This window comes from Ammodytes marinus (assembly GCF_949987685.1).
Source record: "Ammodytes marinus genome assembly, chromosome: 1".
In the NCBI taxonomy this organism is placed as follows: Eukaryota; Metazoa; Chordata; class Actinopteri; order Uranoscopiformes; family Ammodytidae; genus Ammodytes; species Ammodytes marinus.
This window is the reverse complement of record NC_137230.1, coordinates 11,783,056-11,855,144: the sequence shown is the minus strand read 5'-3', so window position 1 is coordinate 11,855,144 and position 72,089 is coordinate 11,783,056. Positions and strand designations below refer to the sequence as shown.

The following is a 72,089-nucleotide window of genomic DNA, read 5'->3' as shown; positions in this document are numbered from 1 at the left end:
AAAAACATATAACTGAAAATCACTTACCTTGAATGTTCAGGATAACTGGATGTCGGCCTTTGAGGTGCTTTGGTATCGGATAAATTCCGCCCAGTGTATTTGGTTTGTCTCCACTTCGACACATTCGTATTCCCTGGAAGTCCGGAGTACTACGTTGCAGCAGATGTTTTTTTCTTTCCGACGAGTCGAGGAGGAGCTGTTTTTCAGCTACGCTTTTCGCCGTCTTCAACGTGTTGTTATGTTTCCCCATGCAGGTGTGTGGGCGGCGTACGCACCTGGAGGTGTTCTTCTTTTGGCATTTAACAACAGACTAAAACACTGCTGCCCCCGTCAGCTCTGGAAGAATTGCACCCCCTGTACCAAAGGTACCTATGGTGCTGTAAAAAAAATTAGTACAGTCACATTTTCAGAATTTTGGCATCGACTGGTACTGGAAGTATCGGTTCTTGTGACATCCCTACATTCAAATGTCTCTCCTTTAGTATTGTGCACAGTGGTGTCTTCACCCTTTCAAGAGATAAAGGACACCGACAATTCCTGAATTAAAAATCTATTAATTGACAGAAAAGAATAATGCTTGTTAAAATTAATAGTGCTATTGTTTTCAATCTTTACTTCAGATCTGTAAGCAGTAAGCAGTGGATGGCTGCCCCACAAAGCCAGCTGCAGGTCCAGCTCCTTCCTCATTGTGTCTAAGTCACATGAACTTTTCCAGCAATTGACGGTCAAGACCACTGGCCCCGGGTTTATTCGATCTGGGAAGATGAATTAAAAGTAATGTAAAAACTTTCTGTTAATACATGCCTACTGACACTAGAGCTAAATCAATTCCCCGCCTTGACTCCTCCTCGTCTTTCCCTGCGCTCAGCTCCTCTCTACAAATGGCCCCCTCTGTTTATTGAGGTTGAGCTGCAATACTTTTAAATATACATAATCTTGTCTGTAACATAGTTACAACGCCCCTTAACATTGATGATAAGCTATATCACGGCTTGTCTGTGATATAGCTTATCATCAAAGTTCTTGAATCTTGAAAAGTTCAAGAACTTCTTGAATCTTGAAAATCTTACACTGATAGGCTGTAACGTTAATTTAGGCAACCGCTTTAAGAAATGCAAAATAAACAATATTCACCTGTTCAAGTGTCATGGCACCTCCTGACGTCGGCGCTCTTCAGATTCAAGGAAATTTCATTGAGAAAATTATGGAACATTTTAAGTTTGTATTTTCATACCCTGCAACAGTAGCACTTCGCCGAGCATTGCTTTTCCTTCCGAGATCGCGCTAATGTTGTGTTATAAAGTTAAAAGAAAAACATATCCTATTCTTCCTCCATCTCTCTCTCCCTACTGACCTTGGTGCCACATTTAGTTTGCCTCGCTCTGACAACCTCAGGTAGCCTACAGCTGATATCACACCGGTTGCGCTTTGAAAGGTCAGTGGCAAACTAGGTCAAAGTTCAAATAATTAGATAATTTATTTAATTGAGTGTTACATTTGTATTTTAACAATTGTTGTATATATATAACTTGCATATCTGAATATTAGTATTTGCTGACCACATATATTGCAGTTTAAGATACTTATGAAAAAAATGACTAATCCGGCAATATATTGGATTTAGATGCAAGGGAACCTGAAAACGTAGGCTAAAACAGGCAGTCTGCAAACTGATGAAATTGGCAAAAACGGGAGGTAACACACTCACTCACACACACACACACACACGTCCACAGAGGCAGGCTGTCTGTACTACTGCTCCGTGCCGATGACAGCTTGCGGTTAAAAAATAATACACATTTGAAATTGGGGGGATGTCCACTATGTCTAAAGTGGAAATAACTCCCCAAATATATCCGGAGCTGAAGCCCTAGTTAAATGACGCCGACACACCTCAAAAAGCACGTCAACAGTAGGTTAAATGACAAACACTAAGCATTTGTTTTGCTCAAAAATTAATGGGAGGATCCTAAGATCTAACTTTTAAGATCAAAGTAAGCGCTACACAGAGCCAACACCTGTCTTCTCTTGAATTGTGCAGTCTAGACAAATTATTATTATTATTATTTTTTTTTAATATGTCCGGTCAGTGTAATCGGTAACACCAGTGTTGTCACAAGTTTATTACCCAATACCCTGTGGGAAAATATTCACACCGCGGCAACCATACTGGATGTACGCCAACTCAATTAATCCTTTGGAATGATAAGTAAATTCAATATCAGTTAAAACTATTTCTAATGCCTCATTTCCACCGAGCAGAGCGGGTCGGGTCTGAGCGGTTCGGTCCGCTTATTTTGGCTTTTTTTGCCAAAAGTTGTGAAGGGTCCGAAAATAAGCAAGCTAAACCGCTCTAAGCCGCTCCCATGTTTTGTACTCCTCCGTTGGGGTACCAGTTGCCTGAAAGGGTGCCGAAAAGGTGGAGCTACACACTACCGTCCGTTGATTGGTTGAAAGAATAATTTCTGCGTTAAACCCATAGATAGTAAATAATATGGATGTAGCATCCGGGCTGACCTCAGTTATTCACACGGCATCCAATAATCCTGGTTTGTGCGCGTCGCCATTTTGTGAGGGGGAGGGAGATAGCTGACGTAATACTCTTCTATTATTTTGTCATTTCAACACATTGTGCAAAAAGTATGGCTTGGAATTCAGCTCTCAAACAAAAACGTAAACAGACACAAAGCCAGTGCAGGTCATATGGGTTTGCTGCTCTCTGCCCTTTTGTCGCCACGTTTAACAACTCGCACTTGTTTGGTGTGTATGCGCAGTGGTGCAGGAAATACTAATATTAAATACTAGTAAAAAAAAAACTTTTATGAATCGATTCGGAATCGGTCGAGAGAGAATCGCGATTAATCGGAAGATTTATTATTTTTCCCACCCCTACGCCCTAGTGCAGGGCCGGACCTGACCAATTTGGCGCCCTAGGCAAGATTTTAGCTGGCGCCCCCCATTGCATTGCAGTCAGGTCCACCACTGTTCATACACTCACACAGAACGGGATAGCTTTGTCTTTGACATTTCATTTTATTTTAGATAGAAAATAACCCACAAAATAAAAACCATATTACAAAACAAGTGACATAACATTAAAAAATTAATACAATATTACGATTCGCACAGAAAAATGCAGACGTTAAAATTTAAAATTATAATCTATTACAAGTATAGTTTAAATAAATCATAACTTTGCATTTAATATAATTCCACACAAAAGCTATAATACAAAATTAAACGACAGACCTCTGGTTTGTACTGCTATTTAACTTGATTCCAACAGAGAGCTGTCTACATTTAGATGTTAAGACCTCATCTTCATATCTCAACAAGCTCACCTCACCTTGCTACAGCCTGACTACTCTTGCCTTTGGGTCTATTGGTGAAGCCTTTATTCCTCATGCTGCATCACTGGGCTGTGCTAAGGTGGAGGAGATGTCTGCAGGACAGGTGGCTCAAAGTATTTCAAATGAAAACCTGAAGAGAAAAGAGAAGTATACATGTTGTTACATTATTTATATTAATACACGGTGAAAAGCTTTAAAATGGAAATTAGATAAGATTAAACTCTTGTCATTAAAATGAAATGCAGTTTAGCATCCAACCAGAGTGAAGAGAAGCAGTAACTAATGGAAAGCTATAGGTAAGGTACAATCAAACGGAAAAGTTTGCTCCTGCTTTTTATTAAATCAGGATCAAGCCTTCTGATGATATCTCATGGTTTTATGTATAGCACTTTGTGTTGAAAAGTGCCTCACAAATAAACTTGACTTGCCTCAGGTATGCAATATTAACAGTTATTATACTGTGCACTTTTAACACTGATGTAAACTAACACAATAAACCCAAGGTTGACAACCATTCATTATAGTGGAAAAGGAATAGCTTTCAAATAACCATTACAAGCAGTGCAAACTTTGGCAATTGGCAAGTTATGACAGGGGATGTAGGCTACCTGAAAAATCTTTCTAAATGTCTCTGATGAATTTAAGCTGGGAGTAACGTTACCCATCTTCCGAAAGTAAGCTAGCAAGTTAACACACTGCTCCTACGGCTAAAACAATGCAGCACACTATTCATTCATCACATTAACGTCACTGTAAGCCTACCTCTGTCTTTGTCACGTTTTTCCTCCTCTTCTTTTCCTTTTCAGTCTTCCCTTGGCACAAGCGAGCTTTTGTCTTTTTGACATGGTGTGCGCTCTTTTCTTCTGGTTCCGACCGGTGAAGTTACCGTTCAGATACCTGGCTGATCGCCAGGTGGGGGTGCTTCAATTTTTTTTAATAGTTTGTCTATCCTCAGTAGTTGTCATATTTTAAGCTTAAATCATATTTTGAAATTATAGTATTAACAGTATTAGTAAAATAAAATAAAATAAAGTTTTGGTAGCCCATTTATTTTAATTTTTTTTGTAGCGGCGCCCCCTGCGGATGGATGCGCCCCTAGCATTTGCCTATACTGCCTATGCCCAGGGCCGGGCCTGCCCTATTGGCACTTCCGGTTACTACAGTTGTGGTCACTTCCTTATTGGATGCTGGTAAAAATCGCTGAGTTTGGGGCTTGGTTAAACCGCCCTGTGTATTCACATAGGCAAGAGTGAAGAGAGTCTTGTGTTTAGCGAAATATGTCGGCGCAGCACAACTGTTTATTGTATGGTGTTTTTCCTCTTCATTAAATTAATCGGTGGGCTACACTGTGTCCCGCTGATACCATGTCACCATAGTTAAATAGCTATTTACCAGCGTAATACGCTCACAACACCTGGGGAAAAATGATAGAGACAGCTGGTTTGGCCAAGCAAAAACGAGACTGCTGGCTTGACCGCAGTTGTTCCACGGCCCTATACTTTTACCCATATTCTGGCGGCGGCTATCATTGTCCAGTCTAGACCCCACCATACCATAAGGGTAGGGTTGGCGGTGGAAACACCACTAGGATTAGCGTAAGCGAGCTGTCCCGCTCTGAGCCGCTCCGACCCGCTCTGCTCGGTGGAAATTAGGCATAAGGGTTGGGTAGGTTAACAGTGTGTATCTTATCTGGTTTCACACGTGAATCTGCAAATCCAAGTCCTCTGTGGCAGGTTTCAACGGTGGCCATACCGCATCCAACACCATCCACTGCTCTGCTGGGCAAGGCTCGCCATTATGAAGTTTGACTTTCTTACTGGTATCTCAAAAAAGAAACCAACCTACACAAAAAACACATAATTATAAGTTATCTTGTTCTATTCTGAGATTTACTCTTCATACTACAATGTGTAAACCAAAAACCAAGGACATCTCAAAATGCATTGAAATAAATTTGGACTTTTCAAAACAAAGAATTAATGACAAATCATTAATTACCATGTGTCACGGTATTTTAGCAAACAAATCATCATAATTATCTTTTTAACCCATTTTTCTAACTCAACATTTATATTTTAACCCTTTCACGCATAGTGTTCACTACAGTGGACAGCTATTCAAATGCTGTTTTCTTGAATATGCATGGGTGTAGATCGCCTAGTTGCATATCAGCCACTACAGTGGACTCGTGTGTCATTCAATGCATTGCCAACCAGTGGCCAACCATTGTAAGAGCAGCCACAATTAGTCAAAACCAAGATGGCCGACAGGGAGCAGAAAAGTTGTGTAGCTCAGGAATATCCTGTAAATACTTCAAAAATAGCAGACTCTGGCAGGTAAAAAAAATATGGCAACATCAAGTAACATCTTAGGAGTCATATAGTTGTTCAAATGTCCAATTATTGATTTTACATTGGGAGGAAATTATGTTTAATCACATGTCCACTAAATTGGACATCATGCATCACGGACTTCAATAAATACTATGACTGCAGATGTGTTGTGCTTGAAAAAGCTTACTTTGCTGTAACTTTTTGGTTTTAAATAAATTGATTTATGTTATTAGAATGCAACTTGAAGTATTTGTGTAAAAAAAAAACATTTTTTCCAGACCATTCCATTATGTGTAAAACAGTTGGTGTCACTATGATGCCAATTTTCATATTAAAATAGCTTTGATGAAGTGATGTACAAGTCATTAGGCTATACTGCTAAATGACATCTGAAAAAGAGAAATTGGAAAACCAAGGAAAAAGTTATGTTATTTTTATAGAAATTTTTGATTGAAAAAATTATTCCACGCTTTTGCATTAGATTGAGGGACTGGAATATGTTAATATATGTGAACAGGCATTGAAAATATATATTATTTTATAGTTTTTAGATAATATATACTTTTTTTCACTGTTTTGTTAAATAAATAAGTGCAAAATTGAGAAGTCAAAACGCATGGAATCCACCCGAGTGGAAAATGTGTGTTTTAAAAAAATTAAGTTGTATTTTTTTTCTTTTCATGCCTAAAGAAGTATAAAATCACTTGAGAAAAAAATCCAGACTAAGGATATCATAATTAATGCATGAAAGGGTTAAACTCTATCTAATCATCGGCTATTTATTATATTTAAAATGTTAAACGTGAACATTTAACTATTGTTACTCTTCACTTAACAAGGGCATTTTAACAGATGAATTAAATCACACTTAAAGTGGGTAATGTTCTTTCCAAAGTGCTTTGGAATCAACACGTTAAGTGAATAATTCACTGAATTGCTTGTTTTCACCACCACCATGTCTAGGTGCTGCTCTGTTAGCAAGAATGAGAGATAATTAGCATAAAGATTACTAGCGTTTCGCACAACATTAGCATAGTAATATCATTGCTCTATGTTAGCCTCTAGCAATTACCATCAAGTTTCGATTAGCTGTCGCTTTAGCGATTCAGTTAACACCTTGAACAATGAAACAATAGGCAAAGTAGGCTAGGCTACAGTGAAACATTGGAAAACCTTCCTATAACATTTTTAGTAAAAATATCTGAAATTAAACAGCATGGCTCTTCTCTTCACAGTAGCTAGTTAAACAACAGATTAGCACATCACTTGCATAACTCACCGGAGATTCAAAGATGTTGAAGCTCGACAGGAGTTATATTCGTTATGTTCACAGCTCGGGTCCTAATATAGTAACAACTTAATAACACCATGCAAATTATTATGACTGGATTAATCAAGGTTTCAACACATTTCCGTCTGTTAGATGCTGTGACCTGCCTTCTGTAATGTGTTACGACAAATTGTGACCCCCTACACTTCACGTGGGGCCTAACGTAAGCTACCATTTTCTGCTACCGCAATTACAGTGTCAAGCGCTCCCTACTGGAATAGGCATGCAGTTGCATCACTAAACAAATTTGGGTTTACCATATTTCATATGGGTAACTTTTTATCAAAATGTATCAATTACCATTATGGCACTTGTTGGGCACAATGCATAGGCCTAGGGTAGTAGGCATACAGTGCACTGCCTTTTACTCTGACTGTAAATTAGGGCAAGAACTCAAAAGACACATCCAAAATAAAAGTAGACTATCGGCACTAAAGCTTGGATGATTTGTGATTTCAAAATAACAATTTTCGTATTGACTTTAAATTTAAAAAAAAAAGTTCAACACTGTTTTTACATGACAAAAGATCAGAAAAAGCAAATATATTTTTGAGAAGATTTAGGCCTATACTGCAAATTCAGTCAATCTTGACCACAATAAACCTAATAGTAGTGTTCATTCTCTTCTTTGAGTACAGGCATACAGTACATGTAGCCTGTATGTTCTTTGTGTGCAGGTTTCATCTGCTGAATTTGTGCTGCAAAACACAAGGAGTCAATAACGACTGTTACATTCTCAGCTGAATCATAAAGTTGTTCTAGTTGGAATTGTATTACTTTCTCAACAGGGGTTTTCAAGGAGAACGCATGTAACATTATAATGGAATTCATTAATATAGGCCTGTAATAAATGTTTTGTTTCATAGCTTATAAATGCAGGCAGGATTCATTTCTAAAATAATTTCTGAGCCCACTCAGGTTCTGTTGTCAGGCTGTAAGATGTCCATGCCTATTTATCTGCCATGTCAAGACTAATGAGTGTGGCATTAAAAGTTAAATTATCACCTTTCTGAAACAATCTCACTATAAGCTTTACAAACGTTTAATTTATTCAGTGTTATTTTGTTAGATACAATAAATACATGTTATTGTGTCCACCCCCTCTACGGTAGGCCTATGTGTTGTAATCTAATGCACTGCCTTGTGATGCCTTGGAGTTAATTCAAGTCATCATTCAAAAGATGGGGCTTTTACAATCATACTCTTTTACAATGTAGTCTCATAAAATTAGTAGGATTATATTTCAAGTTGGAACATTAAACTAAAACACAGTTGTTTGATGAATTGCATTTGAGTCATGGATCTTTCTTAATAGGGAAATACTGTAGCCTATGGGTGAAGGGAATGCCAACCTCAATTTTAACCGTATGCCATATTTTTACTCTTATAATATGCAAAGCTATATCTTCATCATCACTAGATTTATTTTTTTGTTTAGCTTTACAATTGTGTGATGTATCTTTCCAGTGTGTGTGTGTACACTATGTGGCCAATGATTGATATGAACTGTGGTGTTTATTTGTATATTTATTTTCATTCTTTTTAAATCACTTTGCAGGTCAAACTTGTCATTACTTCGAAAAAATAAATAAATTAAACATATTACCAAGTTCTAAATGTTTTGTCTATTATGAGCTGATTCCATTAAGCCTTTATGTGAGCTGTTGAATAAGTTGGTGATGTGATATGCTTTTGAGTGGTAATGATGTGGGATGTGTTTTGTTTTAGAGATACAGGGCCTGAAGTGCTTCCGGGCATGACATTCGAGAAGAGAGAACACAAGAGCGTCTTCAGCTAACGCGTGCAGCTTCCCAAAGGTCAGCTGCATGTGGAGGGGCTGAGATCGAGAAAGGTCAAAGCCTCTTTTTGAAAACAGTGGTGATAAAACCATAAATATCGTAAATAACTCGAAAAGGATCAGGTCGCTTGAACTTACGATGGTACAAAAATAGTAGGCTACTATAAACAGAAGAAAAAAATAGATTTTAATTGAGGTGGACCCTTTGAAATACCAATTGTACAGTGGGATCAAGATTTTGAATTTGTGTGCTAAAAAGTGTCTGTTACTTAGACCAGTGTGGAGAATGTCTCAGCACATATGGTTCGGACAGCATAGATGTTAATGTGACATTTAAACCAGACCACACAGTTGGGTGTGATGGCCTTCCACTTTATATGGACATATGTGTGTCCTAAAGCCCTCTAATAAATGTAAACTGGGTTGGATATAAGATAGGCTTTCATTGGCAAAGTCCAGATTTAACATATAATTCCCCCAACAAAACCATGCCAAGATCTTACTGAACGAGTCTTCAGCAGCTAAACACTATTTTGGATCCCATAAACTAGTGGCAAACTTTGACGGAGACAATTTGTTTCTAAGATAGAAACCTAATAATTTCTGACAGGATGTGTGATTTCCTCAAAGTAATTTAGATATGGCCCAGGTCTCCTAGAGCTAAATACATGATTCAATAAGTAATGCCTCAACAGGCCCCAGCACCTGGCGATCCCCGTCACCCCCTGGCTGACTGTAATCATTTGTGATAGCCCCCATACGATTTCTGCCCCCTGACAGCACGTTTCACTCAGGCTTTTAGACGGGCATCAAAATGCATTACCTCCAATGCAGTAGATGGGGGCCAGGATGCATGAAGCCAGGGTGGAAATAAAGACATTTCCTCTGTCTGCAGACCAAGACTGCTGAGCTCTGCTTCTAACTGTATGTCATTTGGGGAGTTAGTTATATGCTAGTAAGCATCTGAAAAGAGTAAGGCATACATTTTTAAATCAATATATATACTGTGTATATATACATATATATATACTGTATATACACACACACACACACACACACATATATATATATATATATATATATATATATATATATATATATATATATATATATATATATACATACACACACACATATATATACACATATATATTTATATATATATATATATATATATATATATATATATATATATATATATATATATATTATACTGAAAGGAGCGGTGTAATAGACATAATCGCAATTACCACACATGACTACAGCTTTGTTATCAAATCAAATCATTTTCCTTCTTTATTTCCTGTCTGTATACTTTAACAGCTTTTTTTCTGGGTTAAAAAAAATTAAATGGAACCTACATAGTAGATCTTTTCAGGTTCTATTGCATGCTAAATATGGCCTTAATGACTCACCAGCAGGGGGCTTGGCTTTTTAATGAGCAGGCTCTCCTGCTCCACCACGGTTAAATGAGAGCCTAATTCGATTTTCCCTCTTGACCTCTATTCCTTTCAGAAAACAACAAAGCACTGGGGAGTTTTTTAAAAGGCATGTGGAGTATAGAAAGTCAGAGGTGTGTTGAAAACGAGTGGATAATGATGAAGGTTTTCTCATAGGGATATACAGTTTATAATACTCACTTGCTACCACACATACACAAATGCATGCACGCGCGCCACACGCATATACACATGTTTCCAGAGGAATAATAACAGTTACACAAATGCATGGGAGGAGTTCCCTATTTTGGGAAATATGTTTAATAGATGTGGTGGATATTCAATTAAAAGATTGATACGAAACACTGTTACCAGTACAAGCTGGCTAGCTCTGCTTAGCACACATTGAAATAGTTCATCTTAACAAAAAATAAAGTGTAAGAATTACATATTGACATGTTATGTGGGTTAATGTGACGGACTATTTTCTGTCCAGGAAACATAATGTCCTGGAGTTCGGCTGGTTGCTTGGAATCTGTTCGGAAACAAAGTCAGGTAAATAACCCTATCATTTGAATTGATAAAAAGAAGCACACATTGGTTAGGGTAAGGGACTAAAATAAGTATTTGTGACTGTTTGTGCAAGACTCCCGATGTTAAACGGTCCTATGATTTGATCCCTTAGATGTGGAAGTAGAAGAGACCACTTCAGAAGCAACTAGCAGACCATGGCATAACTACAGAGGAAAAACACACAGTGGGTGTCTAGACCAACAGTAACAACCTCATGTGCTGATACCACCACATCCACAGACCACATGTGTTCCATCAAACTCATGTCAGCGGAAGGAAATATTTCCGTTTCTTTTAACACATTACACAAATCCTTAAACTTGTTTCTATTGGGGTAGGAAATGAAATGCTTTCTGTGGATATTCTAGAGAGAGAGAGGTCAGAGCTACTGGAATTGGATTACTCGTTATAGAATATTTATCAGCATGCACCAGCCCCACACCTCTTATATATTGTTATATTAATGTCACCCATAGGAATTGAAATCAATTTTGATATAATAGTGTTTCAAAAAAATTTGTTGTTCAGAAAAGGTATCTAAAAGTGAAGGAAGGCCTTCTCAGCATAGCTATTTTTAACATCTCTAATCAAACATACCTGATAATAACAGTACATTCACAGTCTCCTACTGATGCCTCTGAATAGCTCCCATGAAGCTGTTAGGGACTACGTTCCCAACTCAAGGACACCTCAGAGAAGAGTTTCTGAGGGCATGACAGCTCAAAACTCAATCGACTTCACAACTCAGAGTTTACTGACTGGTTTGGAAATTCAGAAGCATTCCCCTGGTAAAGAACTACTTCTCTAATGTTATGAAGCAATAACAGAAGGAGACACCTCCTGTCGTCTCTGCAAAAGGATTGCAATACAAAAGAAGAGTTTTGAGAGTTAAAATCCATGCTCCGCTACTGAGGATTGTTGGCTATCTGTAGTTTATTTATTTTACAACATTTGTCAGAATGAAAGAAACACACATCAAGCTGCTTCTTGCATTTTGGTGTAACTTGTGTGCAATGTACAGATACACCACATAAAGTAGTAGAGGGTGACCAGCTCTTATCTAATACCCATGGTAAATGGCTTTGACTTTTCGGTTTTTGCTGCAAGTCAACATCTTTCATATTTGCTATTTTTTTGTTAAAAGGGAATATGTAGTATAATTTGTGAAATAGGCAGGTAGTGATTTAGCTCAGCAGGGCCGGGAGACACAATGCTTTCATGACACCTGCTGGTACAGCGTTCTGCTATCCAGGCTCTGTTCCATTCCGCTCCCATCATCCATCCATCAACCCAGCGGTAGATGCACAGAGCATGGACACTCTCCATTTGTCAGTGCCCATCAGAAGTGGTTACATTCTCATTACATGCCTGCTGACCCTTCTGAAGACTAATATAAACTCTGGGGGTGTTGCAAGAAAATGTCACAAAGGATTGTCTTCCTCCAGATCAAGATTAAGAGGAATAGAAGTGAGAAGGATTACATCACCACTTTAGAGTGCATTGCTTCACACCCAGTTGTATGTTGTTTTGTGTAACACGTCTTTTATTTAATGCGTTTTTATTTCTGTGACTGTATAACTCGTGGTGAAACTGTCAAGGACCAATATGCTTTGAAAAACCAAATGAAAAAAGAGGCAGAAAAGAAAGGATAAAGATAACAAAAGAGGGTGGAAAGAAGCACCCAGGAGAGAATAGTCCATTTCTTAGCCTGTTATTTGGACACTGAAGGTCAAAATAAAGCAAATCACAGGATTTGTTAAAAAAGGGATTAGTCTCCTGTAGAGTAGTTTTCCTTTCACAGTTTTGTCCAAACACCCACTATGTTTTCCAGACTGTTGCTGATGTTAGTGCAAAAGGTTCGGTGAGCTGATGAAAGAACAACATAAAAATCACCATGGTTTTGATACTGAGCTAATTATGTATCGCAGAGAGTGAAAAGTCTCAAAAACCTTGCTCTGGGCATAATGGTTTTCTGTACCAAATTTGGTTCTATGTGTTGAAGCACTTTGTGTTGCCTTCGCTGTGTATGAAAGGGTGATATATCATAATGTTTGATTGATTGATTGAGGATCACCAAAGACTTCATTCTCTGGGATGTGAATGTTGGTACAAACGTTCTTGGAACTCCATTCAGCAGTTGTTCTGAACCAAAGTGGTAGTCTGACTGAACGGCTGACTGACATTGACATATTGAGACATGCATTTAGCATGGCTAGAAATGTCACTATTCACGGTGCTTCAATCAACATAACTATGCGTGTGCAGTGCATCTGCAAGGCCTCACACACACACAGAAATTAAAATTTGAACTTGTGTGGCTGATGATGCAGCATGTGAGAGACAGATGGACCAACACAGCTTCAGAGTACCGAATGTTTTCCATATCTTATGAGGGGGATCAATACTCTCCGAGGTCCCCAGGGTGCTGAAAATAAAAAGTGACATCTCATTCTTTCTATTGGTGAACACCAAAACCTCCCGAGAACTTTGTCCCGATAATTTTATTTATTTTTTATATATTTTTTATTATATGAAGGTTACTATTATTTATTTATCAAATATGAATTTCCCCAATACCAGTTTTTACAGTGTAGGCTGCAATAGCCTACCTCATTAATGTCTGTTATTGGTGTGTTAAATCCGGCGGAAGCATTTCATTAGTTAACAAATGTGCACTGTGCAAATGGATAGCAAAGCAATACAGCCAATTAATTCAAAACCTAACCATTATTGTTAAATGTGTCCCCTAGACAAGAGTATAGCATGCTTTATTAAGTCCTTTGTGTGTATGTGTGTGTGTTCCTGTCTTCTTCCTTAAGGCTATTGAGTGATGACACACACCGCACTGAGAGTTCAGTCCAAGTGTGTCAAACGTGCCTTTTCTCAGTAGCCTACTACTCATTGCTTGTCTCTGCCTTCAGTGTGTTGGTTCAGAGAGCATTATTCACCCAGTCTGTTTGTAAATAGCTGTGGCCCTGGAGACGGCCACACTACGCTCATTCCTCGTTTGGCCATATCCTCGCTCGGACCCCTGCTACCCGGCTGTGCAGCGGCACTCAGTGAGCAGTTAGAGCGAGAGTGCACACAGCACATCCCAGTCAGTCCTCCTCCTCTCTCTCCGTCAGCCTAATCAGGATGGATCTACCCTCCTAGCTGAACACAAGTCTACTTCAGCAGTTAACAAGTTTGCTTTCTCATTCAGGAGTGAAACAGGACCGTGAACGTCTCCTCTGCCCACAAACAAGATTCCCTTCTCCTCCGCGCATCAACTTGGCTACTGTCGGAAACCTATACATGATGACAGCGACCGGGCTACATTCGCGCGTTGTGATCCTGCTCTGCTTCGTCTCCACTGCAACGTGCAATACGTTTGCATTCACCGAGGAGCCCTCGGAGAGAGTCGGGAAGTCAGACGGGTATTGCAGTCGGATATTACGGGCTCAAAGCAAACGGAAGGAGGTCAACACCGAGTTTCGCCTCCGCGTTGAGGGAGACCCGGAGAACTATCAGCCAGGGAGCACATATAGAGGTTGGTGTACTGTTAAACCGCGAGATTTACGCACACTGCATTTGTTGGCACAATGTGCGCATTGTAAAATGAACATGTTTCCACGGTCACTATAGCTATTCAAACTTAATATAAGTTTTTACAGAGTGTACAAATGATTCCACGCGTACAAGTGTCTATGGATTGAAAGTAAATAATATTTCATTTGTAAAGAGATGATCTTTCACCACATATTACATTTGAACTAGCCTAGTGAACGCCAACGGTGACAACAATATGTGATCTAATGTTATCAGCCATGAGAAACTAGGCTACGCCCTTAAAAGTCCTTCATGATAAAACATTAAAGGGTTTAGAGCAAAATACTCTCGATTCCCTGATTTTGTTGCTTGTGTCTAAAGTAAATGTTATGGGTGCCGTAAGGGCATTTGCCCTCAGCTCTGTCGCAAAGGAAATGATCAAGCTGCTCTTGGTTAATTATTTTCTGATTTAATCATGAAGTTTCATGTAATCCAAATCGAATAAGTGAATAAATTCGCAGGGATTAGGAAATTACTTTTCTGCATTTAAAACCCTTCACCCCTCCACAATAAATTAGTAATTTTGAAGTGGGACAGTATTCTTCCAAGATGCCGATTGGGATATCAAGTACAGCAAATTATTTGTATTTTTTTTTATCTTAGTACATTTTAATTATTTTATATTCTGCTGGGCTGCAACATGCATTTTTGAACAGCCCATGGAAAGACTGAGCAACTATAATTACTGTCATCTGTTTGACTGTGCATCAAAAATGAAGGTGTGTAATAATAATAACAGTTATAATGTATATCAGGATATACAGTATAATAGGCTACTTTATCTACCAGAATACAACACAAAGAAGCCACATTTTCTAGATGTCCAACAATGAGAATTGTATAGGTCTGCTTTCTTCTCTTTCAATGTCAGTTGATCCTTGTTGTCATTCTTCTTTGCTTCTATGCAGTGAGTGTCATTGCATCAAGCCCCTCCTACTTCAGAGGGTTCACCCTTATTGCCCTGAAGGAGGGCACAGAGGGAGACCAGGAGGATGACTACACTGGACAATTCCAGGTAAGGTAGCAACTAATGAGATGACTGCTTGTACAATCAGGAACATCTCGCATCAACTGAAGTTAACCCCTGGTATTAAATGTCTGCCCTCTGTATCAGCAATACAGTACCTTTCAAGTGAGGACTCACCTGTCAAAAAAGATGTCAAACCAATCTAACCGCGCTTAAGCATAATATCTCCCTCCCCCCCCGTCGTCCAACACAAGCGCTGTGCATGATGTTTGTGAAAGAACAGCGTGTCAAAATAGACAGATCTTACTCTAGATGGGGGGTTGGGGGTTCTTGAAAGACTTTCTTTGCACACCTTCCTGTCTTCAAATGTCACATTTTGATTATTCTCAACTCAGCTCCTCTAATAGGCTGTAGAAAAATGAAAAGAGCCTACTCTCAGCTCAGCTCCGTCTTAGCTGTGCTCATTGGCAGGCTGTGAAGGTACTCGGGTATGGAATTGGAGGAGTGTGTGATGTGTGTGTGTGTTTGTGTGTGTGTGTGTGTGTGTGTGTGTGTGTGTGTGTGTGTGTGTGTGTGTGTGTGTGTGTGTGTGTGTGTGTGTGTGTGTGTACAAGCAGACACACAGCTCATAGCCTATAGAACATGTACAATTGGTGGTGGATGGAAGGGAGACATGGCAAGGAGATTGGCACTCCCTAGTCAATTATGTGAGATCCTTTGTGATTATAACACAGCGCAGGACTCGAATAGTATACAGAGAAGGTGAAGATTTGGTTACATCTGTTTGAGTACGATAAGGAATGTAAGCATTGATTATATTCATGTATGTTGATGGTATCACAGCACATTCGCAGTGTGGAACTACATTGTTAGTTGAAAAACTATGAATCCAAAATGTAATATTACATTCATGACCTTTACATTAATTCCTGTTCACTGAATCTTGTTCTGGTCTCCTTCCTTACTGTGTCATATACCAATGTTTATTTCACACAAGTCAAGGCTGCCTTTTCAAGGAATGCATCGCGCTCACAGTGCAAAAAATGACATCAAAGGATCTGGAAACAACTGAGGAATAGTTTTTTATAAAATCAAGTACCAAACTGTGTAAAATATTTTTTTCTTTGCAGGAATACAGGGTAAGCCAGCACACTGATTTTCAAAGTGCCAAATATATAAGACAAATTCCGAATCCTGCCCATAACTTGAAGTCATACATTTTCCAAAAGCAGATCTCGAAAAGAAACAGTTGTTAAATGGGTTTAAAAGCATTTGCGGATTACTCTTTTTCAGACTTTTGTGAATCTGTCGGTTTCAGTCGCTTGCTTCCCACATTAATCTCTATTATTCTATCGAAAACCTTCAGCACAGTACACAGGGTAGGTTTGCACCACAGCCCTCAGGCTATTCTGACCAGAGTTACTGCCGTGCTGTGCCACTCTGTGAATGCGAACCTTAAATACTGGACGACATAAAAAAAAGGAATATTTTATTTTTTTTCCTATATATGTGCACCTCCCATTTCATTACCCAGAGTCAACACTTGCAATGCTTTTTTTTTCCAGTTTGTCCTTGCAATATATTTCATGTTGTTGTTATTTAGTGCCAGCCTTGAGCATGCTCCTCAACCGTGTGGCAGAGTGTGGCGTGGTGTGACAGGGCGCTAAACGTCAGGGGTGAAGAGGTGAAACGCTACATCATTTAGGCATTTTGCTCCACTCATGGATGAGACTGGGTGCACATCAGATTGACGGATGTGATGGATAGACATGTGACCATTGACCACACACACAGACACACAGACACACACACACACACACACGCACGCACGCACACACACACACACACACACACACACACACACACACACACACACACATACACACACATACACACACACACACACACACACACACACACACACACACACACACACACACACACACACACACACACACACACACACACACACACACACACCATTCCTCCATTCTGAAAGAGCTCTGGGTGGGCCAGCTTCCAGGCATTGAGAGAAAAGAAAGAGAAAATAAGCTGCAACAGCTTTATTTAACATACAGCTCATTTGAAATCTGCTGGTGTGTCCCATCTCAGCCATCTCAGGACAGCTCCCGACTTGATGAAAAGCACTTTTATTGAGCTTTCTGGGAAGGTCAGCTACCACTGTGTGTGTTGTGTGTGTTTGTGTGTGTGTGTGTGTGTGTGTGTGCACGTGTGTGTGTGTGGGTGTGTGTGTGTGTGTGTTTGTTGGCAGGAGTGTAAAACAGAGGGCAATGTTGGCGATGTTTGATGAGACTTTACTTCTCAGCGGGGTGAGAGGACAGAACAAGAAAAAGGCAAATTGTTAGGTGGCTGTGTCAGGGGGGAAATCTGTTCCACTTTGAGTGCAACATATGGCACGGAATCTCCTGGTCATAATTCAACTAGGTTAATCTGATTTTACGGCAATAAAGATGTTTGAGACATAACCCCTGGAAAAGTAACACATTGTGTGATATTACGTACAGTATATGTCAAATGCTATTGTTTAAATCTGACCAACATATCCTGTATGACCAAGCTCCTAATTTAATTCATACATTATTATATAGACCCAGAAACACACCTTAATTATGCCTATTTCCTAGTCCACACTGATTATTGGGAGACGATTAAGAAACTTGGAATTAGACACGTACAAGGGGAAAGGGCTCGCAGGTCATTTAGCAGTAAATTGGTTGCCTCTCTTTGCAGATGGTGGTTAATGCATTCCCATGAGTCTCCACTAGTTTTACCAAGAGTTGTAGTCTAGTCAGGCCAGCCCAGGATTCCTGTTAGAAACCATGGAAACATGGAGGGTCAGGGGTGGCGGGCATAATCTGTCGGTCCAAGATAGTTTGTATACACACGCACTGACGCACCCAAGCACGTATGCATGCAAGCACACACACACACACACACACACACACACACACACACACACACACACACACACACACACACACACACACACACACACACACACACACACACACACACACACACACACACACACACACACACACACACACACACACACAGAGCTCCCAGGCTACCCTTCTTACTCCGTCTCTCCCTCTCTCACAGTCATTCCACATCCAGAGGGAACTCATTCATAACACGGCATGACAAAGGAAATTCTTTGCTGACAGCTTTATGGAGTGAGAAAGTTCCTCGTCTCTACTGCCCTGATGTCACTTCCTATCAAACAGATCCTTGGTCTCCGGCCAGTGAACTTTAGCGCGGCTGGCTGGGCTCCCTCATGAAACCTACTCTTCTAATTCCCTGAGTTCAAATCAATGAGATGTGTAGTAGCAGCTCATGTGCACCTGAGTAGACAGGGCAGCCTGCATTTGGACTCTCAGATCTGTGACCTTTTCTTTATGCTGCTTACCTTGATAGCCATGATTGGGCATCTTGTTTGTAACTTTCTGATCGACCTGAGTATTGAATTCAGATCAGTTGACTTTATAGCACCACTCAGTATCGATACTGCTTTCTACTGAGACAGCTAGAATTCAGCTCCAGGTAGATGCCCATTAGGCTGACATATGATATGAAGACTGGGAGAAGAGTACAATGTATCACTTATTCAGCATGTTGTTGTACTGCATCACATTGAGATGAGATTTTTTATAGTGGAATGAAGAAAATCTAACATGATCTATCCAACCGTTAATTCTCTTGCTTCTCGTTGTGATATACCTATTCATAGCCTTTTTGGCTTATGAGCCCCTGAAAAAAAATCACTTTTGATTCCAGGTGGTAGGAGACTCACTTAATGTATTTCCCAACTCCCAGGTTGTGTCCTTTTGGATTTATTTTGGGTTAAATCATTTCTTGCATACTGAGAAGGTGTAATTAATGTCAGTCTAATTATGCTAATCTAACTATGTTTGCAGGCACTTGAACTGACATCGGAAAAGGAAATTAATGTAAAATGGTCCACCGATACCTAATGAATAAAATCACATGCAGGCGTTTGAAGAGAGTTTTGAGGCAAGTCTTGTCTGAAGCCATTTCTATTTAATCTCTAACCTTTTTTTCTGTGTGTGTGTGTGTGTGTGTGTGTGTGTGTGTGTGTGTGTGTGTGTGTGTGTGTGTGTGTGTGCTTGTTTGTTTTCTTGCTTTACAGATAATTGATGAGGAGGAAACGCAGTATATGACCAACTGCCCCCCTGCAGTGACAGAGAGCACTCCTCGCAGACGCACCAGCATCCAGGTCTTTTGGACTGCGCCCCCTAGCGGTTCTGGCTGCATCCTCCTAAAGTATGTATACTAAGGCTGAGCCTGGGGAGCATAGGCCAGTCCTCAGCTGAACACAACACTACGTTTTATATACTTTTAACACATTTTTATTTCTTCCTTGGTGAAATGTAGATCATGTATTATTATACAAGGTCTGGCAATGTGCAGAGAATCCAATTCTGAAATGGAATTTTTTGCTTTTGCAATAACTGAGATTGATAGCATTCATATCGATGAGGGTAGACTAAATAAAAACACCTTCCTTTCTTTGTAATTCAGTGCACCACCTACATCTTGTCAAATGATCCACACATTGAATCAACAGCTCTCCAAAACAAATCTGAACATCATAACGTATACTGTAACCTACCGTGAAGGTAGGATTTATTACATTAATAAGAATGCATTAGTTTTAGCTAGTTGTATAATAAACAGAGTATATTAATAGTGGTAACAGATCCAAGCTTGGAGATGTAGCTTCTATTTAATACAGGATTTTGAGGTTTGCTACCAGCATGTATCAAGTTCACATATGCAAATGCAGTCCCAAACTAAGCACAGCTAAATGCAGAAAGTGTTACCAAATTTTCATTCTCACTTGGCTTCATACACTATTCATCACCTAGTGTGTGTGACTGGTTGGCACCATTGTTTGAGTGTCCTTAGGGCTTGCTTGGATTTGGAACAGTAAGTCATGTTTATCTGAAGACGGATCATGGCAGAACTTGGTTTATTAATCCAGTACTGTGGGGAAATAATGAGCGTACGGGAGATCGAAAGATACTGAGGGACTGTGACTCAAAAAGCCTTCAGATCAATTAATTATTTAACTGTTCATGTGCACAGCCTGTTTCTCTCTGTTGTTCATTATACAAAGGGATGATAAATAGGTTGCATTTCTTCCTAATGCAAATGTCTCTATGCTCTCCATTTCCCTTCTCTTTATTTGCTTGGAGTATATTTTCATGACCCTCCTGAGCTTTCTGAAGCTCTTTCATACCGGTGCCACTTTCTGCTCTCCCCTCCCCTTTTTACAGTATATACTGTATATCTTCTTTGTTTTTATCTTGGCTGTCGTGTTTTTATAGTTTTCTCACAGCAGGTCATGGTGTATCAGTGGCTGATGGCAGATTTGTGTTAAGATAAGGAGTAGTCGGAGAAGCTGGAGAAAGCTTGTTGTCAAAATCACTACTTTTCAAAATCTGTAAATATCTCCTCACAATCCACTACCTGTCTGCACAGTGTGTGTGTGCTGAAAAAGAAATGAGCTCACACGTACTGGTAGTGGAACGCGAGGATAGCTTCACTGATTTTGACAAGAAGTGATTCTCCAGAATCGCTGACTCGAACTTTATTAAGCACACGGATGGAGGAAAAAGTTGCAAGTGTGATGGAGCCTAGAAAGAGCTACTTGAAAGTGCAGAAATGTGGATGTGATACCAGCGAACAGACTACATGTGAGGGAGAGAGTGATAAGCAGGCATTGGCTGAAAGTCATGATTCCACACTGGGAGCAGGAGCGGTTAGGATAAAGATGAAAAGATTGACATAGGCCACTCTGCTGCAGCACAACAGAAGTCTTAACAGATTCCTATAGGAATTCATAGAGGATTCAACCTACACACTAAACTAATGACAAGAGCAGAGAGCACTTAACATGAAAACTGTTCAGAGGGAGGGACTCTGTTGTACACATGACACACACACACACACACACACACACACACACACACACACACACACACACACACACACACACACACACACACACACACACACACACACACACACACACACACACACACACACACTGTCCAGTCAACAAATACCCACATGAAAGAAACAAGATAATAATGTGAAATTATATTATAGATTAGCTTTGAGAGGACAATTCTATTACCGCCACAGGCAGTGCAAATGTTTGTTTTTAATTTCATTTCGTAGCCCAAAATACCTCTGTCACTGCCCGTTGGTCTGCCTGGCAGTAAAATCAGGGTTATGTGTAAAAGACAAAACAACAGCATCTGGCCATAAAATTAGGAGTGTTCGTGTGGCACGGTGTGTGTGTTTCTGTTAAAAAGCTCCTGGACTTTAATGTTGTCCCAGGAGTGTTGCTCCTCCCAAATGGTTTGCAGAAGTATAATTTATACTTTCTTTTAGACGGAAAGACTGAGCTCGTGGTTTGGTTCTGTCTAAGGTCGGTCCGTGATGATAGGGTCAGGCAAGGATGCTCATTCAAACTCCTGAACTTAGAGCTAAATGACTTATTTTCGGCTTTCTTGCATGCTAGAATCAAATTGAGCCATAGTTTTCTTCACTGTCTCTCTGCTGTATGCCACTCATGTTTTCTGAGTTTTACGTAACGTTGAAGTTTTGCACTACTAAAATCTTGGTTTTGTTGACTTTCAGTGGTTTCAACGCCAAGTAGCGATGCTGGTCGCTGACAGAAGTAGGGATAGATTCGATAGCATTTTTTGTCAAATTCAACTCAACTCAACTCTACACAGCTGATTTATGAACTGTTGTAGTCAGAGGCACAACCTTCTTTTTAAACCTGAAGAATGCAGGGATGGGGTTGCTTTTCAACTCAGTGTTCCAACTTATAACGTGTTTGTAGTTTGTCTTTTTCACCTGCTGCCTAATTGAAAATGGTAGATGTGTCACTGCTGACTGGTATTAAAACGTGAACGTTATCATCCATCTTTTCCAGACTATTCTTTAATTAAGCAATTACAGATCTAACCGTCAAACTTCCCCATGGCAAACTTAAGCTAAGAGGGATTATATCTATCTTTTGAGCCAGCTTTGTTCTAAATCAAATGTTTAGCTTGATGTCTAATTGGATTGAAAATAATTGGCTTCCGTTCTGCTCATTACAGGATAAATGAATGATAAAACCAGACTGAACGATTATGTTTTTTTCTGACAAAAAGTGGAGCTTATGTCAGGAGCTGTTGTCACAGCTGCAATCTTTTTGCTTTTCTACAGTACATGCTGGTCGTTCCACCGAGCATGAGTAGGTCACCTTTAAATGTAATCTGTGTATTGCAGTCGCCATTGAAGTTTCCTCTATCTTTCATCTTTCCATTTGTAGGTAGGAAGCAATTTATTTGTCATCTCCCTCGGCCGCACGATATGGCGGGTATAGTGCGAGGTGTTCTGATCGGCTGGCTGAGTGAGAGCGTGTATCGGTGCTCAGATGAATGTCCCTACCATGTAAGCTGTCATCAGCAGTTTATCTCCTGCAGCACAATGATTGGAACAGATCAAGGAGGACTTTGACAGGACACTATAGTCCCTGAGAAAAGAAATGTAAATGCAGTTGCTCCTGTGCAGTGGAGTGAAGTATTGTTTCTGTTGTTTGCAGTGGTAGAACCAAATTACAATTATTTCATCTTTGGTCAGAAAAGGAGGAGAAAAAAACAAAACATTTATTTTCTTGTTTTTATAACTCTAGTGAGAATGCAAATTGAAACGTTTGTGAGAGCCAAAATATATCTTGCTTCCTTCTCTTTAGTTCTTTTCTCTTTCTCGCCCTCTCCTTCTCTTACTCTCTTTTTGTTGTTGTTTCTCTCTCTCTCACACACAAGTGCAGCACAGACACACACACACACACACACACACACACACACACACACACACACACACACACACACACACACACACACACACACACACACACACACACACACACACACACACACACACACACACACACACACACACACACACACACACACACACACAATCTGTGCACCTCTGGGCTGATTGGAATCGGTGGTGGTGAGGATCCGGCAAAGTCAGATAGAATTTAAATTGGATGTTAAATAAGCATTACTCTGCTTGATTGTCTGGCCGGCCCAGGAAAGTGGGCAAGCAGTGAGGCAGAGAAGGCTCCGTTCTCTCAGGGAGATATGAGAAATTGGGGTGAGATTGAATTAAAGTGTGAACAATTAGAGATACGCTGGTGGTGTCGCTTACCTTGAATCATTTCATCCACATCATCAGAGACCACTTTGGCCAGACATCTACTTACTCTCTCACACACACAGACACACTGACACACACAAACACACATACACACAAATAGAGTACATGTGTATAAGCCATTATACCCTCTAAGGTACGGTTTTGAGAGAGAGTAGTGGTGTACCACTCTAATGATACATTTATGAGAGTGAATTACGGTGTGTTTGAGTGACAAATGAAAATACACAGTGTAAAAGAGAGACCTCATGGTGCATGTGAGAGAGAATTATAGTAGTCCATATGAATTAGTACAATGTTTTTTGAGACAGACTGAGTGTACCAGTGCACATGAAAGTATACATTAAAATGTTTGTTGAGAGTATAATGGCATGTGAGCGAGAGAGATCTCGTTTGATAAGGAATGCCATTTCATGGTTGGATAAATATGTAGCATTTAAGATAAAGTTGAACTAAAAAGGTATTTTGACTGAAAAGGAAGGCAGCTGTGGCTTACAGCCTCTCAATATTGAAGCCTTTTTATTTTGACCAATTCAACCAAACTCTCCAACACACAAATATTTTTTGCTTTTCATATGTATGCTATTATTTTGTCCGACAGACACTACTATTTTCAGTACCTTACAGTATACTATTTTGGGAGGGTTATAATATGAGGTTGGTAAGTATAGCTGTGAGAAGTAGAAATGTATGCACAAGAGTATGGTGATTGATTTTTTAGAATCAGTGACGAGTGTGTAACATTTGGCCTTAACATCCTCTCTACTCTCAAGTCTAAGTCTGTCTTGGTCCTTCATTCAGTATGCAGGATATGACCGGAATATCTCTGTTTGAAGTATTACATCCAGTGCCTCTGGTTTCTTCCATTTTGTAGAAGATTGATCTTTTGCTCTCTGATTTTTTTTTCCTTTTTGTCCATCTCTTACATTAACACTGTTTACATTAAATGGGTCAATGAAGCTTATAACAGAGAATAACATTATGCACTGTAGATGTATATCACTATTCCCTGTTACCTTGGAGATATGGATTATACAAAGTTCTACCCACAAACCCATCGATCATCATTCATGATGGGCCTCGTGCAAGAGTCACTCACAAGCACATTTTTCCTTAAGTGGCATGTGGAAGTGTTTTACTCTTTATTAGCATTTTTATCTTAAAGTAGGCTAGGTTTGAACAAAATGTCACCAGTGATTCAGACCTGTCATGAGTCATGGACATAAAAATAGTATGGCATTTCTTCACAAGGGGGGAAAATCACTTGTATAACAAAAAATAGTATGGTGTCTTAAATTGAAGGATTTTGGTGCCACAGAATAGAGCCAAGATAAATAATAAAAATAAAATGAACGCTATCCCTATCACGTCTTTCCAGTGCATTGATAGGTTAGATAGGTCAGCTGATTTTTATTCTATGTCCAGCTCTCTGTGTCGGCTGTATAATCAGATCATGTTCTTTCACACAAAAAAATTTCATGAACATGAAAAAAAGATTCTTGCACAAGGCCCATTTAAAGGCCCACGTTAACATATGTATAGTACTGTCATTCACTCATAGGGTAGACACATGGACAGTAATAAAAATCATAAAATCCTCATTCATAATGCTTTTTAAAAGCTAGCTTTGAGAGATGGAGTCAATTTACTAGACTGCCTCATACCAGTAAAATATATCACTATCTGCATGGGAATAATTAAACCTGCAGTGTGTAGAATTTTGGGTTTTATTTCCTAGCAGATGTTGTAGAAAGTAATTATAATATCCATAAGTACATTTAATTTAGTGCATAATAGCTGAACATTTTTTTTTGAATTATTATTTTTTCCCTTAGAAAGGGTCTCATATACAGTATGTCCATATTTCTGCATATTTTGGACCAAGGCCTAGTGCCGCCATCTTGAAAGTGTCATAGTTGGAATGTCATCAGGTGCATTGTTTAAAATTTAGAATTGTTCTTGTCCTTGAAGGCCACTGTAGCTGCTGTTATTATTCAAAAGGGTTGGGGTTAACCAGGGAGTGTTGCATTCTAGAACGTTCTAGAACTTTCTTGATGATGTCATATTACACACTGCACCTTTAAGCCCAGTTCAGACCAAAGATTCACCTTGCAACTGCTTGCGACGAGACGGTTTTAGAACGTCGCAGGGGATAAATCGCAGCAGTGTGAACTGCTCGTCGCAGCGCGTTGCAAGCCGTTGCAAGGCGTCGCAGAAGATTTAACATGTCAAATCGCAAGGTCCAGTTTTAGAACGTTTCGGCGGTCTCGTCGCAAGGAGTTGCAGTTGCAAGCAGTTGCAAGGCGAATCTTTGGTCTGAACTGGGCTTTAAAGTGCAGTATACAGCATATGTGATTTAAAAAATAACAAGAAGTGACATATTTCTTCATCTCCCAGGTTACGGATGTTTTTTTTTTATCTGCATCACTGTATGCATATTTTATTTATTTTTCGTTGTGAGGGATCGGTCCTGGGATCAGCTCAACAGAGCACAGCACAGCACAGCTCAACTTAGTTAGATAGTCCAGAACAAATGGTATCCAAACAGGAATGCTCTCCAGCTGGACTGTGCCCATTTGGAACCGACCTTACCCGAGCTCCTCATTGTGGGATTTTATCCCTATGGAAACCTTCCAGCCGCCATGGCCGGTGTTAAAGACGTGTTTTTTGTGAGGGAGTTAGGTGCCTTGGAGGCTTGTTTCTGTTGTTGTTTTCTCAAGTCTGCTGGCCACTGAAAAGTTTTGTTTGTGGCTGATTTACATGTCAAGGCCCCTCTCAGACCTGTGTCCCCCATCACCCAGTGGAATAAGCCACTTGACAGCTCAATCTAGAGCCGCTTTGCCAGGCCCCACATTTTGGGTAGCATTACTGTTGGCCTGTAACTCAGTTCTTATCCACACAGTGCATAGCCTATACTATATAGTATAATATCTGTGCATTTCTGCATATTTTCTTTACAAAGTGAAAGTGGTGTAGGGAATTTCTTCAATGCAAAAAAAATACTCTTTTAGTCTGCTGCCTTTCTCTGTTTTCCAGCTTTACCTTCAGCCTCTCAGCCTCTCATCTCTATGTGCGTGTATATCTTAATGCTTTTTTGTGTCTTTGTGTGTTGGGAGTAAACGCCTCCGCCTGAAAGATGGCAATTTTCCTGTGGGCTCTGATATCTGCTTTTAGGGGTCTTCTGAAAAAAAAACTAAACAGAAAGAGGAATATGAATAACTGCACCTGTTCCATCTGCCACAAACCAATGTTCAGACGATCAGATCTTTGAAGCCAAGCCTTCCCACACTTCCTGATGTGTGTTTTATCTTTCTATTTAAAACCTCACCATGCTTCACCAAATGCTTCTCCTCTTTCCCAGTCTTCTTCCATTTTGACATGCTGCCCACAGTACTTTTCCCCACCACATGCCTACACTTGCACTTGGTGCTGCCCCCACAAACTTCGATCCTAACTGCTCCCATCTCTTCTTGTTCTCTTTGTGTAGGGCAAGTATTGTGCAGAAGAGAATCATCTATTTCCAGGATGAAGGCTCCCTCACCAAGCGAATGTGTGAGAAAGGTATATGCTTCTGTTTTTTTCACAAACATGGAATGAAACATTTACCATGAATTTACCACGGTATTCTATTTCACTTACTACTGACACTTTTTCATCCGTTTTCATTTGACTATTTTATTTAATTCTTGATTGTGACGTATAGGGTTATTCCTGTGTGCTCCTGCGCTCTGGCATACTGTATGAATGATTGTAAATGAGTATGACCCCTGGCTGTGCATGACATTGGATGCCACACCGAGCAATAGATCAAAAGAACTGCGCGGCAAATTAATCTCAAGCGCGCCGCCCTGTTCTTCCCTTTCGGCCTCCCACTTTCTAAAGCCACCCATCTCCTGCATGATCTGCATCAACTGATCCTTTATACTAATAAGCAATCTCTCAAAGCCTATCTCATGGTTGTGTATTTCTCTCCCTTGCTCTTTTACTTTCCCTCTTCCTCTCCTCTCCCCTCCTCTCATTTCTCTACAGAATCTCTGTATGGAGACACTACAGATAAACCTGTGCTGGATTGCTGTGCCTGTGGAACGGCAAAGTACAGAGTCACCTTCTTTGGGAACTGGTCAGAGAAGACTCATCCCAAAGACTATCCACGTAAGCAATACAATCCTCTGCTCTTTGTCATGTCACTTCAGCTACATCACACATTTAAAGAATATCTTAAAATATATTTAAAAAATAATAATATGTCAAATAATCCCATTAAAAGACTCCAAATAGCAGTGAATTGATCACGTGAATAAGTATTGCTTGTGTATCCAAGGCCTGTTATGGTTTATTCTATAGATAAACTACAATGCCATGGACTTCCATTGTTTTCCGATGAGCAACACCCTTTTGCTCATTGGCATGTCCCTTCATTATTAAGATAGTTGTTTTTGTTGTTTATTTTTCAGCCTATTCTACATAACGTATCCTGCTTCCGTGAATACTCAAATGGTCCTAACATGAACCCCCTAAACATGTCCTCCTAGTTACTACTGGTTAAATACATTTTGCTTGGAACTACAGGGCCCAGATGTTTTATGAAATGATTAAGCCTTTTTCAGAAAGTAAAAGTTAGCTATTTTTAAAGATTAGAGTGTTACATATGAATTATTAAGTTAAGGGCTGAGAGCCACAGACTGGATAAGGAAGTTGGAACGTTTCAAGAAAACGGATGAACAAATTCTTGATTTTGATATTTTTAGTAGGATATGTCGCCAATAGAAAAAATATAGTAGGGGAGAACGGGGGAATCTGAGGCATCGGGTAATGTGAGCCACCCCCTGTATCTAGGCAACGGAAAACATTTGTGGCCATGTGAGATATATGTTTTCAAGCCCCTCTCATTTCCCCATGGCCCTGAAAGAGAGGACCTCATGGTGCTGTGGTAAGCATGTTTTTTCACCAAAATAGGTATTTTGCATGTAAAAGTAAATGTTCTTGCTGTCAACTTAATCAACTGTTGTGCCAAAGCAAATGTATTCACGTAGACAAACTTCTATCATACGTGTTGATGAACTACCAACATGTGAAACCATGTGATGCTGATAACTGAAGATTAGCCTGAAATGCTAAGAGAGGTAGTTTTTTCTCAAATTGTGGTGGTGGGGGAAAGTGAGCCAAATGCTGTGGGGGAAAGTGAGCCACTGTCTCACTTTCCCCCACCATGAGGCACAAGTTAAGTTTAGTCTTAAACATATTTTAATGTAATATTACATAACACATGTTTTATTTTAATGTCATACACATTGTAGAAAAGCCATCATGCCAAGGAAATACACCAGGAAGACGACCTGGGGCAACCACACGGAACCACTTCTCATCTTTCCCTGTAACCTTCAGGGCTGGAATGTAGAGTAGGCCTAGTTGTAGAGTATGACAGGCTGATGTTATAATCCAGTTGGGTCTTCTCCTGTGTTCTGAGTCCCAGGCTGTTCTCGCTGGTTCTGATTTTCCTATGCTTAGACCCCCAGACACTAGCTGGCTCTAAGGGTCCTGTGTTCTGACCCCCAGACTGTGTTCTAATCTAACTGGTTCTATCTTTCATTTGAATCTTATTAAAACCTTTTGAATTATTTTGTATTTGATTTTGTTCAGAGTTACTTTCAAGTGTTAAGAAAATTTGCTTTGCTTAATTGACCAAACCCCATCATTCTTTTACTAGTCCGACATTAGTTCTGGAATGTGTGGCTAGCTTTCAGGATTCTTACACTATGTGTTGTTATGGTAGTTTCAGAGTGGAAAAAGTAAGTGGATCAGTTTACCCCACAGCTGGGGTAAAGTGAGCCACAAACAATCATATTTTCACTGCCCTTTGTCTTGAAAAAATTCTGCTAATGCCCATTTCTAGGAAACATCCTGAATTAATGGGAAATGTGTAAATTTGAGTGATAAATAATTTTTGCTCGCTTAGAGGGGAGCAAATGTAAAAAGTAGCTCAGATTACCCCGTTCTCCCCTATATCGGAGAATTTATCCTTTTATCTTGTGGCAACATAGCCCCCAAAAACTCTAGGATGTGTGGCTGGTTTATGCCCGGTACGTGGATGGTAAGCCACATTATGGTGCTGTGGTTGGGTGTGATGAGTATATAACCTTGAGCTATGCTATAAGGATGTGAGTGGACTTACTGATTACATTGGCTTTCTTGTCTAAATCAGGCTCTCGCTGGTCAGATCAATACATTGATTGGAGTGGGATTAGATCAAACCCTGAGGTCGAAAGGAGCCTTAATTTACTGTCTCATGGTGGGAGTAGTTGGTATGTGACTCACTCTCACACAAAGATACGCGAGACACCTCTCACAGATAGATCAGCTTAAAAGAGGATAGGGCAAGCTGTGTGGTTTCCATTACATCCTGACCCCTAAGATGCTACAGTGTGATTCTCCTTGCAACAAGTCATATTCGACCTTACCAGTTATAACATTATAACATTGCACACATGGCAATGGACAATATTATGCGCTGACTACAAAACAGTAAGCACATGTTGATATCTGCTTATTATATTATTACATTATTATTGCTTATTTTAACATTATTTGAGTTCTAATCAGAAACCGACAGAGACTAGAAATCTTGGTTTGTTTTTTCCTTTATGCTGCAAGTATAACTCATGTTCTGCTACCTGAGATGTTTCACGTCTTTCTTTTATTTTTAAAATTGTTTGGGCCGACATGATAACCTTTTCTTTTCCCCTTTTGAACCCAATGCCAGTCATGCAACAATCTTTGTTTTAATCCGAATGATGGCAGCTCACTCAGACACAGCTATACTGAGATGGAGAATGGCCTGGTCATAATTTACCGTATATGGGATTAGCAGTAGAGAGAGAGAGTTTGTAAGAGAGAGAATTTAACATTACTTTATTGACCAAATAAAAAAAACCATCATACACAATTTTCTCTTATACAAGACAATCAATACAGTATAGCAAAGTCCAGACTGAAAACATATATATTATCTCAAACAACACCTGCCTTCCATATACTATATTCTAAGCCTAGCAAACACCTTTTTCACCTCATACAAATATAAAGAGATTGAATGATGAATGATGCATTCACACACACAAGGCACTTCTTCATTGCGTTGCAGAAGGCAATTCACTTTTAACCAAGAACTATGAAAGCTCTTCAACACCACAACTAGATTCTGTCCTATTAAACTAGAACATCCACATTGTCGTGTAACTGTCTAATCAAACAATTTTATGTGCACTGTGTCCTTTAACGTGATGATTATGGCTACTATTAACCCATACAGATAGGTCAAAGAGGGGCAGTTATATACTTATGAGGCTCCATATTAATTTTCATATTCTTCTTCATTGATAACTTTGCAGCTTTTAGCGCATATTATGTTACTTCTCTATTTCCCTATAAAACAGAGTTTCACAAATGGCAGTCGGAAACCAGCAACAACACTGCCCACAAGCACTGATCCCTGTCAAAAGTGCATTAAAAGAGAGAACACTGGCATACTGTTTATACCCACTTTTGAAATAAACTAATACTGCCCCAACCTTAGGCGAAATAACCCCACAATGGATATAAAACTGCTAAGCGGAGTCATAATGCTGCTATGTAGTTATTGGCAATGACTCCTTGCCAGGGTCAGACATTTATGAAAGCTTGGGGCACATTTACCCTTATTATTAAATATTAATAAAGGGAATTGTTGTCATTCCTGGTCCTCACTGCATACAATGCACTAAACATTTCCCTTCTTAGGTGACAACCATCCAATGCTCCAAAGCATGTCAAATGCACTTTAGCTTTGTCAGACCTGTTTCCATTCAGGTACCCTAAGAAGTAAGACCTCCTGGATTTGTAGTCTTTCCTAAAATGCATTGCCATTACCAGGGTCAAATAATAAACCAAGCGCCTGCTGTCAATCACTCAGTTAATGTGCTCAAGCTAATGGCATTAGCAAGAACTCGCTAATGGAAAACCAAACCATGCATTTCAATCCTCCACACTAAACTTGATATTGCATTTTGATATTCTCTAACATCTTGAGCAGAAACCTCCTCCACTTATCTTCCCTTGGTTGACCATTTTTCAGGTTTGGGCTTCTGAAATAATGAATAGCCTTAGTTGCAAATTATAGATTGATATATTTATTCAGTGGGTTTTTATTGGACATCAATCTGGCGTTTACACTCATATTTATGAAGAAATAGACTTGTTGGTTAAAGAAATGCTCCAGGTTTTATGCTTCGCGTTTATGGGCGTGGAACACAGATGAGGCTATAGAGCTTTATGGAGCCAGTGCAGACAGGTGAGCTGCATAGATTTAAATGAGAGCATTTCTGTTGTGTGTGACACGCAAGTAAGAAATGTGTCTGAGAAGCGTTCAGATTAGACAAGTTTTAAGCCTAGGGCACTGCATCTAAGTAACCAGGAGTCAAACCCATCGAAAGACAGAACAAATAATGTGGTAACCCTCAACTCATGAACCTTATCAAAAAGGTAAAAATAATAAAGAACCATGCTTATGTTATTATGATCAGTGGGAGGGAGAACTTTTACTGAAACCAAGACCGTTTTTTTGTTACAAACTTGTGGTGCATTGTGATGCATTTTTGCCATTTAAGGCGAAAAAGAAAGAGTCAGTATGCCAGAGTAGAAACTTGGGAATGAAGGTCAACTGTGTAAGTTTCCACAATATACTATTACTGCAAACACAGAGATTAGATTATCAGGGTGATTCATCTTTGTTCAGACTCACACTTGGAACCTGCAGGAGGCAGAAAGGGTGACTTACAGAACTGCAGAGTCAGCGCTCTATTTAGGACATAAAGATGAGAGGCAGAGCCGTGACCTATTTGAGAGAGAAACCTCATCTTGACTAAATAGGTGAAATGATGTTTTTCAGACAAATCTTGAAGTTGTGTATGTAAAGGATATTCTCAAGTGGCACAGCAAATATCTCTCAGCTTGATGAGTATAGCTGTTGGAAGCAACTGAGGTTTATTTCTTTAAAATACTCTGTTGGGGCTGTGGCTGGATGTCATGGCCTATGCTGTCACCCCTGATGGATCATCATCGACACTACCACTGCTAAATTCTCTCTGTGTGCTAACAGGTATATAGGGCTTATATATAGCTCCATTATCACTTTTTTCCATATGCCACTGGGGGCACAGACTCCTTTGTCCTGAGCAAGAACGTTAGAGAATGATAATTAAAAGATTATGAAAGAGCATCAAATGACGGTAGTACAATGTAGGTGGTTTGCAGCAACAAGGAATCATTTTTAGATTGAAACCCATCAGTGTTTGTCAATAAACATGTTGCACCCAAATCAGTCTGTCAATGGACAGACTGATATACCAATCTAATGATGGCATCTCTAGAGCTGTGCCTTTAAAGTGGCAACAATGAAGTGCTGATTAGACGGTGCAGAGATTACTTTGGAAAACAGGAATGGATGTCCAACTAATGAGTTTTATTTATTGTCTTATTTCACCAGGTCGTGCCAATCACTGGTCAGCTATCATTGGTGCCTCCCACTCTAAGAACTACGTGCTGTGGGAATACGGCGGCTTTTCCAGCGATGGAGTTAAACAGATTGCTGAGCTGGGCTCCCCAGTCAAAATGGAGGAGGAGATCCGACAGAGGGTAAGATTCTCTCGCACTAAGAGGTGATAGGAGGTGTAGATGTTGCATATAAAGTACACTGGAAAGGGATGAAAAGGTCCCTCAAATATTTTTTTTCGGTTTGATGTTTATGTATATATTTGCATACATACTTTATTTCTGGGACTATTTTTCCCCAACTGAAACTGTTAAGAGAGGAGGGTTATGCTTATCAAAGCAAAACAGCCAAATATCTCAAAGTTGACCAATGCTCGAAAAAACAAAACTTTTGCCTGCTGTGTTTCGCCTTAAGTTGTAATTTATATACATTTATGCATTCCACTCCTCTCTCCCTCCTTGGCCTCTCATCTCTTTATTGTTTCCACAAATAGCTTCGTATATCTTTCTTCTTTCCCTCTTCTCCCTGGCTGTATCCATGCTGGCAGAACAGATGGATCTGCAGAGTGCTTATTGTTGGCTAATATTGAAGACCTGGAGTCACAGGAGATAATGAGAGCATAGTGTGAGCAATGGGGTCTCGGTGTCATTGTCACCCTCCCACGACTATTACAGCACACTCTTTTTTCATATTTTTCCTCATCCTTCAGCCTGGATCATTAGACCCAGCTTTATTTCAGCTCAGAGGTGAGGGCAAAATGGAACCAGATTTTATAGAACAGTACAGTACATGTCCTGAAAAACATCAATTTGATTAGTTATTCAAAATTGAATGTTGTTGTGTTTTCAGTTAACTGGTAATTTTTTTTTGGTGCACATGCTATGATAATAGTTTTGCCCACACAATCAATCATGTATGCCAATCCCTTAGGTTCTAGCATGGCTCAAGCTTTAGTTGTCAAGAATGATTTCTCAATGGTGAAGTGGGATTGGCTAACACATGAATGCAGGCTGAAGACTTAACAGGCGATCAATATAAACCCCAGTCTTAAAGTAGCATGCTATTATTCCTGCTAGCCTGGCAAAATCTAATAAATAATCAGCCATTTGTCAATACTCTGTACTAGGGGTGTGCGGAGACGTCATTATCTGTATCTGTATCTGTATCTGTTCAACCAACAAAATTATCTGTATCTGTATCTGTATCCGGATACACAACAAGAAGTGGGCGTGGCGTATACCGGAAGTTTCTTTTACATTAGCCTACATTAAAGGAAGTCACACCTAAATTGATTTTCTAAACTAATATTCATTGTCAATGCAATTGTTATCATTGTCCCTTCAAAGCATCACATTGATGTAATATTGACATATTGACATATTGTCGAAAAGTCAGATATATTTCTACCTTTTCATCTCTCTCTCTCTCTCTCTCTCTTCTTTGTTCTCAGAATACGAAGAAATTCTGGGAACGAAAATATTGATAAATAACAGCCCAAATCTGTGCATAGGCTACTCACTGTTAGTAAATGAGGGCCAGTGTTTTACTTTTAACTTAATTAAGGTATCCCTTTAACTGGGGGAAATACAGCTGTATTTCATGATTATTTTTTATCTCTATCTCTCCCCCTCCCTCTTTTTTTACTTTTGTTTTACTAAACTAAGATTTAGGAACAATATATGTATCAACGTACCAATCTCATAAACCCTAAATAATATGTTAGCCTTTCCACAAAGCCACATGTGATTTTAATGTGTCAAGTTTGCAGTTTCCGATTTTATTGTATAGGTCCTGAAGTAGGCCTAGCCGTATACGCATTGATTGACAGCTGAAAAAGTACAGGTCCTAAGCATCAGTTTGATGGAAACGTTGTGGTGTTTGAAAGAGTTTAAGCAGTAGGCCTAGAGAATGTAAATACATCGGGGAAGGGCTGACGGTGACTCGGGGTGCAGCATATTCCATCGGTTCGTCTCTTCTCCGCCACGGCAGCGGAGGAAACTCACATAAAAACGGCAGCGAATGCGACCGGTAGAACCCTCTATTCAAGGGAAAGGGCGAACGCGCTGCGTTTATCGGTGGATAAAAAGAGAGAGACCGCGGGTCACGGGACGCGCCCGGTCCTCTCATGTCCACCGCAGAACAGCTGTTATTGTAATTCTACCTGTTGTGTCATTGAGGCGGAACGCGCTGCGTCAATTAGGCGAATAATATATAACAAAAAAAATCCCCGAATAATAACGGGACTATTCGGAAATTATCCGTATCCGTATCTAACTCATTATCCGTGCTTATCCGAATACATATTCGGATTCGGGCTCATCCCTACTCTGTACATTACTTTAGTTGTGCCATTTATGTTTGTGTTTTTGTTGCCTATGTGTATTTGTAAGGGGACGTATAGTTTGATTTCACTGATAACACTTTTATCATTTCTTTTATGTAATTTTACCTCACAACATACAGGTGCTTTTTGGTTGACCTTCAATGTTGCCATAGGCAGCTACTGCACACATTCATTGGATCCACTTTTATACAACACAAAAAACACATAGTCTTTGGATGCCCTTGAGGTAAGGAGGCTGAGAGAAGGAGGCTCCCTGTTTTGAGCCGGCAAGCGCTTCTCTGCAAACGCTGACACAAACAGAAAGCTGATTCTCTTTTGTATAAGGTGGGGCGTCAGGGGAAGCAACAAGCGATGAATGCAAAATTGAAATTCATAGCCAGGCTCCTCTCCAGCCAAGGGGTGCACTGATCAGAGTGTTCATACAAAGTTTTATATGCAGAGTCAGGAAGGCTTGCAGACTGTTCAAACGTATAAGCTTGCTCTGTGTGATGGCTTTCTTTTGTATCTTTTTCTTTTCTTTTTTTTAATATAAGTTTTTCACTTTTTAAGAGCTTTGCTAAGTGTGTACAGTCTTGCTGTTGCTGCTTACTAGATGGGTGGTTGAAAAAAGTTTACATGTGCAAGTCTTCAATCATACAATTTATACGAGCACACTGCTGGGCCCGCTCTTTTTAGTTTTCACCATGTGACCGACTGGTAATAAAAGTATGATTGAATGTCTAAGCCTCATCAAGAACAGCCTTCACCCACACAGTCTCAGCACCTATGTGCCGCACACAAGCCATCATGGCACCATGTCACTTATCATATTGAAAGTGCCCCAAATTATGAGTGTGGCCATTACTGTCCTTTTAAGAATGTATGTATTGAAATGAATGACATAAAATTGCAACACACAGTGAACAAGAAGGTGCTCCGATTAAACTTATGATAGTTTTTGTGAAGAGTGTTACCCCTTTGTTAGTTAGTGTATCATACAGCATGTGTTATGTCTTAAGGTTTAATGCATTCAGTTGTTCGAGTGAGAGATTCACAACAATTTGTCTTTCCAAACTGTAGACAGATTCCATTCGCCAGGTACACATGCTCTTATCAGAGGACTTGGCAGCACATGGGGATCCAGCCCGGGTCCGTGTTGTTGTCCCTCCTCTCATTTCAGAGGTGATTTGTATATGCATTCAGTCATTACTGAAGCTCAGTGTGTCACTAATGAGAAGTTTAATGAGACTCTCTCCATGGAACAGCGACCAGGGCCAAGGCCCCAGACGGATTATGAAATTTCCTATTTCCTCTCGCAGCATGGAACGCTTTTTCATTATTGCACACGGTACAGATGCTTACGGAATCCTCTATTATACTGAGCTCTGCAGCTGGGCGACAGAGCAGAGACAACATAACTGAACAAGACCGAAGCTGGAAAGAGACATTACAGATTCATGACAGGAAATACAGATCCATGTCACTTGATGCAGCTGCGTGCTCCTTATTCTGCTGTGTGGCATCTTTGGATTTTTACAAGGATACACATGCAGATTGGATCACTTAACTTGGGTGATTCATAAACAAAATTACTCTGCATTAATTCCAATTACTACTCGTATTGTATCACATTCACATCTGCAGGTTCTTTAGCCTGCAAGAAGCAATAGGGGTAAATCACACATATAGTTGCATGATGAGCAAAGAACGACAGGTATTATGGAATGAAATAGCTTCTTGTTCATCTCTATCCCTCTCCTCTCCTTTTTAAGCATGTTGCAAGGATTCAAAATTTGTCGTGAGACAAAAAAGTCTGCCATCTGTAAGTGGGAGGCCTGCAGTCAGGAGCATGGGAAGAGAATAACTTCACAACCCTTTTTCACTGTAGGGAAATCTGTTTTACCTATTTGTAGCCTTTTGGCTAATTCTGACATTTCTAACACATATAACCACGTGTTTTATTCATTTGCACTGTCCCCTTCCTGAATAAACTGAATTGAATTGAAGTAGTTATTGAGTTTATGTCTGAAGAAATTACGTAACTAGTATTAAGTAGATGCTCAGGGAGAATAGCTGCTGTCTGCGGTATTGATCTTCTGACATCGAGGGGGTTCGTGGGAAGGATAGAGGGATGCTATTCTATATAAACATACCAATCGACTGTGTATGTCTGCTGATTCCCTTTTCTGTTTTTTTCTGTCTGAGAAATACATCCCACAGTGCCTTCAGACCATTTACTCGCAGCATAGCTAGCTGATTTCCATTCTTGTCATTGTTGAAACAACAGCACACTAAAGACAATTTCTTGGAAAGGAGCTGTTATGTCATTACTCAAGAGTGCTTTGATGTAGAACACATACAAATGTCGCTCCCTTTATTCCAATGCCTTCTCAGTTGAGCAACATTGATACAAGACAAGAGTACATTTCAGATACACACGCAAAAGCACAATCTCCTCTAAGTGAACACCTACATGTAGCTGACATTTTGATAATGAGCAACAGTGATTATGTATAAGACCTATATTATGGCTAATGGGTTAGAGAAGCCTGAATGACTTGGAGCCAGTAATTTTCTTGCATCATTGGGTTTTGTAATGTCTTTTTTGAAATCCAATCTCTCATCAGAAACCTTGAGATGAAACTTTGAAATGAGTCTTCACCTTGATGCCATTCAGAATTGGTCTTTCAACCCCCCAAATTTGATCAATTCCATGCAAACTCATTATCCGGTTCCTGGGTTTATAAGCGCATACAGTATATGTGGAGGCCTGTAGCATGCAGACACGTTCGATGATACATCAGTGACATTCACTCCCTTTAATATTACATGAAAGGGTCTAGTTCATGATTATCAGAAAATATTCCTATGGCATCCCTCATGTCCTAATGAAATGTGTAGGTTAGTAGATTTTGATTGTGGAAATGTGATTATGATATCATATAATTGTACAGCAGACATTGTGCTGTATTCTTTGTCGCATTACGTCCATGACAGGAAGAGAAGTAGCCTGCTGAAAGGGGTCATGCTGTGTATGGGTCGGAGGTTTAAATGTTGTATTCTCAGTGGTTCATAATTTGCATCTTGGATGCCTCTGAGCAAAATCTTTTCTCAGTCCCGTTATAATGAAGCAGGGAGAGGGAAAAATGAAAGAAAGTAATAGCTGTTATTTCTACCCGCAAAATACTGCATGTTAGTTGTTTGGGCCGAGGGATTTTATCCATCAACATTTTACGTTCATGATATTAAGTTTTTATATGTTTAAAGATTGACGATTCTACAGGGTTGCTCTGTCTTCAAAATGCTGCTTCAGCCCTCTAGAAACAGCAAAGTGTTATTCACAAGATGTTATTTCACACAGAACCTACAGGCTATTTCTATGTCTTCAGTTATCGCCTTCATGCTGTTCTCTCTCGGCATACCGTCTTATTCCCCGTGTATATAACTGTCTGTGCGATGTAACGCTGCATGAGGTCAGGTCTGCCACAGCGGGACAGCAGCTAGCTATACAAGGGCCTCCCAGAGGGTCCAGTCTTAACCCCACCTCTCTATCCAATTTTGCCAAGCCACAGTGCACCATGCCTAACCCCAGTGGTTGTAAGAGCATGCAGAAATCCCCTATCTCTTAACCACTACGCCCACTATGGCTTAGTTTTTAGGCTGTCTTTTTGTATGTTAAAACAAACAAACAACAAAACAAAATTAGGAGGGAATATATTTTTAAACTCTCTTGGCCTGTCATGCTCATGAGCCCAGCAGAGATATTTCTGTTTGGAACAAACAAAGCTTTCAAAAAACTCAATGCCTGCCTTTGGTTCCCAGAATTGTTATTATGATTGACGAAATCGAGCATCAGCCAATGGCTAGAACATTGTGAAATGCACTGGGGGCGAGTTAACCAATATGTGTTTCGTGTATGTGCATCTGTGTCTGAATATGCACATGCACGTAGTTTGGGCATATGAGTGTGTTGTTGAATTTTCTTATGGAACATTTGTCAATTTATCATAAAGGCTCAGATTCACAGGTTTTCTCTTTAGTGGAGATGCTCAGTGTTTGTGATTAATAAGCAAGATTTGATCTGTTTGCACATGGATTACGTTTGTGTGTGTGTGTGTGTGTGTGTGTGTGTGTGTGTGTGTGTGTGTGTGTGTGTGTGTGTGTGTTTGTGTGTGTGCAGCCCATAATGTTGACTTAACTGATGCAGGGCTACATACACTATCACAGGGATAAAGGCTGACTTATCCCGGAATCTCGGACATCTTGGCCTGAGGCAGCCTTGATCAAATTATCCCAGTGTCCCGACAAATGAATGAAATAAGAGAGTAGTAGCAGGCAAAAGAGAAAAGACAGAACACTAGAACACTAGAACACTAGAACACTGCTACATTCCCGTCCTGTGTGTGCGTCATGGCAGTGATTTAAGGATTAGATAATTGTCTTGTTTGCCTCATACGATATGCCAGGACTTTTCTCTGAGTTCTTGTCACTGAGTTCCTGTGAGTGTGAGATCACACAGTTTATGGAAATACAATTCAAATTTATGCTAAAAAGTGGAAGGTTTTGAGTTAGGGTTGTATATGTGGTCTCCAAGGGAAATCGTTTTAACCCTTTTATCACTTTTTAATCGAGGATATTCATACATCTCCTGTGGTCTTTCATCTGTTTAAAATTGTTTTTTATATGTATGCGTGTTTTTTACTTTTTAGTTTTGAAATTTTATCTGGAGATGTCTTACTTTATTGTGTCACTATCTGTTCGTGTGTGTGTGTCGATGGCGCCAAATGAAGCTGTGGACAGGGATAGGGAAAGGCTGTCAAAGCGAAAGCGTTTTTAGTGGGGTAGATAATAATATACGTTAGTAGTACAGATGGTGTCGTCATGGTTAAAGGGACGTGTAACCATATGCCTCTCTCATGGCTACTCAAGTGTAAATAGGTTTTGTGAGATGAAAGTAAGTGTCACTCATTTCCGTCCCATCTGTTTGGAACTGCAGCCACTGTGATTGACTCTACATTAACGCTGCTTGCCATTTGGTGAGTCCATAGAACATTACCACACAAATACCCAAGTGAAATTGCGGTGGCAATTCAAATAGACACACTGTATTTAGAGGTCACAACAAAAACCTATATAGATTCATTCGATTCTCCTGAATAAAGTTTTGGAATAATGGAATAGACGTCATCATAAGACCTGCTAAATCCAATCAAACCATTATTGTCAATCTGGGATATTTTATTCATAGGGTGAACAATTCTGTTTTCAACAACAGGGCTCTAGCTGTTGTGTTGTCCCTGTGTAAATGACACCATGGTTCTGAGGCTCCCCCATTTACTGCAATCTCCATATCATTGGGTAGGCCAGTGACCTGCAGTCTGTCTTCGCTGGAATGGGTCAAACAGATAAAGGAAACAGAGTGCGATTGACAGTCAAGGACATAGCGGAGCATTCAGACATGGCCGCACACATTTATCTGAAACACTTATCAAAGACGAGTGCAGGGCGGTGTATACCTCATCAGATTTGTCTCAATATCGCAGCACTAATGTACAACGTATGAATCATTTCGATTGTCTAAACACCATTATTCGTTACCACCATTATCATTATTAATCTACTGTAGCTTTTCAGAAGACGGCAGAGATATATTATCCCGAAACACTGTTTTTGTACTGATACTGCTTTTTGCTAATCCAGGTTATTGCCTAGTCCATTACTTTTAGTGTAGCATCCTTCATTTCTAATGTATCATTATATCGCCTCAAATGCATTAAAAGCTCATTACTCTGTATGTGTCTGAGTGTGTGAGCGTGCTGCACACAAACAGCAATAATAGTTACTCTGTGGATATAGTGCTTCTCTGCCTGTAGAGATAACTAACAAAAACATCACATTCATGTAGCCAACTTAGGCTGCTTTCATATTGGATAATGGACCGTAAGGGCAGTGAACCCAGCCAGTGTATTGAAAAGATAACTCATTAGTTGTAAATACTGCTAATGTGGTCATTTACACACACATACTTTTTTTTTACAGTCCTTTTTTGTGTGCCTCGTATAATACATGAACTTAAATTGCTGATTCCAATTTTGACAATGTTTATGACATTATGTTCCAAATATCCATGTATTACTTACTTATATGTTCCGATACCTATCTTATGTTAAGGCAAATGGACACTATTATTTATTCTGCAAAGAGATACAGCTCTCACAGTCTCTGCAGTCTGGCATGCTGTGTATTGATGCAAACGTTATATTTCGCCTTAAGCATGTTTCTGTTTTCTGTTTGGTATCTCCCCATTGGACGTAAATGCTGAGTTAAAGTCTCTTGTGAGTTTTGGATTCAATTATGTATTCTGGTGCATAGCTTGTGGGTGTATGATACCGTGCTTTAAATAAGGTTCTTGAAGAAATGATAAACTAAAAGATGCATTTTATCTGACTTCAATCTGAATATATGTGGTGGTGAGTTGATAGAACTGTAGTTTTTATTTTAAATTGCGGTTGGCAAGTTCCGAATGATCACATGCCCCGCAGTGCAGAACATCTAACCTCAATGGCCAATGACCTCCTTACAGAGAAAGGATTTTGGAAGTAAGAATGAAAGTTAGCAAAAATGGAAGAAAAGCTTAGGGAGCGACAGACAGCCTGAACTGGGTCATCAAAGGCAGTTACCTCAATTCATCTCTAATAATATCCCTTAGCCCTAGGCACAGGTCTGCTGGAGTTGTGTGTATGATGGCTCAGGCAGCTTGATGAATGAGTGTGCCAGGCAGCACTATAGGCACCCAGACTGCACTGCAAGGCTCAGAGATTGCCACCGAGGAGGACCGCATTCGGCGAATCAATTCACAGCTCCCCAGAGAAGTAGCCAGTGCTTACAAGCTCATCCGCTTTAAGCATGGACACTTCTCTTGTCTCCACACTTTAATACCCAGCCCGCGGAATGATCTCCTGTCCTGTTTTGAGCATGTATGATTGGTGTGGCTGAAGTCACTTCACTTATGCAGTGTCTGAACCACAGCCTATTCTGCAGGGCAGGATATAGGCATGTCAGTGGAGATTTAATTAATATACCTGAAGGCTGTGTTGTGAGCCTTTGCGCTATGCACTGATAACAGCCACCATGCATCCCATTGGATTTTATGTCTAATAATAGCTTGGAGTACGTGCTGGGACGGATAGAAAAGAGGTTCCTGAGCAGAACTTTGATTACAGCATCAGAGGAACTTCTTTCTCACCCAGGGAAAAGGCTGCTTGAGACCTAGTGGCGCTTTGGCTCGCAGCTCTTAATTTCCCTTAAGTGTGGGGTCCTAGGGAATACTTTTGCCAGTTTAAATATAGGACTATTATAGGACTAAGAATATGCACGCTGACAAATTCCCTTAACATACTAACAAAAAATAATTTGAAGTAGTTTTAAGTTGCTTATTATTTGTGTTTCGCATCTCAAGACCTCAAGACACAGTAGAAATGCATGGAGTGAAGTCAGTCTCCTCATATTTCAGACTGGATGTGTCCATGCCACAATCTTCATTTGACAGGTTTCTTTAGCTTATTATAGTGATGTCAATGCATAGGAATGACTTATTTGCATAGTCCTGCACTCAGAGGAGATAAGCTTTCCTGCTAATATTAATGAGGTGAAAAACAGAGGTATTTGCATGGTAATTAGCGCTAATGATCTTTTTAGTATTATGATTATACGAGTACCTCCTGAAGCTGATATTCCAAAGGGATCCGAACAGGCAGAAGCCCCAGATGTTACTGCTTCATATCGATGTCTTCTGCTATTGCTTGAGAGAAAGGATCTTACTGCCTTTATGTTGTTTGCATAGCCACCAGGTGCTGGGAATAGCCATTTGTATATTTTTTTTTGCAGAAACGGTGTGGATTTTGTTGTCAATTTTCATAGCCCCCTCCTCTCTGTTTCCAATTAAGTGTTTGTGTTTTTGTTTTGCTTTTTTTGTTTTTTGGGGGGGAGGGACCAGATCACTGAAATTCTGGTACATCGTGGATCATTCATCACTGTTTAATGAGAACTCAACACTTAAGAGTCTCACTTATTTCATGGACAGCATATGCATTCCAGGCATGTAGTTGTAGCTGCTGATTCATTCAAAATTGAATGGGCGATTTACAGACGTGGTCTCTCTCTCTCTCTCTCTCTCTCTCTCTCTCTCTCTCTCTCTCTCTCTCTCTCTCTCTCTCTCTCTCTCTCTCATACAGACACAGACATGCATGCTACCACATAGTCCCAGAAAGTGTCTCAGAGTAAAGCTTCAGCTCTTGCTTTTTGGTACACAATCAGCGGATAATTTCGACATTATGCATTTTTGGTCAATTTAACTTCAGTTTTGACAGTTATATAGCCTAAACATTGAGAATATGAAGGATCAGTTTTTGGTTTTCAGTAATAAGTCAATAATAACGGTAAACATGTGTACTGTGGCAGACAAAAAGATAAACATACAATCAACTCAGAACCTCTCATTTGTTCAACAGTCCACTGTTTAGCAGGTAGAGATATTTGTGAGAATTAATGATGCGACAGCTCCTTTGTTTTCAACAGTGTATGCTGGTAGTGGCAGCCTGAGGGGAGGATGGTGTGTATTCACTATCGAATGGTTGAGATTGATCAGTAATGATTTTCTTAACCAGAGATGTAGTGCGGTGTTCTGAAAGTTGTGTGATATTGGGAAATAATGTTGGCGGTAATAGATCTGCAGGCAATAGTTGTTTTTATGTTTGTTCTTTCTTGAGTGGGCTGAGCAAACATAGTATGTTGAATGTGTAATGGTCTAATGCAGCGGTTTTCAAACTGTGTTCTCTGAGGGGGGGCTCACTCTCTCACACTTTGAAAACCCCTAATGAGCTTTATTGTGGTGTTCTTTCAAGTTTTACTCAAACTTTGGTGTTCACTCTGCATTTGTTATTCACAAATATAGATCACTTGGATAGAAGTGAACCTTTTGTCGGATCAAAAGTTTTCAAGCCACATATTCGCTCTCGTGGAAACAATAAAAAAGAATACAAAAGACAGCAATGTAAGCATTATGGAAATCGCAATCAGGTTTTTTGCACCAAATCCCAATGTATGTCCTTAAACATGTAGTATGTGGCAACACCAAGTCTTTTTCTTATTCCCCTATACATATAGCTTCCTTTATTGGTCTACTTTTTTCTTTTGTGTAAATGTGTTGAAGATAAGAGTAATAGTCACTTCTGAGGGGAAGGTTTGGACTTGATGTGGACAACCTTTCTTCATCTCCACCCACATATTACTGAAATTCAAATACAGCCAAACAGAAGAACTTTGGGTGTCGGGGAACAACAAAATGCTTACTGTAGGAAGAACTGCTATTATATTTTCAAACTCAATGTGAATGAATTTAAAATGCTGGCTACTATACATGTTGTTGTGACATGTCCACTGTTGTGTTATTATGTTTTATATTGGGCATATCGATATCAAACTTTTTAATATACCTTCATTTTTCCTCTGCTCCAGCCTATCAGCTAGGGAAATCTCTATTAAGAAAACTTCATTTGGTTGAACTCAATGTCTCAATGCTACCCTCTTACCTCTTTAGTAATGTCCTTTTTAAATGCTGGTATGTGGTAAATGGTAGTCTTCGTCATCGTGCATAAGGTTTCTGTGAACAAACTAATTTCACTATAATAATAGATGTTTTATTTAACTCTGTTTAAATGAGTAGAAATTGAAGGTGGCTGATTGATTGTAGCAGGTGTCTGCAGCGTGAACGCACAGAGACTACTTTATGGCTGCCTTCCTTCCCAGATTCATATTAAACCATTACGCATGTCAGTGGAGCAAGCAGACAATATTAAACCACATTAACACTGTGACTCTGTTCCTAACCATTTCATATTTGCAATGATGCCAGTTTAAATGCCGTTGCTTGCCTAACAGGGAATTACAAATGCTAAATCAAGCATCGCAAATGAAGGTTCACTGCGCTTGTCAGGACTAGATGGAAATTAGGCATGCAATATGAATCTTTTCCCTCCAAGACGAGAGAGTATGTCATCTGCACCGCATGGTGTGTCTTCTCTAAGGCATACAAGCAGTTCTCTGTTCTGAAAATGACTACACTAAGCTTTTTACAAAAACATTTTTTTGCACATCATGAGCTTATTTGTTTGGGGGAGCAAACATAAAAAAAACAGAAATGATTTTGAGCTACAGCACAGAAGCTACCTGCAAAATAAAGTATTGGAATACAGATAGGCTTTGTAACGTGAACGCAGTGGCTTCCAGGACTTATCAGGAAATAAACCAATTCATATTCATAATGTTTACACTACTGGGAGCCCCGGGGCCTATAGCTTATTCTTCATCTAATTATGTTTTTAGTTAAGCTTTATTTTTCCTGGGCTCCCTGTGAGCAAACAGGGGCTTCAGGTAGATTTTACCTTGGTTTGTTGGATAGAATGAAGAGGTGACTTGCTAATGTACCGTTTTATATTTTATTACATTTCTGCCTATATCTGCATTTACATGTAACCTTATCAAATGAATAACATAGAAAGCTAACAGCCACGACCAAAAATGACAGAGGAGAATATTTGGTGAAATGCTGTTTATCATTTCTTATTCTGGTATAACTGGACCTCTCTCTCTTTCTTTTGGTTGACTGACAGTACACATCCCTTTTGAAGAACATACATTTTGCTGGCAGGTCACACATATCTGAATACTCCCTAATGACATAAATTGATTTCTCTTAAGGCCAATGTGTTTTGATTCTAGCAATAGTTTTTGTTAAGAGCTTAGGTCAGAGCTGTGTTGAGTACCATGTGTGTAAAAACCTACGGATATCCTTGCTCAGTGTTCACATATTTATAAAACAAATTGTACCTTTTTCTTAAGGATAACCTGCCCCACTAAACAAAAACAGACTTAATATATTTTGCATGCAAACTAAATGGAAAGTCACTGACAAAAGGTTGAAACAGTTGAATATAAATCTTATTTAATTGTTGTTCACCATGAAATCTCATCATTTACATTTTCCAAATGACATGGTTGGTTAATGTGTAGCTTTAGGCATAAATGACACGTGCATCAATTATGCATTCAATGAGGATTTAGAAAGTGATTTATAAGAACATCATTATTTAGTCCTGACACAAAGAGAGTCATTTGCATCTTCACTTTAGTCAGGCATGGTATTTTCATTGTTCAGCCTGTTTGCAATGCCACAAGCAGTCTAACTCTTTGAGAAGTATAACATTTTAAAAGATGATGTAATGTTGCCAGGTGCATAACTCAACTCTCGATCCCCATATACCACAAAGTCCTTCAGGTATTTCCATCAGAGGTTTTTCAAAAGGTCCCAGGTTAAATGAAATGCGTAGTCTTTCATCACCTCCATCCTCTTAAGCTTTTATGCCTCTTGTGTGGCCTTGCAATTTGAACTTTAGTATTCATGCTCGAGCTTTCTTTTTCTTACCATCTTCCAGTTTTTCAAGTGTTATAATAAGCCATATCAAAGTAAGTATATAACTGTTGAGGGACTGGTGAGGAGTTTTCCCACTAGAACTTAAAAATATGCTGTCACCTGTAAATTAATGCTGTGGTCGAAACACATAAAAAACGCATTCAGCTGTAGGGGTGTAACGGCACACTAAAGTCACGGTTCGGTACGTACCTCGGTTTTGAAGTCACGGTACGGTACAGTACGGTACGGTTCATAGTTAACGGAGAATGAACAGCTTTAACTGTCAGTAACTAGCTGACAGTAACATATATTTATTTTGAATTGTTTCAGTTTTACAGTCTCTAGTGTTTTCTCTCTGATGATGGCGTTTCCTCAGCACAGTTTCCTTCCTGTTGTAATGAATTTCTTATTTTGGGGTATGGATGGGTGGGAGGGGGAATGTTTTTGCATGTATGCATATCTCTGGGTGGTGGGTGTGGGGGGGGGGGAGTTGTATTAAGCACTTTGTGTTACATTTGATTCTATGAAAAGTGCTCTATAAATAAAGTTTGATTGATATAAATAAAATGCATAACAAATCTAAAAATACTGCTGCAATTCTCCAATAAATAAAATACTTATTAAATACTAGTGAAGGTGCAGCATAAACTAAAATTGCAGTGAAAAAATATAGTGTTAATGCTCAGCAGGCTCTGTAAGCTGGTGTAAACAAAGGGTATGTCATCTTTTTTACTTTAAAAAAATAAAATATTGCTGCAGCTCTCTTAAACTCTAAAGTGCTCTTATAAATATAAAAATTATCAAATAAAAGTGCTACTGCAGCATTAATTAAATGACAGCTTGTTTATATTCAGTATAAAAAAGAAAATAATGTCTGGGTTTTGCCCAGCTCGTTTTTCTTCACAGTAATGGTGATAGTAAGACCTGAATGGTGCCTTTTCAAATGCGCATGCATGTTCGACGTGTTGCCTCCTACATAGGCGATCGCGGTGAAACAATAACCTGTGTGCCGACATTGTTCCACACGTTTATCACTGTTTTCATAATTCACCTGGAATCCGAAATTATCCCTCAAACGGGATTTGAATGACAGGGGGGCGCCTGCGAGCTCCGGTTTCCTGTTGTCTTTCCCCATGCAGTTCCCTTCGCTCTCTGTTCGAAAGCACTGTATAATTTTTATTTGCACTACTCATAGACTGTAGAAGAGGGGGGGAACGCTGCTACTACAACTGCTAATAGTGATGCTAACGGAACACTAGAGCGGAGAGGTGTGTATCTCCTGCTCTGACTGCAGCTGGGAGGGACTGCTGCGTGAGGACTCGGCCGCCTGTCAGTGCTCTGGGACGGGGGGGAGTGGCCGTTGAGCACCCGCTGCTCGTTTAGAAGTAAAGAGCTATACATGCTTTAGCGACAGCACAGGGTCTCCAAAAGTCACCAATAACACCAGAAAAAGTAGCTAGATTGATCGCTGGTCGCTTTTTTAAAAAAAAGAGTCGCCAGAGGGGTCTGAAAAGTTGCTGAATATAGCGGCTAAGTTGCTAACACTGCCTGACCCTCATGCTCACCATGGAGATAACAGACTCTAAATTGCTGGCTGCTACTGCGCATGTGCAAGCGAGCCGGAGGCTAAATGGTCCGGGGGGAACTCCGACGACAAGTTTTAAGTTCCACACCGCAAAACAAGCCTGTACATTCGCCATATATTAACACTATGTACTCCACGAACGGACCGCGGTCCACCTCTGTAACACCAAATACGTGCCTGTACCGTCACGGTACGGTACAAATACGTGTACCGTTACACCCCTATTCAGCTGTAAGTAATGTTAAGTGTTGCAGTTACACTCTTTTACACAGCATTGTGAGAGTGCCTCATAACAGTCCTAAATTGAATTTGGTTTAGGATGAATGTTATGTTCATCTTTATGTCAGCAATGTATCAGACTGGGTGTTCCATTTAATTTGAGGCCTGTCATCTACAAAACTCATTGCACGAACATCAGACTGTGACTGTATTACTGAACAGACACTTAATACTTATGATCTATATGCCTGTCTTCCTCTTGTCATGTCCCATTGATTTCTGCCTAGAGGCTTTAAGCTGGATCAGTCTCTCTGGAGGGGCCGTGTTTTCTCTCTCCAGTAACTACAAGTGGTAAATAAAACTTGCTAGGATCTTTCCCCTTAATTATGATCTGCCCTAGCAGGTACATACTCATCTTCAGGGAGGTTGTCTATTCATCATCTCTCATGCACTTAACTAAAACGCATTTATGTAAAAATAGTTAAATGCGACGTCATACTGTAATTCAGAATGACAGGCCAACAACTGCTTTAAGCAATTCCAATGATTATCCTAGACTTGTGAATCTAATGACTCTCTAAGAATACATAATAATGTATGAAAACTGTATTCTATTGCTGCCTGCCTAAGGCACTATTTTTCACATCTGTGTCTATGTTATTTATATTACCCTCAATGCCACATTCAGAGCCAATGGAAATGTACTTTTTTCAATGGATCAGACATAAAACAGCCTTCTGTGATCCACTGCAATAATAGTTTGCTGGTCAATCTTACACACACACACGTGCAAACATTGACTTGCACACGTTTTCAGGATCACCTTAAGTGTATGAACAGGCTGGCATTGAAAGCTAATTAATGCATGAGCTAGCATGTAATCCTGCCACCCTGTCAATGTATGGAACAGGTGCAGCACAGATTAACATGCACACAGACACAAATCACGCATATGGAAATGAACATATTGCTTCACATGCAAACAGATAATAATATATTCCCCAGCTAGACAGCGTCCTTTTTTTCCAGATCGTACCTGCACCAGAGATAACACAACACACGTGTGTTAGTGTTTCCTCACATGTTTAATCTATCTTTGGTGGTCCAGCCTCTGAAATATGCCACATGAAGGGGGACTGCCGAACAGCACTGCATTCAGAAGCAATCACAAAAATTCAGTGCCAGTGATTTTGGGGAACACTTGTTGTCAAAATCAGTGAATATCTATTCACAATCTGCTACCTGTAAGTGCTGTGAATAAACTGCGCTAATATACGTATAGCCTGACTGTGTAAACCAGTATCCAAACAAAGGGTATGTAAACAAAGGGTGCCTGCCATAGCTAGCAACACATCTGTTTACAGAGCCTATGTATGAACACTATACAGTATTTATTTTTTCCAGTAAACAGGTATGGGATTGTGAAGAAATATTCACTGATTTTGAAAACAAGCATTCGCCAGAATTGCTGACTCCACCTTTAAGCAGGAGAAAATGGTACTAAAGCCAAACCAAAGAACATGCAGAAAGTGCACTAAAATGTGTAATAAATCTTACATCCTTTAAGACCCTTCACTGTGAGGTAAGGTAAGTGATCCTGTGGGCATGAAAAACAACCAGCCTGCACAGTTATCCTGGTAATGGAATAATATGGAATGACAGGGTTGCTAAAATGTGTTGTGCTAGCTGGAGTTGTATTCACTATTTGGATATTATCTGGTTGGGGTTCTGTATTGAAAGACTACAGTTTCAGCTTGCATTGAGCAAATGTCATGTCTGATATCTTCAGCGAGGGACTGCAGCAGAGCACTTCTACCCCAGTCAGATAGACTTAGGCTCTGAAGTTCACAGGACAAACAATGGTCTCACTTCCATGATGTAGACTCGATATCAAGCAAAATAAAATAGAAATGATAATTATCAGACCCTGAATGCAAATGAACTGTTTCTACTGTGTTTTTTCATTACTATTTCATAATGATTTGCATCTGCATTGATTCATATTCTGTTTGTGCATTTATTATTACAAATCCAGATTGTGATAAGAATGGTTTAGAATAGTTTAGTAATAATTAGAATTGGAATAATTAAAACCTGTGCTATTTTAGTTGAAGTGGAAGTTCTTGTTATTAGAAATATAACTCACATCAAAGTATGGCTTCCAACCGACTAAAATGTGTTTAGTGCTGAAAGACAATTGACTCTCCTCCTTTCCCCATTATATTATCTATCGTAAACAAGTAAATGAGGAAATCACAGGTAATGAACAGAAAAATATTTCAAATGAATGAAGAGAGTTTTTTATTTTGGTCATTAATAAAATGTATTGTTAACAGATCATCTAAAGTATATTCTACAGTATAATCTGACTGGGTAATACAATTTTTGGCATACTGCACTTCTGAGCCATATGAACTTTGGTTTATCAGTTGTTAAATAGATTGGTCTCCAAATGTGCTGCCACACAGAGCACCCAGCTCATGAGATTGCTACTTTGGGATCTAAAAAAAAAGAACTTTGAAAAAAATGAATTACGAGACTGACGTTGATAAATGTGCCCTTGCTTCAGACTATGATAGAATAATTGACTTGGAGCTGATGTGGTATTGTATGGAATATTTTAATAAGGCCTACTTTGTACAGTGATTCGAGCCACAGCGTTTGTCCAGTTGGGAAGCTGTGTGTGGCTTGCTGTGCTCTGACAATGATTAATGACACAGGGATTGTGATTCACAAAATGATGTATCAATACAATATGATTGATTACAAAAAACAATTTGCATTCCTTCTTGGATATCTGTAAGAAAATTACAAATTAGTATTAAGTAAGAGTAATTTGGATTTGCATTGAAATAACACCGAGAATAGTTTAGCTTCTCTAGAAAGTTAGAATATTGTTGGTTGTGGAAAGGCAGTGCAAATGCCCGCTTGTCAGTGGTGGCATCTGAGTGTTAAAGAATTAAAGACAAAAAGAGAGAAATGGATTTGCTGCAATTCATCAGTATTAATATATTCTGTTAATTTCTCCTGCTGTGCATTTGATGAAAGCACCATATTTCCAAAATGCATAAATCCTCTTTTTTTTTGTTTTACTTGACTGAAATATATTTTGAAGGGACTCGATTGTTCTCAAGGTCAAGTAACTTAGTCAGCATAATCAATAATAATCATTTCATTTTTCAATCAAAATGAGGAAACAATGAAATCGTAACCTTGAAATGTGAACGCCATGAGAAGCAGTGAAATGCTTGCTGTACTAAAATCATAAAAGTTGAACAGACATTTCTAATGAGTTCCTGAGAGGTTTTCCCTTAGCTGCCATCCTACATGATAGAACATATAATTATAGGTTTGCTTTTGCTCAATACTAAATTAGTAGAAGGAAAAGACAGACTCTCTGCAAAGATAACTACTATATATGTTTTGGACAAGAGAAGCAAGGGACATTTAGTTACAATTCTAATAGGGCTCAGCTTTAGACATCCCTGTCATTAGTGGAAATACGCTCAATGTGAGTAGCAGAAGGTCTACTTACAAGTAATCTTTGAAATGCTGTGCCTCTCTGCCTGCCTTTTACATCAGCATGGGGAAAAGCTTTAGAAATAATTCTGCCAGTGGGAAAACCTTATTTAGTGGTGTTAGTTGTCCAATTACCAGCTAACCATTGGATTATTCAGTTATTGTTGTGAAAAATGAAAGGGATGGCGGCCCTAATGTGAAAAAAAAGAAAATAATTTCAAAGGACGGCAAAAAAATGTAATAAATGAAATACAGCCATATTGCATTTGCAGGGGGAAACATGCTTCCAGAAATGAACATTAAAAATCACTGGGTTTACAATTGACTCATCATAGGTCAATGTAGTTCCAATGTATTACTTGCTTAAATTTACCCACTTCCAATGAGGCAGTGTTGGGTTACTGGATCAGTACAATACTAGAATTTTTAATTTTAAGTGTGTATAATGTATCTCGCCTGCCTTTGTGGTGTTAACTATGAGGATTATGTGGAAGATGAGTCGTACAGTAACTTTGCAAAACCTTTTATATTTCATTATATCAGTTGAATAATACTAGAGTGATCTTTGTCACTTTAAAAAAAAAAGCAGGCACCATGTTTATTTTGCTCTTGCTGTCAGTGCACTAAGTCAATGTAAGTTGACATTTTAGTTTGGCATATTAACGGTTTAGCCAAACAAACACTTTCAAGCGAAGTCTTACTTGTTAATTGAGGAAAGCCTCCAGAGTCTTTGCCAAGGTAATGATCTCTTTCAAATGTTGTCATTTAGTCAATGAATCACTGTGTTACCAGTCATTAAACCAATCAGCAGTGTGTGAAGCTCTTAAAGTGAGTTTATTTATTTCAATATTTGTCTCTAATGATTGGATGAAAAATTAAAAGTGCTGCGTTTTCTCCTGTGTCAAAAGGAGGAAAGGTTTATAATTGTGAATGTGACAGATAAACAGTACATATTCCCTTTTCTTGAAATTGGCTAAATTTAACATCAAATCATTTCACAATGATTTGAAAAGTATGATTCTTTCCAAAAAAAACATTAACACATAACAATAGATGTCATAACTGTTTTGTACGTGAACAATCGAAAAGAAAGCTGGAGAAATGACTGAGGACTTGTTTTTCGTAGAGAGTGAAAAAACAGCCCATTAGGGACTAAGGGTCCCTATTAATTTTCTGCCTCAACTTTTTCAAGCTTGCTTTGGGTGATGAAGGAGGCTATTTGCTTGACTGTGGGAGATGAAAATTCCTAGCAGTCATCTTAAGCAACATAGGTGCCACAAATTCCAAATGCAAATTTTTCTTACATAACAAACTTAGTTAACATACAACGGTATCTATTTTTTGTGTGTTTATAATTGTAACTGTGTAACATAAAATGTCTGTGTAAAATGCACAAACTAGAAAGTTTTAACATTAAATAAAAATGGCAATATTGGTTCTGTTGATGTCAATGATAAGGACAGTAAAAATAATAGCATTTTACCAAAGGGCAGATGAGCCTCTGGCTACAGCATAGCTTGCAGACACTGCACTGAAAAGTCTGCAATTAATTATTGAACCTATCCATCCCATCTAATCTCCGAGGGGATACTAAGTAATGGGTTTCTGGTAATGAGCAATCATGGGAAAATATTGAATCACATCCTCTGTATCGATCCTACTGATAATTTATCATTTTACTCAATTACGGCTACAAGTGACGCTCTGTTTTTAGATGAAGGGGGATATTAAGTGCAGTGGCATGATGTGCTTTGGAATATAAATACTAAAAGACAAATTCAATGATCAATTTAATAATTGAATTATGCTTAAATCATTGGAATGGTTCAGCTTAATCAGTTGTCCTCAGATCACTAGCAGATCGCTTTGCTTGCTTCCATTTTCTTGTTTTAATTAGCCAAGTTTGTGTCCATTGCCATACCAGTGTTACTGTGTCCCCATCTGAGGCTGTTGTGCTGAGAGACCCAACTTAGAGGATGTTGCAGCATTCTTGTGCAGGCGATCAGTATGTGTTTTTCCAGGTTGGATTTTAGTTGATGCTGAAGTGGCAGATGGTGTACGACGTGTACAATTAAAAACAACATGCTAATTTAGTTTGTTATGTTTGAAGGTTCTAAGGACTTATCTGTGTATTTGACAACTAATTGAAAGAGTAAGTAATGCAGGCAGCTAATGAGCATGGCAGCCTGAAGCATGATGCTTGACATTTATAACCAAAGAGAAGTTGGATTCATTGAAGATAAACAGTGCACTTCGTTATGGATATACAAATTCCATCATTGAGACATCAGAGTGATTTAAAATTGTTTCTAATGTGTGTTGCTTACTAGTTGTTGGGCTTTATCTTGATATTTTCATGTTTGAAATGATCCCTGAACTTGTACCTAGCTGGTATAATGTATCTGTTAAAAGGGATGCAATCACCTGTGTGACTTACTGACACTTTGTGGAAGGAGAAGAGTGCTTTCCTAAGAAACAAACACTCTAATCAGAGAAGTACAGCTATGCACCACTTTAAAATGTACACAGTGGCCTCCACTTTGATATTGTATCACCTCATAGTGGAGAAATTTATTTTTTATCGAAACCGATTTTTCCTAATTTTCTAAAATGTTCCGGAGGCTAGGATGATTTAAAAATTCTACATATTCAAATTGTATGTGGCCTTCCATGAACAGTTATTTTAAGGGGGAAGGGAGAGAGGTGAAATAAGAGAGTGAGAGAGACTGATACACCGTGTTACGGTTATTTCTGGGGTTGTAGGTGCAGAACATGAAATGTGTCCTTTTCAGCAGTTATGAGTCGCATGTTGACAGTTCAATTTGTTCGGCAAATGGCTGCCAAAGACTAAATTGCGGCAAAGGTCTTCTTTTTCTTTGCTCTGTCACCAGCAGTGATCCTTGTCACCGTCTTACGCGCTGCTGGTTGTGAGATATCTGTTTCTCTAAAGGTCTCACAGCAATATTTGCCAGCTCGATTCCTCATCAGACCCATATTTCCAAGCTCCTTTCTCTTCACCTTAAGGGGAAATTGGATGGTGAGAACCTCTGTCCTCCTAGATCACATTTAAGATAGGGATGGTCTGATAAAAGCAAAATAAGCAAGCTTTTTCTTCCCGCTGTGTGTTTCCCTGCAGTGCCTTCAGAAGCTGCATTAATGTCAAAGCACTAATGATACAAACTATATTTAACTAGTGTATCTTCAAACACGATTAACACGTTGCCATGTGCGAAAGAACAACCAAACAGGACCTTAAACCAAAAGTAGCACCTTGACCTTTTTTCAGTCTCGCACCTGTCAATTGCTGTTTATTTTAAGTGTACCAGCGACCTCACTGAATGTGATTTAATAATGATTAATTTGTTCTAGTTGAAAGTCTTAAGTTTCACTAAGAATGCAATACTTTGTTGGTTTGTGAAACATGCAATAAATATACTAATTGAAACCTTATCTCATCAGTAACACCCTTGGATCTGAAATGTGAATTGTCTGCTGTGCTTATTATCAGCATGTCAGTTTTCCTGCAATAAAATCCAATAACATAGAGCAAGAGAATTGTCATTTTCACTGCCTGGAACAAATATTTTTTGATAATTGGAAGGATGTACCGTTACTACATCTACATATACAGTGTCCCCAAGAAAATACATGTACCTACAAAAGGCATAGTTTGAATTTGCTGTTTCCAGCTGTACTTTGCATTCAAGACATGCTCCTGATAGTGAGTGTGTGAGGACTTCTCTAGCAAGGCAAGGTCTTTCCTTGTCTTGTATTGAGAACATGTAGTTCATGATTCTCTTCGACCTTCTGGACAATGTCTCCATTCAGTGCTTTTGTGATCTATTTGAATGTGTGTTTCTAGCTCTTTTGACCACAGATACCTTTATCCACTGACCGTAATAGCATACTAGATTAAATTCTGAGTATACAAATATTCTGCCCTTGAACCTTTGGAATCATTCACCTGTGAAGCATGATGGTTCAGGATTGAAGTATTTATTTGACAAAGGACTAAGTTTATTTTGGTCTGTCTCTCTTCTGTAGGGTGATGAAGTCCTGACGGTTATCAAAATGAAAGCGCAGTGGCCAGCCTGGCAACCACTGAATGTGTAAGTAAAATGTATTTTATTACAGTTATCTTAATGCTCATCGCATATTCATACTGCCTGTTTTGCAATTGCGCTAAAAAAAAGGTTGTACAAATTGCAAATCAACCTATCATCTTTCAGTATTATGCAAAGTTTCCACGCACACAGTGGTTTCCAATAATTTGACAACTATATGAAGTCAAAGTGTGGTTATTTATGGATCTGTTAATGATAACATCCTGCAATTTAGTATTGGACATCTGGTGCTGTCATCTGAGTTCCCATGACTGAAGGATAGTGCAATATTGCATGATGCAGGAATTAATGAAGGGCGTTTTTATTATTATGCCAAACAAACAATTATAACTAACCCACAGCTGGACACCATAATTTCTTATGAGCCTGATCAAGATTGCTAGATATAATTATGAAGCAGATCTTAATTCATAAATCACTAGCAAACAAATTCTCTATATTCTTCTATAGAAATCTGCTTTTTTCCTTTAGCTTTTTGACACAAAGCTTACCCAATGAAAGATGACATAAATCAGTCGAACTTTTGTCATGGAAAATGAATTTGTTAATTCACAGCAGACCTGTTGAGTCTCAAATAACAACAGCCTTCTCTTTTCCCAGTCGGCTTTACTACCTGCAGTATGTTGAAGTTCCTCTGGTATTTACCCGTCCTTGCAGATCATTTGTAATAGGCTCTGCTTTAATCAGTCTTCAGCAACTCTGTAGGGTCCAATGGTGCATAAGTGACCCGCTATTTTAATTTGACAATTGTGAGTTGAATCCATCTCTTATCAAAATCAAGTATTTAAAACATAACATTAACATTCTTTAAAACATATACCATTATGCTTCTTAGTATGACAGGTGGATCAAATCGCATTTTCAAAGCATATCACATTAAAAGGAACGTTTGACCGGAAGGTAAGAAATCAATCCAAAAGCTTAATAGAATGCTTTTGAAAGTGACATTTATATAAAGCAACATTATTATGAGCAACGTATGAATAATTAATTCACATATATGAGAGATAGATCCTATGTTTTTAAGTCTATATGGATACTTGTGTTGGCATAATCAACTGTGTGTCAACTCGTTTGGCTATGGCTTGAGTCTAACCGAAAAAGTACAGTAATAATTTATTATCCAAAGTTGGACCCAGAGCTTGCTGATCAGTGAAAACCCAGCTCTAAATTTCCCCAGAAACTGCCGGCTACACCATGTTCGTTCACTCCTAAATTCATGAGGGCCATTTAATGTCTTATTCATGAGAAAAACAAGAAGCGTGTTGGCTCTGCTAGCTCAGAAGAACTTCAGTGGTAGAGGCAAGTTGTGTGTGTGCGCGCGGTGTTGCTTCCTCAACCACAGGGACTCAGTGAAGGCCAGGAGTTAAAAGTCTCCTAAGGGAAAAACACAACCAGGAGTAGAAGCAATGATATCCACTTGGGCTAATTAGCTCATGTTGTGCTGTACAGGCAATCAATTCAATGTATCACACTCACACACAAGCAAGAGTGTGTCAGATCAGCAAGAAAGGGGACGGACATTTATTATCGATAACTACATGGAAGTGGTTACGTCCGTGTTTTACCCATCCAACTGCAAGATTCACTTTGTTAAATCTTGAGAGAGTTCATTAGCTTTACTCATTAGCTGCATGAAAAATGCAAATAATGTTTATCTATGTCAGCATGATAGTCATATGTGTGTGTGTGTGTGTTTGTGTTTCATCAGGTGCATTTTCACAAAGCACTTTTCACAATTACAATACATGATCACCCCAACCCCATCCCCATCGAAGATCTTTGGTGGGCAGTTGTGAATTAAGGCCTCCAACATTCCTTGCTTTGACAGCTATGGGTACGAGAGACTGGAAGAGAGAGGGAGATATAGAGACAGAGAGAGAGAGAGAGAGAGAGAGAGAGAGAGAGAGAGAGAGAGAGAGAGAGAGAGAGAGAGAGAGAGAGAGAAAGGAACACAGCACCCATAAAGAATAAGGAAGTGATTAAATAAAGCTTCTGAGAAGACGGGGGATTAATTACATTTGTAATGTTTTTTGGGGTGTTTACTATGTTGTTAATTGGTACGTAGACTGAATTGCATTCTGTAAAATGAAGTGCCTCCTCTTAAAGCATTCAATTTCTTTGGACTATAAAGAGTAAAATGAGTGCTGGAACAAAGGGCAAAGCGGCAGAGATGCAGAGAGAGTTTGAGATGGGAGATGAAGAAAGACACGGGGCTGAAGAAGTGAAAGCCATTATCGTAAATATTACAGCCTTCTGTCTACAGCAGTGTCTCTCCTGAGACCAAATACATAATAGCCAATAAGAAATACACTTGAGTGTGGTTCGCTTCTAATCATGTGGCTGTCCAAACTGTGGCAGTCTTCATTTAAGCTACGACCACGTTGGCACCACATACCGCCGTTGACAGAGAAATTACCATCCTGTTGCTAAGTGAACACCGTCCCAAGATTCCTCGGTGTACCAGAACAGCTCAGATGAAAATGTTTTATTTTATTTTATTTTCATGACTTGATAGTCCTCTAACTACCATTTATTTTTGCACCCAAATAATTCAGAAGTCCTTTGAACAAAGACACAATTATTCAAAATGAAAATAAAATTGTTATGTATTTTTTTAATCAGTAAGATTTCCATTTGATCTTAGTGTGCCCATGCAAATGGTTACAGTTTTACACTCAAGATGCAGTCAGTTGAATGTCAGATTACCCAAAGAAGTTAAGATATAGCAGTTTTTTTTCTAATGACATGAAAATGTCCTTGTCATCACATCACATTTTTTGCAAAGGCTACATCAGAGTTTTCTTTACCTTAGCTGAGTAGTTCATGTTGCCTAAACTTAACCAGACATAAACTATCAGGATACACCTATTTCACTCTGGGTTATCTGGATGATTATTTTCTTCTCCATTTACCACCCGACTTGTTCTGTCTATCGTTTTCTTTCAATTACACTTTACCTTTTTGAAGGGCCCAGTTAGCTGTCTGAGAGGAACCTCAGACTTGCAGTATATTCACTAAGCAGACGCCAAAGAGAGTTGCGTTAAGCTGTGTGTTCCAGGGGGATATGGAGTGTTTGACATCCTCAGAGGCTATCATTGCAGTGTGGAAGGGGAGGACTGAGTTGACTGATCATGTCAAATTGATTTATGATGACAGTTGAAAAGGAATCACTGGTCAATTGTCTATGTTACCACAAGAAACATTCCACTCCTAATTAATATAGTAATGGATGGGGAAAATTCTTCTAATTATCTGTCGATCATTGGTCAAGACACATGGTTGCAAGTGTGTGTGTATCTCCTGTGCTCAAATATGGCAAACATGTTCTGGAGATAGATTCGATCTGGTAGTGTGAGCCTAAAAGATGTCAATTAAATATTTGCCATTCACTATGATTTATAGGCACTGTAAGTACCTTTACCTTTTCCCACTTTCAGGTGATATCCTCCTTTAGTGAAGCATTCCTTCTTTGTATTTTCATTGATCTGTATACAAATATGAAACATGGTTAAACAACTGCAACTTCCCTAAGTCCTTGAGTTAGGTGCACCCTCTAAGCCTTATCATTATTAACAATAAAATGTTAGTTATGTGTGGTGGTATTTTGATGAATTTGGTATTGGCTAAATTAAACAAACCTGATCAATACTGTATTCTGTGCACCTCAGCCTGCTAGTTTTGCTCTCCTTTAGAAGGTCCGGGTTCGTGAATATTTATTTTTTATATGCAAGTGAAAATTAGAGTGTGTGATTCTGAAAAAAATATTTGTGTCACACTGGCTGTGAGTAATTCTGATTTCTAATACATAGAAATATGTCGATTGTAATTTTGGATGCTAGCAATATGGTTTGATAAGGAATGTCACAGTCACACTTGTTTAACTTACGTTCCTAAAGGTGCCGCTAGAATCAACACAAATTGAAAGTCCCTTGTAACTACGTTACATAGTTGTCCTTAATAGTTGTCACAATTTGGATGTATAAGTTTGCGAGTTTTCGAGAAGCAACCAAATGCATCATTATGGTTTGGTTTTGTCTTGTTGCTAGACATCCGATTAATGGTGTACTAGCAATGTAGCCTTTGCTCAGGTCTTCAATAGGACACACCTCCTTGGGCCCCATCCTTTAGAGGTTCCAGTTCGTCAGTAAAGATGCAGCTAACGTCTCTCTTTCTTTCCCTTCCTCACACTTACAAACTGCTTTGATCCACTCAGACAGTCAGACAGCGGTCTCACTCTCTCCCGCAGACGAGCCGCCCCCTCTGCTGAATTCTCAGTGGACCGGACCCGTCATCTCATGTCCTTCCTCACCATGTTGGGCCCCAGTCCGGACTGGAACGTGGGTCTGTCTGCTGAGGACTTGTGTACCAAGGAGTGTGGTTGGGTCCAGAGGGTTGTCCAGGACCTGATCCCCTGGGATGCAGGCACTGACAGTGGGGTATCATATGAGGTTAGTAGTGACATAAAAACACATGTCAATGACTGATCATTTAAAATAATATATACAGTATACACAGTATTATATAGTTGTTTCAGGGTAAATCGTTAACTGTTTTCACAACTTGTGGTAACAACTTTCCTCTTCATAAGTCTGTCCGAACACATTCACAATCACTCTCTTTCTCACCTCTTCACACAGTGCAAATCTGCAACAATTCAAGTGTCATCACACATCCAATTCTCCTTTAACAGCCTGGAACGTCTTCCCCTCCTGCCCCTCACCCTGAGGGGCTGTCTGCTGCGTGCTCAGTGTCTCCAGTCAGCACAAACAGATTAGGCCGTGTGTGTGTGTGTGTGTGTGTGTGTGTGTTAGTATGTGTGTTAGAGAGAGTGTGTGTGTGTGTGTGTGTGTGTGCCTTTGCATTTTTGACCAAACTCAATGACGGCATGTGGGAAACGTTTGGCTGATCCCTCGTAGCTCACAGATGAACCCACTGAACTGTGCTCTCTCGCTTGTTTTGGCCAACCTATGGAATAACTCCAACCTTCTTCTTGTGCATTTTTTGCCCACTAAGCACACTTGTTTGTCCACCATACCTGTCTTTCACTGCTTACACTTTGTGGCTCAAGTCAAACGATATTTAATGTAAGGGCAACTCCAGAATATTCAGGAACCTACAAATCACTGTGTCTTCTGATAGGAAACAGAAAGGAGCTGTCAAAAAGTACTGAAGTCTTCCATATTTTTTCTGCTATTGCTATCCATCTACCGGTACTGTGCGTTCTGATGCATTTATTGGTGGATAACTCTGTTTGCAGCAGCCTTTTTCAGACTGTGACTTGTGACCTCCCCCAGGGGAAGAGATGTAAGACAAAGCTCCTGTGTGAGGTCAAAGGGACAGGCTAAAAACAGCAGGAAGTTAGTTATTGTAGTTTGACCTGACGATTTGGTCCACTTACCAACACAGTCGACATGACACACAACTCTTGAAGGCAATTAAGGCACCATAAAACTCTCAGCATCCGATTCCCTCAATTAGTGTCACAATATAACACACTGATTCTTTCACTTTCACTTAAACTTTACACTTTCCTCTGGTACATTATTATCCCTGATGTACATCCAGTATAAAAATCCCCGAAATAAACAACACTTATAAACCGTTATCTGACACATATAAACCGGTCTGTATCTCAGATATCCAATTTAATGCTCAGTTTGTCCAAATTAATCATTTTCAATACAATGAGTAGACTCCCATGAGTTTTGCCCAAATGCGAAATGCCAACAAAACAAATATTGCCATATCTTTGTTAAAATGCCAACTTGCTCAAACTTTACCATCCAATTCAGCTGAGAACCAGGGCAGAAAAACAACACAGGAATCATATTCAAGCTTTTATTAGAAAGAACAATGAAAGAAACCTTTGATCCAAAAATACATTGTGGAGCAAAGGATAAGAGGAACACGTGCTATTCTGGAAGTGGGGTGGGAGTTTGGATCTCTGTTACAAAATTATTAAAGGCACAGGCCTGTAACTTTATAGTTAATGAGTTCCTCTGTGCCATCACCTTTACTCTATCCTTTATTTAGTAGCCACTCATTACCCTTCTCCCTTCTGTCTCACACACATGCAAACAGTGCTGCTGTTTTTTTTCCGGGTGGCCTCGGTGGGGGGTGAAGGATGAGCTGGTCTTCTGCCTCCAGACAGCCTCTGGCGGTGATGCCTCTTTCAACCCCATGCTGGCAGACCTTTGCTGTTGACTAATAAGAGTATTATTAAACAACAGCGCTCCTCTACAGCTGCTGCTTTTTCGACTTTGTTACTTGTCCTTCGTGTGACTTTTGCTTTGTGTAAATTTGAGTGACTTTGTGATAGTTTTTTCTTGCACAAATGGGTTTTTCAAACACATCCTGACAGTGTTATTTTTGAAATCCCAAAGATCCACAGCTTTATTGCTTCCCCCCCGCCCTCCTCTTCTGGTCCTCTGTGTGCTTCTTCTAGTCTCCCAACAAGCCCTCTGTGCCCGCGGAAAAGATCCGTCCCCTGACCAGTCTGGATCATCCACAGAGCCCTTACTATGACCCTGAGGGGGGCGCCATCATCCCTGTGTCCAGGGTGATAGTGGAACGCATCGCCAGAAAGGTATGTCTGTTGTCATACCAAATAAAGATGCTTGATAGCTATATTCAAAGTCATAGAGTGTTTGCAATTGATAACTAGAAGGATACATTAACAAGACTTGTACTGTACATATTACTGCAGTATTTTATCTGAAAGCAAGCTTCTGCAATTTCTGTTCTCCTCATCGTAACTGTTATCATACTTAATTTGGATTTTCAGATGATCTTCCAGTAAATCTAGATCAGTTTTGCAACTCCTCTTTATTCAGTATATATTAATATATTCTTACTGTATATATAATCTTGATTTTGTGCTGGACTGTATCAGCAAAATGATATTAAAATAAAATAGAGCCAGCATTCCGTAAAGGTCACCTCTTATGAATGTTTTTCAATGGGTCCTCAGTGTCACTTAAGACTCCTAAAAGTGTAAAATAAATGACGTCAATTTTGAACCTGAAAAGAAGCATGATATGTGAACTTTAATGCCAGAAAAAATTGTGAAGTACATAGTCATTAAAAAGCTTCAAAAGCAGAGTCAGAGAGGGAGGGAGAGAGAACCTTCCTTTTTCTTTATCACTGCTTAGCAGGCACAACAAGTGCAATTCTGTCCATCAATACAGCAATTGATCCAGTGTTGGATGTCCTTCCTCTAATTGTATTGCGAGTGGTGGGATGGGATATGTGATATCTCTTCAGTATATGAATAATTGTAGCTGTTAAAGTCATCTTGTAGCACCATGTCATCAATCACCACCAGTGTCAAAGTTAACATATATCAATAATAATATAAGACATAACTAACTACTTAAATGTGTTGTGGTGCAACCCCTAAAGTAACTTACAATAAAATGACACACATCATTGAACACAAATATAAAACTCTTATAATGACTTGATAGATGGTGAAACACAATAACTCTGACTGCAAACCAGAGAGGGATGAAATGTTAGTAGTCCTTCAGTGGCATCTAGAGGCAGCTTTGGGGATTTTGAAGAAATTGTACTTTTAATTTTTTAATATTTTTTGTAATCCTCTTAATGTACCTACACACACAACATACACACTCACTCAACACTTGCAAAAATCAATGGACATTTATTCTTATAAAGTATAGGCCAAAAACCACAAAATGATTGTGCAGCTTTTGCGACCACTAAACCTGTGCAAATGAGAGAAAAAGATAGACACATCCCCTTACTCACCATTTAATTATAGGTGGTTATAGAGCAGATTCCTATGTGGATACGGTGCTAAAATGGGGCTGATTGCGAGTGGCATTTCTTTGCAAATCATAGCACTATTAATGCACGCAATCCTTTCTTTGTGGATCTGGCCCTGTGTCTTCTCCCTGTCCATTGGTTGGATATACAACAAACAGATTGTGTAGGCTTATTCTTTCCGACCATGTCATGTAATGGCTGCCACTCTTTCTGACAGAAGGTTTTAATATGTCACAACATTATTGTATCTTTGTGCGACAGGGTGAACAGTGCAACGTCGTGCCGGACAATGTGGATGACATTGTAGCAGATATTGCCCAGGAGGAGAAGGAGGAAGGTCTGGACCCTGCAGTCATCTCTCTTTCTCTCTTTCTCTTTCTCTTTCTCTTTCTATCACTCTCTCTCTCTCTCTCTCTCTCTCTCTCTCTCTCTCTCTATCTCTCGGTCACTCTCCCTTTCTCTCTCTCCCTCTCTCTCTCTTTCTCTCTCTCTCTCTCGCTTACACAAGATTAAACGCATAGTTGACAGAGGTAGGCTGTTACAGTATCTAGACTCCCTTTTCCTTCCTGCAGATGATACTCCTGAGACGTGCATCTACTCCAACTGGTCTCCATGGTCCGCCTGCAGCTCGGCCACCTGTGAAAAGGGCAAGCGGATGAGGCAGAGGATGCTGAAGGCCCAGTTGGACCTCAGTGTGCCCTGCCCACACACCCAGGACTTTGAGCCTTGCATGGGGCCTGGATGCAGCGATGAGGGTGAGTTACTTATTTGTGTGGAAAACAAGAACAGTCCACACACAGAATTAATTTGAGCCTTCTAAAGGTTCAGCATCCACTCAGTTCGCTTATGAGCATTATTAATCAATTCATTTAAAAAATTGATTGCTATAGGCTTTTTTTTTTATAACAACTTGGGTTCTTTTGTAAAGCAATTTTTTTTATGTTTTATTATTACATACAGACCATTGATGTCAAGACAAAACAACAACATGCAAAGTAAATAAATATACACACAAATACATTAATTATAAATGGTTCATGGTTTATTTTCTTTGACTTTTTCTCTGTATGTATACTTTCCAGCCCCAGAGGCAGCAGGTTGGGTGTTCATGTAAATCAGCCAGTCTGTCACTCTTTGTGTTCAACAAATTTGGTCCAATCTAATGACTAATTACACTAAATAACGCCAGTGACAAGTATGGAGGATTTATATTAATCACTTAACTTGGATGATTAAATCATGTAATGAGGATAACAAAAGTTGGTGACTCCTTAAGATTGGATTTTGACAGATCTATTTGTTTTTCCACTGACTGCTAAATATGCTGACATATTGACCCAATCATGCAAAATAACATGGAGTACAGAAAATGAAAGTCAATGAATTAGTCCCTTTGCCGAACCCACTTGTTTTTCCCTCCTGTGGGTGCCCCATACATACACACTGGCGACCTTTTTCAGCGTAGCCTGCCTGCCTAGCTGACTGCCCACACACATCAATGGCACGTAAATACCATTGTGCAGTAACTTTGTATGAAAACATAGGTTATCCTATATGGATGGGAAAACCATGAAATTAAAGCTGAAAGTTGGCATCTTAACCTCATGATCACTGTTCCACTTAAAGAGATCCTATTATACTACTTTTCTGGTGTTAATTTCTTGTTTTACACTGCTATAGAGCAACCTGACACGAATCACATCACAACAAACTATGTAGATTTTCGGGAAGCTCTTTCTCTTATTTTGGCGATCCAGCACGTCCTGTCAACACTTGAGTGTGTGTGCTTCGGCAATCTCCGCTCACTCCGCCTGTGCTTCGGGGATCTCCGCTCCCCTCCCCCCCCTCCTGCAAACCCCACTCCGTTGTGATTGGTTACCTTCCTTCCGGAACACTTTCAGTGGCGGGAAGCGCGAGCATGGACCTATAAGGGCGTGAGGCAGACGCGAACAGGGAAGTGACAGCATTACCATACATGGAAACATCCGCGTGGTGACGTCACGAAGTTACATGCGACGTCACGAAGTTACAGAAGGGTTGACCGCTCTGAACCGCTCTGAACACGTGACTTCTCGACTGGCTAGAATAGTGTTTAGTGCTCTGCACAGACACCCCAGACGGTCAGCAGGGAATACGTCGAAATGCATGTAAGTCATTATTTGATCATTTAGTATGGTTAAGCATGACTATGAATCATCATAACAACGTTTATAGGTCATAAAAGTCAAAAAGCATCATAGGTCCTCTTTAAAATATAGTGAGCTGTAATAAAGAGCAAAACAGTCACTACCTAATAGTAGTATGTTAGGTTAACCCTGTTCTACTCTCTACTGTCTACTCTATGTCATAACAGTTGTGGCATTCCATGTCGTCGCAAATGTCGTGTGTACACCATAGTCTGGAGAGTATTGAAAAAGCAAGATGTTAGAGTGCTATCTAACTTCAACATTATATTTGTTTTATTGATTGAATATAGATGATTCTGTATGTCATTTTGTGTGCAGTGTAACAGCATAGCACAACAGAGGAGTGAAGCATAGCTACCAATGACAGTCTTAAGAGTGGCATTTGTTCACAAGTCTAAATTGGCAGGCCCAAATGAGAGTAGATGTTCCCTTAAATCTTGGACTTTTTCAAGTTAAATGTCCGTCACCTATGTTTTACAACACATTTCGGTAACACTTTATATTATTTGGTACATGAATCATCATGGATATATTAATGCATGGAAATGCATCAAATCATCCATGATGTAGTACTTCATGAACTATCAGTAATTCACTAGGATTTATTTTATGTCATGCATGATTTTTTCTGGTGCATTTTCAAGCTTTATTTGATAGGACAGAGTTGAAATGAGGAGACAGAGAGAGAGAGGGGGTGGGGGGGGTGACATGCAGTAAAGGTCCACAGGTCGGATTTGAACCCGCAACCACTGCAACGAGGCCTGAGCCAACATGGTATGCGCTCTATCCACTACGACACCGGAGCGTCCCTCATGCATGATTTAACACAGGAACAATACATTCATTAATGCATTAGTTAAGGTATGTTAATAATCATGATCTTTGAGTTACTGCTGATGATCACGTCTGACTAGTCACACAAATACACATATGTGTTTTTTAAAATACCAAGTGTTGACATCCTGATGAACTAAGCATTCATTTTTCATGACTTCATCATGTTTGTGGCCCTTCGAATAAAGTGGTGACCTGGTTTGTGTGGTGTGGAACATGTTTTTTTTTAATGAGCCTATATTAACATAATTCCTGTCTTTTTGTGGTTGTGGGCGTGCATTTTTTAAAATGATGTTCATGAAGAGCTCAGATGAAGCATTCAAAAGAAACAGACGAGCTGATTAGATTCACTGAACTGAATCACATATACTCTAATGTGTTGCAGGTTTTTACATAATTATTAGTTCTAGGGATCTGTTATACAAGAAATGCAGCTCATAGCTATTTGAATGAATACTAAGATCAATAAATGTCCAACACATCACAGAAGTATTATCAGCCATAACTGCATGACAAATAGCCAAATGGGCTTTAAACCCATAATTTTCAACCAGGAAAAACTAATTATGAAATTGTGGTTAAGAAATTTCAATAGGCAACTGATGACAAGACAATATACTGTTCATAATCAACACTTATTACGTCGTAAAGAATCCCGTAGGCCTACCTTTAAATGATTTTGCCAGTCACTGACATTGTCCTCTTTGTCCTTTGACTCTTCAGATGCTTCCACCTGCATGATGTCAGATTGGATCACATGGTCTCCGTGTAGTTTGACCTGCGGGATGGGCACACGTTCCCGGGAACGTTATGTGAAGCAGTTCCCTGATGACGGATCAGTCTGCACACTGCCCACTGAGGAGACTGATAACTGTGTGGTCAATGAGGAATGTTGTGAGTGTTTACTCTTTTCCCTCCCACGTGTCAAACTTCATGACCTACCAAGTACTATAACTCTAATATGAGCATTGTATGTTTACTGCACCCCGTCTTTCCCTCCCTGGGCCTTAGCCGCCAGCAGTTGCCTGGTTACAGAGTGGGCTGAATGGGACGTCTGCAGTGCCACTTGCGGTCTTGGCATGAAGAGGAGAGAGCGCATGGTGAAGATGCCGCCTGCAGATGGCTCCATTTGCGGTGCAGAAGTCCTAGAAGTGGAGAAGTGCATGATGCCAGAATGTCGTGAGTAGCGGCACTTCTCAGCACCACAACTATCCTGACACGACACCTCCCACTCCCCAAATCTGGTTATAATTGTCTAATTAATTAAGCTGCCCGGCAACTGTAGATCCATGGAAGAAGAGCACTGATGAGACAATCTTACATTTAGTTTTTCTGTAGCAACTCTGTGAAATTGAAATCAGAGATAAATAAAAAAAATAATAATACAGAAGATAAGCTAAACTTTTGAATCACCTGCTGTCCCCTTGTAGCTTGGTGATTAAATTGCCATTTTTCTGCTAGTACTCCTAATTGTTTTCTTATCAGTTGCATTCAAGTTAAAATAATACACATATTATTACTAAAAAAGGTATTGAAATACTCTCCTAAACACGGTGGGTATGTATTACTATGCTGTTTTGCACAGACACAATCCCCTGCATGCTGACTCCGTGGTCTGACTGGAGTGACTGCAGTGTGACTTGCGGGAAGGGTTTGAGGACACGACAGCGCACGCTCAAGTCCCCTGTGGAGCTCGGAGAGTGCACGGAAGAGTTGGAACAGGTGGAGAAGTGCATGCTCCCAGAGTGTCGTAAGTAATTAACATCTCTATCTACTCACCCACATGCTGTACACGTGTGTGCACATGTGTAATTGATGGAGATGACTGATCATTTCATCTTTGTCTCAATGTTATGCAACCCGGTGCCTTGATGCACCTTGATACTTCTGCACTGGTAACCTATTGATAGTAATTTACCACATGCTGGTGTATATAAGATATATAGTTTGGTTTGTCCTGCCAACTTATTTTTTTCAAATGCATTTTCAATGAGCTGTGGTATTTTGCACCCATTAGCACCCTCACATACACACAAACATGATCACACACACCCACACACACACACACCCACACACACACACACACACACACACACACACACACACACACACACACACACACACACACACATACACACATATACCCGCACCTTCCCCATACTTGGACTGTGAAGCTACGTACAAATATATTGTTGCTGCTGGATTGGAAATTCAAACTCTTAAATTCTGATACTTAGTATTGGCTTCAAAAAGCTAGTATCAGTTTGGATATACCTTTTATTCACCTGTCTTATGCTATATAAGTTGTGTAACATACATTAAAATATGAGCTGTGTGATTATCAAAAAACAAAACAAAAAACAATGTAACAGGCATATTTTTTAAGGAATGTGTTGCTATCATTATCTTGAGATAAATTATACTTATATATGCAATACATGTTTAATACTTGAATAAAGAGTTCAACACTGTATACGGTAAATCCTTTTTTGTTGTTTTACGACTTAAAGCTGTTTATGCAAGCTGAACCTGATTGTATTTCATGTGTGAGTGCTTATAAGTTTATGGTAGTGGTGAGGATGCTCCATCAGATTCATGTCGTGAGGCATAAACAAATCACATCTTCATGCCAACAAAGCATTCTCTGCAGCACCACTGTATAATTTAAGATGCACTGTATTCCTTCGCAATGAATTCATTTATAATCCATGACGGAGAGTCCACAGAACATTGAATCATTCATCAAGGTTGAGTCATGTTTATCATTTGTTTTACTTTACTTTGTCAACCTGCCATCCTTTTTCATTTACCTCTCCCTTTCACACTGCATCACACCTCTAAACCCATTTCCTTTTGTTCATTTCTGTTTACAGCCGTAGATTGTGTCATGTCGGACTGGACCGAGTGGTCAGAGTGCAATAAGTCCTGTGGGAAGGGTCACACCATCCGGACGCGCATGCTGAAGCTGGAGCCTCAGTTCGGAGGAGACCCCTGCTCTGAAACCATCCAGAGGAAGAAGTGCAAGGTCAGGAAGTGCAACCGAGGACAGGCCAACAGTGATGAGAAGCAACGGCGCAAGGAACAGCGTGAGAAGAGGAGGAGCAAACAGAGCAGAGCTGAGGTCACCGCAGAGCATCCAGGTTAGAACTGGCCCCCTCTACACTTCATACTGGAACACTGCACTGATACAAACAAAACATGCTGATAGAAGCACACATTGTTCTGAGAGTTCCTTTTTCTTTATGTCTATCTCCAGGTTGTAAAATGAGACCGTGGTCAAACTGGACTGAGTGTACCAAGCCGTGCGGTGGAGGCATCCAAGAAAGGCTCATGACAGTGAAGCAGAAGTTTAAGACTTCGCAGCTGTCCAGCTGCAAGGATAGGAAAGAGATCAGGGCTTGTAATGTGCACCCCTGCTAGGAAGGAGTATAGGGGAACTTCTGGTGTGTAAGAGAGGAAGGGAAGACAGTAGGACTGAGAACAGGACAGGGAATGGTACACTGCTGCACAATGATCCAATGCACTCTGTTTAGGGCTGAAATAGCACATCATCAAATCTGTATCAGTTAAATCCAGAGCTCAGGTTAGTCATCATCAATAGAAGATGAACTCAAAGATCTCACTGGGAAACTCTGGATTTAAACTTGACTGATTTTGCTGTGCTTTCCAACTGACTCTGATACACATCCAATTATTTTGCAAGGTTACCGTAAACTTGTTGTGGTATTATATATCTTGGAGAAATGTAATTATGAAATATAAATTGATTCAATAATAAGATAAAGAACTGTAAAAAATATTGTGGTATCCTTAGGTAGAACAGCATATTCCAGACTTTAAAGCACAGGTGCACAGCCATTCCAATGTTTTATAATGCCTTCAATTGTTCAGTCGTTTCTAGGACACAAAATGCCCAGTTGACTTTTTACCCATCTATATTGTTGTACATGTAAATGCACCATGATTGAGATTTATGTGATTTTCATTATTAGAAGACTTTGTTGTTTTTTTGCTGTGCTATTTTTTGCTAAGAATGTGTCCCAAGATTCTTACCAAACTCTTGTGTAGATGTTTCCTAGATTTCTTCCCCTCATTTCTGTTCCTCTAACATTAATATTTTGGAATAATATCACCTTTACAATAAAAGTAAATGTGACAACTTGTAAACTGGACTTTTATTATTTATTAGGCGGGTACATGCAGGCAGTAGCTGGTTTACATTTCTGCTGCCACAAGATGGCGTTAACTAGCTTAAATAAAACGTTACTTTGAGAAGGACATTGGTGATAGGTCGTTTTCTAAGGCTACTCAAAGTAACGCTGTACCATCTGACTTATCCCCAAGCCACAAGAAGACAGTGTGATACGTGGATACAGTGTGGTTAATTTTTTCGTTATGTATTGAGGTATACATAAAATGTTTAATTCTAGTCAAAAGCAATTTCTACAATGGCTTTCTAGACACACATTGATGCACCTTCAAAGGTAGCCTATCGAGTTCCTCTTTATATAGGGTATGCCCCCCCCCCCACCCTCCCCCCACACACACGCACACACACACATACACACACACACGCACACACACACATACACACACACACGCACACACACATACACACACACACATGCACACGCACTCGCACACACACACACTCTATCTGGTCTAATGGGTGGGGGGAGGGGATGGCATAAGGCTTTCCTCACTGTCGAACTCTGGGAATAGGGGTGAAAAATTCAATACACACACATCCCAATACTATTCCTGTTTCCATGCCAACACAACCACACATGGGGGAAGCCTACACATTTCACAGGCAATGGAAACATAAAAGGGGAATTATTATGGCCACGATTGAGCTGTTAA

At 39.6% G+C, this 72,089-nt stretch overlaps 1 protein-coding gene across 2 annotated transcripts; it reads left to right on the top strand.

The window, feature by feature from the left end:
- Positions 1-13,908: 13,908 nt before the first annotated feature.
- spon1a (spondin 1a) lies at positions 13,909-71,372 on the top strand. Of its 2 annotated transcripts, none has more exons than XM_080032823.1 (16): positions 13,909-14,352; positions 15,320-15,426; positions 19,550-19,683; positions 27,137-27,210; positions 27,679-27,801; positions 33,170-33,318; positions 56,336-56,400; positions 60,665-60,866; positions 62,864-63,004; positions 64,468-64,543; positions 64,779-64,961; positions 67,950-68,120; positions 68,238-68,405; positions 68,812-68,976; positions 70,100-70,366; positions 70,483-71,372. In XM_080032823.1, exons 1-16 carry the CDS (start codon positions 14,118-14,120, stop codon positions 70,644-70,646), a joined length of 2,424 nt encoding a protein of 807 aa, XP_079888949.1. In that variant the 5' UTR covers positions 13,909-14,117; the 3' UTR covers positions 70,647-71,372. The 2 variants fall into 2 exon arrangements, with proteins under 2 accessions (XP_079888949.1, XP_079888948.1); XM_080032822.1 differs by having other exon boundaries at positions 60,632-60,866.
- The last annotated feature ends 717 nt before the right edge of the window (positions 71,373-72,089 follow it).

What these genes read in the sequence shown, in the direction of transcription:
- spon1a (XM_080032822.1), top strand. Translation starts at nt 14,118, where the DNA reads ATGATGACAGCGACCGGGCTACATTCGCGCGTTGTGATCCTGCTCTGC. An exon ending in CCAGGAGGAGAAGGAGGAAG is followed by an intron (nt 64,544 to 64,778) that starts GTCTGGACCCTG and finishes TCCTTCCTGCAG; the next exon opens with ATGATACTCCTGAGACGTGC. An exon ending in GCCTGGATGCAGCGATGAGG is followed by an intron (nt 64,962 to 67,949) that starts GTGAGTTACTTA and finishes TTGACTCTTCAG; the next exon opens with ATGCTTCCACCTGCATGATG.